This window comes from Lytechinus variegatus, chromosome 9, assembly GCF_018143015.1.
Source record: "Lytechinus variegatus isolate NC3 chromosome 9, Lvar_3.0, whole genome shotgun sequence".
NCBI lineage: Eukaryota > Metazoa > Echinodermata > Echinoidea > Temnopleuroida > Toxopneustidae > Lytechinus > Lytechinus variegatus.
In genome coordinates, this window is record NC_054748.1 from 12,155,441 (window position 1) to 12,227,529 (window position 72,089).

General features: G+C 37.5%; 3 protein-coding genes across 3 annotated transcripts; all 3 read left to right on the forward strand.

Moving 5' to 3' along the window:
* The first annotated feature begins 828 nt into the window (after positions 1-828).
* On the forward strand, positions 829-16,077 carry LOC121421811 (sushi, von Willebrand factor type A, EGF and pentraxin domain-containing protein 1-like). Its single transcript, XM_041616611.1, has 11 exons — positions 829-1,011; positions 1,581-1,775; positions 2,254-2,445; positions 2,720-2,920; positions 3,405-3,596; positions 4,604-4,798; positions 5,830-6,015; positions 6,245-6,430; positions 14,311-14,502; positions 14,775-14,957; positions 15,866-16,077. Exons 1-11 carry the CDS (start codon positions 864-866, stop codon positions 16,075-16,077), a joined length of 2,082 nt encoding a protein of 693 aa, XP_041472545.1. The 5' UTR covers positions 829-863.
* Positions 16,078-16,367: 290 nt separating this feature from the next.
* Positions 16,368-35,336, forward strand: LOC121420988. The gene is made up of 19 exons (XM_041615553.1): positions 16,368-16,511; positions 16,711-16,893; positions 17,383-17,574; positions 18,542-18,733; positions 19,054-19,320; positions 20,255-20,389; positions 20,888-21,142; positions 22,059-22,171; positions 22,465-22,681; positions 23,591-23,710; positions 24,146-24,264; positions 24,822-24,968; positions 26,158-26,340; positions 27,895-28,278; positions 29,138-29,278; positions 30,556-30,680; positions 31,412-31,695; positions 31,904-31,970; positions 32,749-35,336. The coding sequence occupies exons 2-19, from the start codon at positions 16,764-16,766 to the stop codon at positions 33,335-33,337; spliced, it is 3,660 nt and encodes a 1,219-aa protein (XP_041471487.1). The 5' UTR covers positions 16,368-16,511; positions 16,711-16,763; the 3' UTR covers positions 33,338-35,336.
* Positions 35,337-63,732: 28,396 nt separating this feature from the next.
* Positions 63,733-70,315, forward strand: LOC121421138 (liprin-beta-1-like). Its single transcript, XM_041615794.1, has 5 exons — positions 63,733-63,866; positions 64,310-64,498; positions 64,767-64,952; positions 65,742-65,822; positions 66,613-70,315. The coding sequence occupies exons 1-5, from the start codon at positions 63,789-63,791 to the stop codon at positions 66,655-66,657; spliced, it is 579 nt and encodes a 192-aa protein (XP_041471728.1). The 5' UTR covers positions 63,733-63,788; the 3' UTR covers positions 66,658-70,315.
* Positions 70,316-72,089: the final 1,774 nt, after the last annotated feature.

Here is a 72,089-nt window from a genome sequence, read left to right on the forward strand (position 1 = left end):
TCCTATTGGGCTTTGTACAGGCAAATATGGCGCCAAAAAGGACCCCCATGAAGGGAAGGAGGGGGCTGAAAATTTGAACACCATCATTTTTGGTCTAAAGGGACCCTATTGAAGCCAAAACAACCCAAAAAAATCAATTTTGGCACGCTAGTCCTACGGGATGACATACCATACTGCACTATTGTTACCATTTATATCCATGTAGAGTGATTTAGGGACTCCAGTTTAAAAGAAAGCTACCCAAAGAATATTAATATTCTTTGCATAAGTTTATTAGTTAAAACACGGTAATTATACGTTTTTTTATGTATATCAAGTAATTTCAAATTCATCAGCTATTGGAATATACCATGTTCAAATGAAGTAATTCAAATGATAAAAAAGATTCTTCCACACAATTCACTCCATTCATTTTTTTTTCAGTTTTTTCTTGGAAAATAACATGTTCTTGAAAAAAAAAATATTTAGTAATGGAGTAGTACAAATGGTTAACCAAATGTCTCCTGCACACAAGTCTCCATTAACCTCATCAAACACCTTGTTACTGCTCACTTTTATCTATGTAGAGTGAGCTATGGACTCCGGTTTAAAAGAAAGCTACCCGAAGAATATCAACATTCTTTGCACCATTTCATTAATTTAGAACACAGTAATTATTTCAAAACTTTTTAGTTATTTCAAGTTATTTCATCAGCTATTGCAATATACCATGTTCTTAAAAAAAGCTATTCGGAAATGAAGTACCAGTAGTACAAACGGTAAAAAATCTTCCACTCAAGTCTCTCCATTAACACCACAAACTCCCTTTGTTTTTTTCAGTCATATCATGTTCCATACCTGTGCTTCCACTACGCCTATCAACAATGACGCCACAATGCAATGGAGGACAATCCATCAATTACACAGATACCTGTTCATATTCTTGTGATGTGGGATATAATCTTATTGGATCTGAATCAGTCACATGTCAAGCTAACACATCACTTTCCGATTTCCTGCCGACTTGTGAAGGTAATGCAAATTTGTAAAAAAATAATCCTGCGAATTTCAAACATGTATTTGGAGTAAGAAAATACTGAGAACCTCCTATATTATTTGACATAAATGCAAAATTATCAATCCCTTTATGATAGACTGATTACTCGCTTAAAAATTGATTGCTTCCAAAAAGAGATGGACAGCAAAATACAAATAATCATCTGCTTATGTTTACAAAGACTACTTCCAAACATATTGGATTATTATGTATGTATGATTTTTTATTTATTTGAATACGGTAATAAGAGTACATACCTCTCTAACGTTTTGATCAGCAAGACAATATAAAAATGAACAAAGCAGTAACGACGGTCACAATATTGATATTAAATAGTACCTCTCCTAAGAAGAAAATGTGATTTTAAGTTGCATTCGGTGTAAGAATACAAAACTTGCAGTCTGATCAGAAATAAATGCAAATTATCGATAGAGCTGTACTACTTGATTCCAATGAGAGATGCACGGCGCTATGGTATCTTACCGGTATGGAAATGTTTTTTTATCACACTTTTAATATATCGATCTCTCTTTATCATTTCCAGTTGTAGTGTGTCCACTCCCTGAAGTATTCCACCCTGAACTGTCTTCGGTGTTTGGAAACTGTAGCGAAGGAAGTTCTATTGACTTCAATACCACTTGTTCATTTGAATGTTCAAAGGGATATGATTTGATTGGCAGTGAGATTGTCGGTTGTCTGAGTAATGGAACCTTGTCTGAGTCACTACCTTCCTGTAACGGTAATTTTGACTAACATTCTATACCACATTTCGTTTATATATTTCAGACTTGTTTTGTATTTCAAGTTTTTTCAAGGTTGTTTGTTCTTGGAAGATACTATTTCAGGAAAGAAATTAACGGAAATGAAGCAGTACAAATAATGGTATATAAATGTCTTCCAAATAAGTCACTCCATTAAAGCTCTCGTACCCCCTACTTAATTACCAGTTTTATCCATGTTAAGTAATCGAGGGGTTCCTGTCTATAAGCTACCCAAGTAAATAATATCAGCATTCTTTACATCATTTCATTAGTTTCAAACACAGGAATCTTTTAAAACTTCCTGTATAATACAAGAAATTTCAAATTTATCAGCTCTTGGAATATCACATATTCTTTAAAACAAATCTTGAAATGAAGTTGTGTAAATGGTGAAATAAATATTCCTCCACACAAATCCCTCCATTAACCTCACAATTCCATTTCTTTTATTACCAGTTGTATCCTGTTCCATACCTGTGCTTCCACCACGCCTATCCACAATGATGTCACAATGTAGTGGGGGACAATCCATTAATTACACAGATATCTGTTTATATTCATGTGATGTGGGATATAATCTTATTGGATCAGATTCGGTCATATGTCTAGCTAATACATCACTTTCTGATTTCCTGCCAACTTGTGAAGGTAATGTGATATTTGTTATTTTTGTTGTGCTTTTTCTAACAATCTTCTTTTGAATAATTACCTTTGATGTGTTTATATTATTTCCTTAGACCTACATTGTTTGTCCAGGAAAAAGGAAAAAAGAGATAAAAAGTAAGAATAAATCAATTATTAATTTTATCCAGAAGAAGAAAAATAGGTAATAGACAAAAATAGGGATAAATCAACTGTTAAAATAATTACGTTGCTTCATCTTGGCTGATTTATCATATGATTTTGATTTTCATTATTGCAGTGGTCACGTGCCAATTGCCTACAATGTTTCCATCCTTCCTGCAAACCACATCCACTGTTAATAATTGTACGGAAGGAGAGCAGATCCTCTACAATACTTCTTGTACGTACGATTGTGAGGTCGGATATAACTTAACAGGGAACAGCACAGTCTCGTGTCAGGAGAACGGCGATCTCTCCAGTGAATTACCTAAATGTGGAGGTGAGTAGTAATACTGAGTAATATACCAGCATTATTGTTGTTGTTATTACTCTTGCAGTAAATGATTAATAAATAAAATGCAACACTATTGTTTATCTAGTGCGATTTAGTTGAAATACTCTTTGTGATTAATAGCATACCACTTTATTGTTGATTAAGATTCTGACAGGATAAGCGTTAATTCATAAAAAGTACATGCACTCACAGGAATCCAGAAATACCTATCACCAAATGAGTCTTGCATTGGGGTTCAATCTATAGAAAATTTGGATGCTTTTGACATCTGGAGGAAAAGGGCCCTTTTCCCAAACACTTCTCCATTTGAGCAAAAAAGTGTTAAATGATATCATGTTAATGAAACATTTGAAATGCGATTTCGCTTTTAAAATGAAAAGAGTACACAATTATTCTAGTGGCTGACTTGGTCATGTTGATGCTACTCATGCTAGATAAATAAAATATGTACTTTGTGACAATATCTTAGTTTTGCAGTGCTATGTTCCAAGTTTCTCAGATGGGCTGATCTCCCTTGAAAGCACATGTTACGAGAGAATGTACATCAACTTTACTGATAGCTGCTACTTCGAATGTGAGGTTGGTTTTGATCTGATTGGTAATGATACGGTGACCTGCGGGGAAGACGCTCTCCTGTCATCGGACTTACCAGCATGCCAAGGTTAGAGACAAAATCGAAGTCAGAGCACTGTATGTCTATAGTTATGCCAGTGTCGGTGTATAAACCTTTGATTGGGTGGGGATGGGGTCTTGGGCCAAAACCAAAAAGAATCCATGAAGTGAAGAACTAAGAAAAGAAACAAAATATCATTAGAAATGATATCTGGATAGTTTAACACACAAAAAAAATAATTTTGAAAAAGATTTTTCGCTCACTCGCCTCGCTTCCACACGATTTTTCCCTTTTTGTTTTGTTACTCTCTCTCTCTCTCTCTCTCTATATATATATATATATATGTACCACTAGTCATTGGAGAAAAGTCTTCAAAGATGGACTGTGATTCAGTGGGTTTCTTGCATGAGCAATATGTGTTGCAACGTAAATCAGAGTGTTCAGTTTTCATGTTGTAGAATTCCTTATGGGGCAACTTTACAAATATAAACTTGCCGATATAACCCGGTTTCAACTAAGAACACGTTAAATTAGACTTATTTCCATTTGATTTTTTTCTCTCCATTGAAATTTATCAGCTATATTGTGTAAATGACCCGTCTTTTTCTTTTCTTCTTTCCCTAATCATGTATATACATGAAAAAAAAAAAGCTATACATTTTTCAAAGTGGAAATTGTGTATTATTCATAACAAAGAAACAGCTGTAATTCTATTCGCTTTCAAATAATTCAGCTTACGGCTCAATTGCAATTTGATACATACAAACTTGTTGGTGCATTAACAAATTCATCTCGACTTTTTCAAAATTGTTATCTTTGGGGTTCCGCGTTTACCATTCAATATGCAAGATACTTTGTCATGTCAAGTACAGATTCGTGCTATGCACGTTGTTTATTATAATGGGATATTGAAATCAACCTGGTTGATGATTTTTCGGTCACTTATTTTAAAAGAAGACACTGCGCTATCATCTCCTCTTACAAATACACACTCCTTGGAATTGATTCTGAGTTTCGATACTTGCAGTGTTTCATATTCTTCTTCTTCTGTTCAGTTGTAATGTGTCCACTTCCAGAAGTATTCCACCCTGAACTGTCTTCGAAGTTTAGAAACTGTAGCGGAGGAAGTTCTATTGAGTTCGATACCACGTGCACCTTTGAATGTTCAGAAGGATATGATTTGATTGGCAGTGAGAGTGTCAGATGTCAGAGTAATGGAACCTTATCTAAATCACCGCCGACATGTAACGGTAATGCAACTATCAACACAATTAATAAAGGATTGTCATTTTATTCGTGAACAATACATTATACGTGTCTCTGTGATCAGAACTTTTCGTTACATCTTATGAAATTGCTAATTGGACTCATAACATTAAAGAAAGAAAATTAACCATAAATGAATAAAAATTATTGGTAAATGCTCGTATAGTTTCCATGTAGGTTCCTCCTTTTTCATAACAAAATTGTCTTTCATTAACTGACAGTTGTATCATGTGCTATACCTATGCTTCCACCGCGCCTGTCGGCCTTGACTCCACAATGCGATGGAAGACTATTTATAAATTACACACAAAGTTGTTCATATTCATGTGATACGGGGTATAATATGGTTGGACCTACATCAGTTTCATGTCTGGCCAACACGTCACTCTCTGATTCCCTGGCTACTTGCGCAAGTAAGTATTTTCTACGATTGATCTAAAAAAGGGTTTTTTCTTTTAAACGGTAAAGGCTTTCAGAGAAATCAACCATCCGATTATTGCAAAGGAAATCAAAATATTAATGATAATCGGGAGCGTTCATCTTTGGATGATTTTTTTAAGTTGGACAATGGCTTGATAATGACCAGCTACAATAGGGTAAATTTGGCAGGGGGACTATTCAATTCCCTAACAATAGAGAGATGTTAGCTCATGATTTCGTATATAACCTTTTTTCAGCTCCTACTCTGGCATGACTTGGGCCGTTTTATAATGTTGTTCTTATGAATAAGTTAAGAGTGACATTAAGAACGACTGATGAACCTCTTGTTTTAATGATATTCACCATTAAATGTTCATTGGTTATTATTTAGCACATAACATGCTTATCAAAGGTTCCCTAGTAGTTCTTAAAGCCGTTCTTAACTTACGAACAGCTTTACGAAACACCCACCTGAACTTTTGATATCCATATGTATTTCTTTATGAATAATTATATTATTCAGGCTGAACAGAAAATAAGCAGAGATGATAGTTTTCATATATTGATCACTACATGTTTTTACTCTCTTGTTCAGTTGTGACCTGTAATGTACCAGAGCAGCTCACTCCCAATCTTTCAACGCAATGTAATTTGGGAGAAAATGTTGAATACAATGCAACCTGTGAATTCTTCTGCGACATTGGCTACGACCTTTTGGGAGAGTCTTCTCTAGCGTGCTTAGCCAACGGAACATTCTCCAGTGATACTCCGACGTGTCAAAGTAAGGATGATAATTCTTGCATCACAGTCTTAACCGTAGAGCCTAACTTGCTCGCATGTATTATGAAATGTACAAATTGCCTGTTTTGAATATGGCAATATATGATAAAATATGAAATTTCCAATATCTACATGTACATGTTTGGGTAAAATGCTAAAGCATAATCAGCAAGCTACCTATTCGACCTGAGATGAATGGAAGAAAACTTTTATAATTCCTCTTTTTTCAGTTGTAACCTGTCCTCTAGATGTCCCTCCTGCTGAACTGTCTCTCGGAAACTGTAGTGAGGAGAATTTCATTGACTTTGGTACCACTTGCACATTGGAGTGTTCCAAGGGGTATACATTGAATGGAATGGAAACAGTCACGTGTCAGAGCAACGGTACTTTGTCAGCGCCGTTCCCATCATGCAACAGTAAGTAATATAAAATAAGCATTTCCGTGCTTAATTCAAGCTTCAGAACACGTTTGAATAAAAAAAAGAAAACAAAGTAGTCCGGTGGGAAAGGACTCCTTAAAACACGTTATGCTTTTAAGATGTTTATGTGATTGGTGTGCACGAGAGTGATTACATTTCAAGCATTGTTTCCCGGGGAGCACTGAAATGCTTATATTTTTCTCTAATGGAGCATAGCAATTTCTTGCAATACCTTTTTTGCTCAATCTATGGTAAAAATGAATCAAAGTCGCGTATTTAATTGCACATTCGCAATCAATTCCCTGTCTGTTTTCTTTAAATAAAAACTAATTAATTTGCTACATTTATTACCAAGTTAAATTTGGTCTAGCACTATAAGGTTTGCTATCAAGTTTGGCAACTGTGTTACGATACTGCAACAAATAACAATTAAATTTGATTTTTAATTTTCTCTTTTTTTATTACAGGAAATAATTATACATAAATAAAACAAATAATGATCTTACATAAATCTCTTGAAGTGTCTGATGTACAATCCAGGGTTATAGTTCACTGTTATAGTCCAATGTAAAATCCCGAAGTGATGATACTATATCCAAGTAATAATCCAAATGATAAAATCCCAGTTGACTGGCGAAAATTCACAATGATGGCGATGATGAAACTGATGTTGAAGTCCGATGAATAATAAGAGTCACTGCAACGAGTTGAAATGTCCGTGAAGACGATGTTGATGATGATTAACAGTCAATTTCAGCAATCCATGGGTTGAAGCGTGTTCATTGAACAGGTTGATGATGTTGATGATCTCGATGAGAACTGATAATTTCTCAAAATAACTGCAAACAGTTCATTGATGCATAAACTGCTCTGATCTGATCTGGTGAAGTGATCTCATATGATGTGATGTGATCTCCTGCTCTCATATGATGTGATGATCAAGTGATCTAATATGATGTGATGATCATCTTGAAAAATCTGCAGCTTTATACTAATTACAAGTGTTCTAGATCATTCTCAAATTTCGACTAATCTACAAGCTTCTAGAATTGTCTTCCAAAAGAACTTTCTCCTTTCAGGAGCAGTCAAAATCCAGAACACTCTTGAATGACCTCATTGAAATCAACAGTGTAAACAAAATACCTAAGCCTATTCATTTCCACTACCAATACAATTCTATTGTTTGGCTTTTCCTTATTCAACAATAAAACTCCTTGGCCTTTAAATAGGCAAGGCCTGCATAATAAAAAGACATCCTGGAATGTTCTTTACAATTCTTGGCTATCCTTAAAGGGAAATAACTAATAGATAAATGTAATTGCCTTTTAAAATTCTTTTACAATTATTCATATATGTAACACCTCCCCCACCGGGGAAAAGAAAGCTTTACCGTAGTAAAGGTTTCTTTATGATTACTTTTTCTTTTAACTGTTCAAAGTCATCTTGATAAATCATTTACAGTTATCGTGTACAAAGATATAGTACTTAACGAACATGTTAAAATAAATGAACATCAAAGATGTTTTCTTCAAATGACACACTTGGTCAAAATCATGAATAATTTCACTTTTTATACTCTTGATAGAGCATCAGCAATTACATTATTCTTTCCCTTTATGTGTACAATTTTCAAAGGGAATGGTTGGAGCATTAGGCTCCATCTGTACAGTCTTTGATTCTTTGTTTTGAATTTCTCCAAAAACACAAGAGGATTGTGATCTGTATAGACTGTAATCTCTCCATTGGTTAGATACACCTCAAACTGCTGAAGGGCTAGTACGAGACTCAGGGCCTCTTTTTCAATAGTTGAGTACTTCTTCTGAAATCTATTGAGTTTCTTAGAGAAGTAGCACACTGGTTTTTCGATGCCTTCTTCATCTTCTTGGAGCAATACTGCTCCTACTCCAACATCACAAGCATCAATAGCTACTTTGAATGGCTTTGTGAAGTTTGGAGCTGCCAAAATAGGCTCATTCACCAAAATGGCCTTTAATTTCTCAAATGATCTTTGACATTCGTCAGACCAAACATACTTCACTTTTGCCTTCAGCAGGTTTGTCAGAGGACTAACCACAGTACTGTAATTTGGAACAAATTTCCTGTAGAAGCCACTCATACCTAAGAATCTGAGCAATTCTTTCTTAGTTGTGGGAATTGGGAAGTCTAAGATAGCTTGTATCTTGGCTTCTCTTGGTAGCACTTGCCCTTGACCAACCACATGACCAAGATATGTGACCTTTGCCTTGGCAAATTCACTTTTCATCAGATTCACTACTAGATTGGCTTTGTCCAGCCTGTCAAACAGTGCTCGCAAATGATTCAGATGATCATTCCAAGTATCACTGTATACTAGGATGTCGTCTATGTATACGACACAATTGTCAAGTCCGGCAATCACTTGATTTGTCAACCTTTGGAAGGTTGCTGGTGCATTTTTCATTCCAAAAGGCATGACTTTGCATTGAAACAAGCCTTCAGGTGTAACAAAGGCTGATATCTCTTTGGCTCGGTCAGTCAGTGGCACTTGCCAATATCCTTTAAGCAAGTCTATCTTTGTGATATAGGCAGAATTTCCAACCCTATCAATACAATCTTCTAACCTAGGAATTGGATACGAGTCAGTCTTAGTTACTGCATTTACCTTTCGGTAATCAATGCAAAATCTCTGAGAGCCGTCTGGCTTTGGAACCATTACAATGGGAGAACTCCAACTACTCTGACTCGGTTCGATTATGTCATTATCTAACATAAACTGTATTTCATTATTCACCATTTCCAACTTGCTTGGATTGAGCCTATAAGGATTCTGTTTGATAGGTCTTACATCACCTACGTCTACATCATGTACAGTTAAAGGTGTACGACCTGGTTTGTCTTTACATACATTCTCATATTCTCTTAACAGGCCAGATATATCATTTCTTTGATCTTCAGGCAGGTGTTTTAATGCCTCATTCATGTTTCCTAACATCTCTGAGTTAGACAACTTTACACCACATGGTTCGTTCTTAGATACATCTGTATAAGACAATTCATTATCTGTCTTTTCATAGCATTCTTCATGTACATTTACATGTTTTTCTTCTTCTTTGACCTGTGTTGTACCTATTGGCTGACTAGCCTCTCGCTCAAAGTATTCTTTTAACATGTTTACATGACAAACTCTTTGAGACTTTCTTCGATCAGGGGTACTGATCACATAGTTGACATCATTCAATTTCTTTTTGACTATGTAGGGACCACTAAACCTAGCTTTCAAGGGCTCACCTTGCAAAGGCAACAACACTAATACTTTGTCTCCAGGCTTGAAACTTCGCTCTTTTGCATTTTTATCAGCATGAGCTTTCATTTTTCCCTGCGACTCTTTCAAGTGTTCCTTAGCCACATCACAAGCTTTTGAGAGCCTTTCTCTAAACTTTGACACATAGTCTAGAAGGTTTACATCATCATCCTGAACCATAAACCTCTCTTTGATAAGCTTTAGAGGACCCCTAACCTCATGACCATAGACCAATTCAAATGGACTGAAACCTGTGGACTCATTCGGGGAATCCCTGGTTGCAAACAGTAGGAATGAGATCCCTTTATCCCAGTCGTCGGGATAGTCTTCACAATAAGCCCTAATCATGGTCTTCAAAGTCTGATGATAGCGTTCTAACGCTCCTTGGGACTGTGGGTGATAAGCAGAAGACTTAATCTGCTTTATTCCCAACTCCTTCATAACTTGCTGAAATATTCCTGACATGAAATTTGACCCTTGATCAGATTGAATTTCCTTCGGCAGACCGTACCTAGTGAAAAACTGCACTAACGCCTGCACCACTGTCTTCGCAGTGATACTCCTCAAAGGTATCGCCTCTGGAAACCGTGTAGACAAGTCCATAATCGTCAGGAGAAATCTGTGACCCGACCTCGTTCTGGGTAAGGGTCCGACACAATCAACAAGAACCCTAGTAAAAGGTTCATCAAATGCAGGAATTGGTATCAATGGAGCAGGCTTGATAGAAGGCTGTGCCTTACCAATAATCTGACATGTGTGACATGTCTTACAGAAATGCACAACATCTTTGTGCATCTTAGGCCAATAGAAATGCCTCATAATTCTATCTTCTGTCTTCCGAATACCGACATGACCTGCCATAGGTAACTCATGAGCCATTTTCAGAATATCTGTGCGGTAACAAGGAGGAACTACAACCTGGTGAATTATACACCAATCTTCATCAGCTGGTCTCCGGGGAGGTCTCCATTTCCTCATCAAAATGTCATCTTTGACATAAAAGCACTCAGGAACCTTATCAGCCTCAGCCTCAGAACATGCTTTCTGTGACAAGCTTTTTAATTCTGGGTCTGCCTGTTGTGCCTGTACTAGGGAGGATTTACTAAACAAACTATCATTGTTAGCAACAGAGCCTTCAACACTATCCCCATTCAAATCCTTGAAAAAGGTTTCAGCTAACCAGACATCAGTACTCTCCTCTACATCAGCAGATTCCGCATCATCCTTTTCAGCTCTACGAGTCTGAGACCTAGTAACAACACAATCCGGGAAAATCCCTGGAAAATCTTCCTGCAACAATTCAGTTTCAGCTACCTCAACGGGCTTTTCCGAAACCACTGGAGATGCAACAACTTTATCTCCAGCCAAGTCGTTACCTAACAAGAAATCAACACCTTTCATGGGTAATTCTGGAACGACACCAACAGTCACAGGACCACTAACTAGGTCACACTTTAAGTCGACCTTATGCAAAGGAACCGACATGAAATTTGGGCCAATACCTTGAACTAAGACGTTGGCACTCTCTGAACTCTCCGGAGGAAGAGCCGAATCACCTGGCACCATCAGGGACTGTGCAGCCCCTGTATCCCTAAGGATCACCACTGACCTACCAGCAGCACCAGTCGAACAAGGGGATACTTCACCATCATGCAAAAAACTTCTAAAAGTTTCATCAACCTGCTTGACTTTATCAGCAAATACCAGAGAAACACTCTCAACATCTTGATTGGGCTCTGATGGAACAAACTCCATCGAGGGAACACTTGTTTGCTTGACAAAACCCATGTCTTTCTTAGTTTTGGTTGGCATTCCAACCAATTTCCAACATGATTCTTTCAAATGTCCCGATTTATGACAATGAGTACAAATTTTGGAACTACGACTCTCAGACCTTTTGGTTGATTCTGTGCCCCCACTAGCCTGATTCTTGTTAGCGTCTTTATCCTTACTTGCATATTTTCCCTCACTAGGTTTATTGTGGGATTCAAATGACCCTTTACCTTTCTTTTTCCAATAATTCTTGAAAGGAGGCCTATCTCCACTACCTTTATGTGTGACCTCAAATTCATCAGCTACTATGGCTGCTTTACTGACTTCAGTAACTCTATGGTCATCTAAGTGAGATTTAATGCCAAAAGGAAGACTCTTTTTGAATTCTTCTAGGAGGACAACTTCCCTAAGGTGAACAAAATCTTTGTCAACTTTCAGTGATCTGTACCACTTATCGAACATCATTTCTTGTTCCCTAGCAAATTCAACATAAGTCTGGCCTGATTGTCTTTGCATGTTCCTAAATTTATGTCTGTACGCTTCTGGTACCAACTCATATGCATTGAGAATTGTTTCTTTTACTGTAGCATAGTCATATGATTGCGTTTCAGAGAGTGAAGAATAGACTTTTGCAGCCTTTCCAACGAAAACACTTTGGAGGAGAAGAGTCCAGTATTCCTCGGGCCAATTCAGTCTCTTGGCCACTTTTTCAAATGACACAAAATATGTATCAACTCCCTCTTCATCAAATTTTGGCACAAGGCGAATGTTTTTCGCCACATCAAAGCCTTGGGGAGATTTATCTTTAACAGAGTTAGTATTAGTATTTGCATGAGTTAACTCCATTTCTTTCAATTTCAACTGGTACTCCAATCTCATTCTCTCCTTTTCAATGTTTATTTTCTCCATTTCAAGGTTTTCTTTGATTCTTTCCTTCTCAAGGTTTTCTTTAATTCTTTCCTTTTCCAATTCAATGTTTGCCAGTTGGATCTGAGCATCCTCTGACATATTGATAGAAGTTTCAGGCTCCTCTGTAAGCTTCATGTGACTAGCTAACAAGTCAATTATCTCTGCCTTCTTTAAACCTGGGGCTAGAGATACACCCAAATGATCACAAACTGTTATCAAATCATCCTTCTTCAGTGACTTCAAATGATCATATGACAATTCTGTCATTGCAAGAAATTCTTCAACATCAAATGTAGCCATAGTGAATATACACAAATACAAGCAAGTAATAACACAGTACAGTATATTCTAGAACTTTCCAAAATGTTTCCAAAATGTTTCCAATTCAAATTGGCTTTTGTTTCAAACTGACTTTCGTCTCAAATTGGCTTTCGTTTCCTGAAAAACTGTTTTTAGTTTCAAATTGGCTTATACAAATTTGGTTTTTGGTTCAAATTGCCTTGGCTTGTACAAATTTGGTTTCCGTTTCCCGGACAACTGGTTTTAGTTTCAAACTGGCTTGTACAAATTTGGTTTTCGTTTCCCGGACAAGCCCCCCAAAATTATTTGTTACGATACTGCAACAAATAACAATTAAATTTGATTTTTAATTTTCTCTTTTTTTATTACAGGAAATAATTATACATAAATAAAACAAATAATGATCTTACATAAATCTCTTGAAGTGTCTGATGTACAATCCAGGGTTATAGTTCACTGTTATAGTCCAATGTAAAATCCCGAAGTGATGATACTATATCCAAGTAATAATCCAAATGATAAAATCCCAGTTGACTGGCGAAAATTCACAATGATGGCGATGATGAAACTGATGTTGAAGTCCGATGAATAATAAGAGTCACTGCAACGAGTTGAAATGTCCGTGAAGACGATGTTGATGATGATTAACAGTCAATTTCAGCAATCCATGGGTTGAAGCGTGTTCATTGAACAGGTTGATGATGTTGATGATCTCGATGAGAACTGATAATTTCTCAAAATAACTGCAAACAGTTCATTGATGCATAAACTGCTCTGATCTGATCTGGTGAAGTGATCTCATATGATGTGATGTGATCTCCTGCTCTCATATGATGTGATGATCAAGTGATCTAATATGATGTGATGATCATCTTGAAAAATCTGCAGCTTTATACTAATTACAAGTGTTCTAGATCATTCTCAAATTTCGACTAATCTACAAGCTTCTAGAATTGTCTTCCAAAAGAACTTTCTCCTTTCAGGAGCAGTCAAAATCCAGAACACTCTTGAATGACCTCATTGAAATCAACAGTGTAAACAAAATACCTAAGCCTATTCATTTCCACTACCAATACAATTCTATTGTTTGGCTTTTCCTTATTCAACAATAAAACTCCTTGGCCTTTAAATAGGCAAGGCCTGCATAATAAAAAGACATCCTGGAATGTTCTTTACAATTCTTGGCTATCCTTAAAGGGAAATAACTAATAGATAAATGTAATTGCCTTTTAAAATTCTTTTACAATTATTCATATATGTAACAACTGATTGCGAATATTTTCTTTCAACATCCATTTAATTCACTTTTTCTTCACTAACAAAGACTCCGTAATAGGCCTACTAGACTATTTACTAATCATATACTGCAGACCCATCTGTGTCTCATACATAAATCTGGCATACTGTGACACGATGTGAACAAGAAATATATGATTTGGCCTGGTTTTGTTTCAATTTACCTAACAAAATTTGTTTTAAATCCCTGACAAGCAGTGTTAACTTTTATAACTTCTTATTATTCTACATTGACTATTCTACAAATAATATTAACAAATTGTATTAATTTCAATAGATAAGATAAAATTATGATCACTTTGTTTATGCTTGTTTATAGTTGTATCTTGTTCGATACCTGCACTACCGTTACGCCTGTCATCTATGACGTCACAATGCAATGGGGGACAATCCATTAATTACACACAAACCTGTTCATTTTCATGTGATACGGGATATAATCTGGTTGGATCTTCATCATTAACATGTCTGGCTAACTCGTCTCTTTCTGACAGCTTACCAACTTGTGAAAGTAAGTTTTAACCTTAGCATTCTTCAAAATATTTTCGAGAATTCCATACTGTGAAATAGATGTTGTTGAATATATCTTAATAATAAAAATACATATGATTTATATAGCGTCTTTTTCATAATACCATATCCAATACACATTAATAAAAAATGATTTATACTATTAAGAAATAAGTTACACTGCCAACATTGCAAAGAATAACGCTAATTTGATAATACACGGTTACTTTTTAACTAATTTCATGAATTTTGCCATCGAATTTTGTTTTACAGTTGAAACGTGTGGCGTACCACAGCTGCTATCACCTCTTTCAACCTCATGTCCAATGGGTCAACAAGTTGCATACAATACATCCTGTGAATTTTCATGTGAAAATGGCTATACTCTACAAGGAATGCCATCTTTGACTTGTCTGGCCAGCGGAAACTTTTCTGATGAGATACCGACTTGCCAAAGTGAGTGTAATTAATGTTATGCTGTTTCAGTTTTTTTCTATTAGGTAACATGTGCATGTAATTTGGCATTTAATGTAGGATATTTATTTCACATATTGATGAATCGTTGTGAGGAATTGAGGATATCATGATATAAATACTTAGGATCTACATAATCTATGGCCCGTATTCTGAACTCTGGTCTTAAGGTTTTGGTTTAACTATGGATTGCCAATTATTGTGACAGGTATCTTGAATATTTTTCAACTCAATATATACTCAAATAACTCATAATTGACTTGGAATAAATATTGAAATACATTTATTTGTCATGTTCATCATTTAAACATGATGAAAGAACCAGGTAAAGTCAGGAAACATGAAATGTGATTCAAGTTTGAAAGATTTGTCTTCCCAATTTTACAAATTCGACAATATGGACCAACTTGACTGAACCATATAGTATTAAACAATGCTAATACCATATGTTCAGGGAGGAGTTATTGTTCATCCACTTGACAATGAGGAGGAAATTAGAATATTTCATATTTCATAAAATAAAATGCAAAAGAAATAGAGAGTGGATGATGTCATCAGTCTTCCCATTTGCATACCGGGGGGGGGGGGGGATCAGTGGGTAGGGGATATGAATTAAGGTTATTCTATTATTGTTTTTATTATTTTTCTTTTTATGTAACCAAATTGTGTTTATATGATTTGCAATCACTTGATAATCATTTGTACATTTTTAATTGACTTTAATTTGTTACAATAAAAACAGAATTAAAAAAAGGATTTGGCTTTCTACAACCTTAAAGTTAGAGTTTAAGTTAGAGTCTAACAGAGTTAGACCGGTCTTCAAAATATGGGCCTACGGTTTTCTTTAATTGTATCTTTACACTTGCTGTTCTCCCATTTTTTATTTTCAGTTGCGACCTGTCCACTTCCTGGGGTATTCCCCCAAGAACTATCTTCTGTAGACTGTGACGCTGGAAGTTCCATTGACTTTAATTCAATGTGTACATTCGAGTGTTCTGAAGGATACGATTTAGTTGGTAGTAGTACTATTACTTGCCAGAATAATGGACAAGTATCACCATCTATTCCTACCTGTTCGGGTAAGCTTAATCCCTATGTTTGATGATGAAATTATTTCATGAGTTTTTAAGAATAAGTTCAAACAGAGTTTTTGACATTCCCTGCTGGAATGAACCCGGTATAAATGAAAAAGCTTTCAGTTAGAAAGGATGTTGGTTAATCTTTGGATGATAGTTCTTTGAAGAACTGGTGGTATCAACACCACGAGCATGTGAACTCAGCTTTCAATCAACATCATTCTCAGTAAATTACATTAAATCATTCTGCTTTTATTTCTGTTTGTAGTTGTATCTTGTTCGATACCTGCACTACCGTTACGCCTGTCAACTATGACGTCACAATGCAATGGGGGACAATCCATTAATTACACACAAACCTGTTCATTTTCATGTGATACGGGATATAATCTGGTTGGATCTTCATCAGTATCATGTCTCGCTAACTCGTCTCTTTCTCAAAGCTTACCAACGTGTGAAAGTGAGTTTGGACCTTAGCATTACCTTTAATTTAGCATTATGAAATACTGACTTTTTGATGATGTACATACAGTGTTAGGAATTACATTACATTGCATATGATTGCCTTTATTGAATAGTGCTCATTCGGTTTTTAAACATGTATTAATTTTCAGGTATATTACTTGTACTGCATATTGTTATCGAATTGCATTTCACAGTTGAGACGTGTGGCGTACCACAGTTACTACCACCTCTTTCAACATCATGTCCCATGGGACAACAAGTTGCATACAATTCATCATGTGAATTTTCATGCGAAAATGGATATACTCTACAAGGGATGTCACCGTTGAGTTGCTTGGCCAGCGGAAACTTTTCCGATGATATTCCAACCTGTAACAGTAAGAAACACCCAAATACAGATTATAATGTGCTGTGCGAACTTCATGTTTTATATATTATATTCTTTATCGTGGTTAAATTGTTTTGTAGAAGAAAAAAAATCTAAATTTGTGTCCATTTAAAAAAAAATCGTACGTATTTTTCATGGAACAAGTAGTATTTTCAGTCGTGAATCATTGGAGGATGAGAATATCAAGAAATTATATTTTATATTGGCAAATCCTTGCATCGGATCTTACAGTAAGCACTTTTACTTTCATTTCCAGCTTCAAAAATGCCAAATTATGGGAGATTCCTGGTCGCTTTTAATTTTGCACTTTCTAAAGTTGTTAGCGATTAAAATGCTCACAATGCATTATGTTTTTGTAGAAAATATTATATTTTTGTTTTTTTCTAGGCATTATTTAGTTTTACAATGTGTTGGTAGGGGGTCATAAAGTGTGATGCGTGATCTATAGGACTTTTTTCTTTTGGTGTTTGTATTTAAGTCGTATCCTGTTCCCTTCCGGAGGTATTCTCAGAAGAATTGTCATCATCTGTCAACTGTGATGCCGGAAACACCATAGTCTTTAATACAACTTGCAGTTTTGAATGTTCCATAGGATATTCTCTAATCGGTGTGGAGAATATCACTTGCCAAACTGATGGTCTTCTCTCAGCGGCAGTGCCTTACTGTAATGGTAAGACTTGCATTGTATTTTGGAGCACTCGATTGAAACCCTTGGAAGCCAGAGATTGTGAAATTAATAGCATGAAATATTTGACCCTGCATAAAAACCACTTATAGCAACATGATCATCTCTATAGCACGCATTCGAAAGCTTTTCCCATCACATTTCCTTATATTGTCGGCAAACTTGTAAATTGTGAATCAATGGTAAACTAAATCAACCACTAATATAAAAATGGGAGAGGGGGACTTGAATAGAGTAAGATGAAAAAAGAGAAAGTTAGTGAAAAGGGTTAGCCATGACTTTTTTTCTAAAAAAAATGACAAAAGTATCACTTAATTAGATTTTTATTTTGAAAAAGTCAAAAAGATTCCTTGCTTTAGACATTTAAGACGCGTGAGATTTTGTTTCACGCGTAATTGTGTATCCCATCTAACTTTTTAAGTTTCTGTTCATGATGCCACTGGAATCGATAGCGATAGCAGTGACCCACATTTTACTGTGTCCATACAAAATTATATTATCTTAAGGATAAACCTGTACATACCTTTAACATGGGCATGAAATTTGACACTCCATCTTGTGGGATGTGTACCTTTTATGATTTATCTGTATTGTGGTCGTATGCGCATGAAAAATGACAATAGATATGAAAGAACAATGGGAAGTGGATAGTGCACTGGACTTAATTTGTATTTTCCATTCAAAATCAAACACAGGTAGTTTCAATACGATGTTGCGCAGAGGGAAGTCTAGAGAATATTTAAAATTGTGTTAAATAAGAAAGTATACATGTATATGGCTATATTGAATTATAGAGCATTAAGCGTTTGGAAAGGTAATCATTCCTACCACATATGTATCTATCCTAATAAGTTCTTCATAAATTAGTCTCCCTACCTTGCCCTTCTCATTGAAAATGGGGTTTGTGTAAAAAAATACAAGTTCTGTTTTTATTTATTATCAACCTCGGCAGTTGTGACGTGCAGCATCCCAATGTTCCCAGCAAATCTGACTACAGCAAGCACACAGTGTGGTGAAGAAATGATGATCGACTATAACACACTGTGCATGTATGAATGTCAGCCGGGCTATGACCTCATCGGGAACACCTCCATCGGTTGCCAGGCTAACGGTGACCTTTCCGCTGATCTGCCCACTTGCCAAGGTATATAGACATTGGTTTAATTAAAAAAAGAACATGAATCTGCCAAATTACAATGGTCATCGAGGATCTAGAATTGAATTGCATTTTAATGAAACGGCATCCTTGTCATACTGATTTTGTTGTGTTGGATTGTTTATATATTTTAATTCTGATTTATAGTTGCCTTCATGGTGTTTTGACAAATGCTAAGTCTTATCTATCAAAACTATACAAAAAATTGATATCCCCATAAGTCTAGAAGATATTAGTTTTTGACCCTTGTCTTAGATTGTCAGTTGTTTTGTATCATATATCTCTGTTCTAATTGTATCTCATTCTAGTCATTGATATATGCCAACGATTCTCCCCCTGCCCTACGGTATCGACGTGCAATGGCGGCATCAACACCTTCTCTTGTTCGTGCAATGCTGGATACACCACGGATATCACCATAACGAGTGACACAACCACATATACATGCGGGAACATCTTCGAATGTAGCGTGTCACCTCCCGTGTGTGACAGCAACGCTCGATGTGACGATTTAAGTGGCAGCTTCCTGTGTACGTGTATGGAGGGGTTCTCCGGCAATGGCACATTCTGTGAAGGTACGGTATATCATTCATATTCAATGAATGTTTTTCGAAATTGAAAGCAATGAATAATCCGAAAAATTTATTGTTTCCATGGAAACAAAGGTTGTAATTATTGAGGAGTCTCGGTCGACTTAATGTCATAGTTAAAACGGTGAAACTATTTGACATGGGATATGTAGTATGTAAGCCTTAAATCAATAGCCATTGTGATCTTGACCTTGTTGTTTTTTTTAACTTGATGGTATTCAAGTGTTTCTCAGATTCTTATCATGTAACCATGGTTCTGACAACAGGAAACGATTGAAGGTATTTCATGACCTTTTAAGATTGACCATACATTAGCTTTTGTTTCATATACCTGTGTGTAAAATTCTTTCCCCAAACGAATTAATGAAGGAATTCTATGTTTGATTATGAACAACTTTCTTAACTCTATTCATATAACATGTAAATTTCACTCTCATAAGCAAACCATGGTAATGGCCAAATAAAGACACCTCTATCAGTGTTAATACATATTCTTCGGAATCTTTGAAATAAAATTGGTTTAAATGTAAAAGGAGTCACCCTTTCTATACGTTCACTTTTTGTGCAGGGAAAGAAATTATGAGAACTTAAGACATAGAAATACATTTTGGGCCTGTGAATACCGCCAATATGGTAAATTATACCCCATGCGCATGAAAAAAAAATAACCCAACTAAGTATCCTTGTTCTGATGGAGACACTAATATACTACAACACTCTTCGTGAAATTAAAATGATGACCAAAACTAATGTGTTTCCTTCAGTGAAATTTTTGAAACTCAAAATAGATATTTTAACGCAGTGCATCCTTGCCCAAATGGAGTGACTGGTATCAACACTACATGTACAAAAATATTTCAAAGGCCCTTTGCAGTATTGATCTAACTGAAATTCACTTTACCTGCAATTTCAACTACAGCTTTAGAACCTTGTACCCTGTCACCTTGCCAAAATGGAGGAACATGTACCAATACTGATGACGGATCATCGTATGTATGCACCTGTCCACAATCGTTTACTGACGTTAATTGTAACACTGTGATTGTAGAACAAGGTGAGGAGAAGAATTCTGCCTGATTATCTTCTTTTGGAAGGGGGGGGGTGGAGCAGTACTGGATGAATATGCAATTGTGTAGTTGGAAGAGGAATAATGTGTTGTTCTAAACCCTAAGATAAGATCACAGTTTTACTTTTAATGATAAATGAACCGAATTCATTTGTGCTAAGTCTATCCATATCGTTTACAAAGCCGTACACTTCACCCATATCTTTTCCTATAAAACGTTTGTGACTGGAAGATCTGGTGCATATATTTAATTTCCACTGCCTGGTAATGATAATGATAATAATTTACGTAGTACTTCATACTTTGTTTCTTACACCGGTCACTAGCTTTGATTGGGATGATGAAGAAGATGTTGTCGATTATTATTCACGCCATTTATGTTATAGTATAAACACTAGTTGAGCCTGCAGTATAAACCATCATGTATTGAATACTGAACTAGGATTGGATATGATTTTTGTTTGCAATATAATATCTCATTTTTAGAGCCCCTTGCGGTTGTCACCAACCCCGTGTCTCAGATGGTTGATTTTGAGGATCGGGTCACCTTCTCGTGTTCTTTCCAGAACGCTCAGAGCTTCAGGTGGTTCAAGGATAGTGCCCCTATCCCCAACAGTGATAACCAATCTCCATTAGTGATTAACCCAGCTCTTGCCGAAGATCAGGGATATTATTACTGCTCTGCTCTTGGTGAAGATGGCACCACTGCTACAACGAATCAAGCCTTGCTCACGGTTAACGGTGAGTCATTGTTCTTACGTGTGGGAGACTGAATGATTTCGCTGTAACCGACGTTTTCAAGAGACCCTTGCCTGCATATGCGGGCCCAGTCTCAAATAAGAGTTTCTGGATGAAAGATTGCACTTTAAAAAGTGTGCTACAAGGTTCCGCCTTGCATAATTTAATCGTGCTTCATAATTATGTCTATTGAACTTCTCACCTACTTTGGCCTTCACGTCTTAAACTAAGGCAAATGTATTAAGGTGATTGAGCCTTGTTTCTGGGGCACCCGTCAGTTAAGTGAAAGTTGGTGCTGTCTTAATTGTATCTTGAGTATTTAAACCCAATTTTCTATTACTGAGAAGCCATAGTGTGAGGGTATTTTCGCACATACACTCAGATGTACAAGTCATGAAGAATCCATAGTTCGTGCCCAAAATGGAGAAGCTGCTGAAAAAGTAGATTCTCTTATATCTGCAACAGGATATAACTACATTTAAGCCCGTGAAGAAACACGCAGACGTGTTCCAAGTAAGCATCCACTTATCCATGCGCTCCGAAGTCTTACAAGATAACCGTTGGAACTGCTTTGAAGTTGCCAAAATGTTGAAATCTGTAGCAGTGTGGTGAGGTTTGTTTAAGGGCCGCGGTTCTTTTACCATTTCTGCGTCACTGAAAGTTCTGTACATTGCTTACCAACAGGATGCAACATTCCAATACTTACCGGCTTGTGACTTGTTATCCAAGGTTTACTATCCAATTACTTAGAAATAGTTTTAGTCTTCCCTACTATGCAACTACGCAAGAGTTCTTTGTAAATTGTATGGCATTATTAAACTTTTCATTCACACCTGAAAAGGGATAAACAAAAAGTAAATATATTTCAGTTATACATGTTGGAAGCAATTGATAGTTTATGTGTTATCTTTTCTTCTAGGTGTTGATAACTATGTAGTAATGGCTACATTTTTAACAAGGACTTTCAACAATAGTCTATTGGATAGAACATCTTCATACTTTAGTCAGCTTTCCAATGAATTGATCAATTTCGTGAGTATGATTATGTAATATTTTACTAACTCATATGATGCGTTTCTGCACCACCTGACAGCATTTACTGTTTTGTTATTCTGAAATACCTCATTCTGTCATATAGCGCTGATCTATATCCTTATTTCTCCTGGGGTTATCATCTCTTGTCAATATCTATTCACAGAATCGCCTGTTCAAGCAACTATAACTTGAAGGGTAAAGGGTCAACTCCTGCCATTCTTTTGCTTTCCCCTTCAAATATATAGTTTGACAAGCACTCTAACAATTGACCTTTTACTTGGTGGTTACAGATCACCACTCCTCTGCAGAATAACTTCGATTCCAGCATTGCAGTGAGTGTAAATACCTTTTCTTCTGGAAGCGTCGTGTCGGAGTTTGGTGTCTACGTATACAATGGTTCGGTACCAGACAGTGAACAGCTATCCATCATCCGTTCGACGATGACAAATCTTGCTGAAGAAAATCCTACCTTTCTAGATCCATCATCCATTCAGACATTCAGTGCAGGTAAAGATTATCAATATATTCATGTGAAATATGACAGTTTCCATTTATATGCGTCTTTTAAACCCAAAGTTAGATCTTGTTCCCTTCACTTGGCAGGACTTGTGAAGACACCCAAGAAGAAGAATAAGGGCTTAAATCAATCCAATGCCATCCACGTTCATGGTCCTAGATGCCCTAATTATTGGCCTCAGTGTCCCTGTCACCTGTCTTGGATAATGTTTTTCTTCTGATTTTTTGTATTTGTTCTATGCTATAAAACATGTCATTTAAAAAAAGGCCTTGCCCTAAGATGTAAAATATGAATGCCCGACGATATGCATGGGCATATTGTTTGAAGATGTGACCCTATTCAGTGCTGTAATTAAGGATTATTGGCACTGTGTGGACATGGGTTAATTTAAAGGACAAGTCCACGCCAACAAAAAGTTGATTTGAATAAAAAAAAATCCAACAAGCATAATACTGAAAATTTCATCAGAATCATATTTAAAATAAGAAAGTTATGACAATTTAAAGCTTCGCTTATTAAAAAAAAACAGTGATATGTACAACTCAGTGACATGCAAATGAGACAGTCGATGATGTTCCTCACCATTTTTTTTTTTGTTTTTTTCATTATCTGAATTATACGATATTTCATTTTTTACAAATTTGACAATATGGACCAACTTGACTGAACCATATAGTATTAAACAATGCTAATTCCATATGTTCAGGGAAGAATTATTTTGTTTCACTTGACATTGAGGAGAAAAATTAGAATATTTCCTTGCATGCACTGAGCGCCAGTGATGGTAGCTCGAGCTGAAGCCGGGGTAATAAAATCAATGAATTGCATCCTCTGGCAAAAGGCGCTTTAAAAAATCCAGCTATTATCATTATTTTCATTTAAAAATAATTTCTTTACAGTGACCTGCCCAGCGGGATCTTACATCACAAGCTATGGTTACGAAGCCATGTTTGACAGCGGAGACATCGGCAGCAGGGCTAACTCCACTGATACCAGTTGTCCTGATTACACCATTAATAGTATGTTTTCTTACTTTTATGAGTGTTACTTTACAAATTACTACAAAGACATTGTTGTTTTGTGAAATGATGTCTTAACAAAATATCTGGACATATTTCAGCTGTTTGTGGATTATTAATAAAGGCGATTATACATAAATTGCATTCCGTCGTATTGATATTTGAAAGAAAATCCCTTTAACATATTTGAATGGGTTACATGTCACATTCAGACGTTGGAATTATATTCTTCGGCGATCTGGCTTATTTTCAGAGGTATAAGTATTTATTTTAGAAATGTACATTTTTTTCAAACATTTTTTTATGATTTCATATGAAATAATTCGTAATAAGTTTTTGTTTAAATTGAATTTCATCTTGCTTTTCTTTGCAAATATAATACAAAATTGTACATTACCATTTGGTATTCTCCGTACTGTGTGTCTCTCTATACAGGGGACTATCTTATAGAAGCCATGTGTGTTGGTGATACAGTTCGTCCCTGTGTTTGGGTACCCCAGATGAACTGTGGAAGGAATCTTACTGCCGATGAACTACTCAAGATTCTACTACAGGTTTGTTGTGCCATCTCTTCATGACAATGAAACCAGGATTTAAGATTAATGATTTGATAAAGATATTCTTTCAGTAGAGTATGAAATATATTGTATGGTGTTGGGAATGAGTAAAGTAACTGCAAACACAACTGTTTTTCTAGTTTATTACCCATGGTAAAACAGTCTTGCCTTGTGTAGTAGCAACAGCTGTGTTATCGATAATGCAATTGTTAATCATTACAATGTCGAGTTAGTGATATATCCAATATAGACTTCCATTGGGTTTTATAATATGATCCCCCTAGCCAGATTCCGCTAATAAGAGGCAAGTCTACTCATTTAATAAAAAAGTACACAATTTGCGATAATTCGTTAGTTCTGACATCGTACATAAATCCATCGAATTCAGAGCAAATTGCAATATTATGAATTAATTTGAATATACAATCGGCAATGATAACCTTAACTTAACTGAAAAGTTTTGCCTTTTGTGACTACTTAGTGTTGCGCCCAATATTTATCAGAGTCCAAAAGTAATTTTAATTTACATGTACAATTTACCTTTGATTTGACAGGAAGAAGTAACCGAAGACAACGCAGAAATGGTGGTCGAGGAAGTGGCAGAAATTACGACCATGACAGAGACCATCTCAACAGAAGGCTTGGAGATCGTGGCTGACTTCCTAGAAGATATCGTAGAATTAGATACTAGTGATGTAGAGGTAGGTAGCCGAATAAGCTCACTAATGACTCTGGATACTATTGATTAATTGACGTTTAAGTAGATATATTTTTCATCATCGGAGAAACTGAGTTATCTCTCCTTGCATGGTCTCGATATGCTATTAATATTGAGTTTACTTTGAGACAAAATTTTGCATTCACCAACAAATGTTCATGACCTTGTACCCATTACATAAAAAACATCAAAGTCACTGTTATTATTATAATAGCTAGTATCTTTATGATAACAATAATAATAATGATAATAATCATAATAAAAATAAATAACAGTGATGATATTGATACAAACGATAATAATATTATTATAATTTTTATTACTGCTATTAGTATTATTTTTATTCTATTCGGCATCATCAAACATAAATCATAAAGAACATACAAACATTTCAATATTGAGTACATTTAAATGGATGCCTGGAAGAGGGAAGGGGGGCTAAAAACCAATAACCCGAAGATCTTTCCAATCTGCGTGACTTTCCAAAAACAACACAGTTGTAGATTGTAAAATACAATTACTATCATGACTATATAGTTCAATAGAATCATACATAGTAGAACAATAAATCAAAAAAAACGGAAAATAAAAGTCACCCTGGATACAAGTATTAGGTACTATATACACAACAAAAAAGGAGCTGTAAATGTGAGTACATATGTGAGTACATGTACCCAGACTGACACATTACCATTAAAGGTATTGTTTAACTTTGTGAGCAGCCGATTTAAAAAATTCTCAAACCAAGATGAAACATATGTACAAGTGCATGTATTAGAACTAATAAACCCTGAAAACAACCATTATTGAGAACGAAAAGCTAAAACTACAAGGCAAACCCCGATTTTGTAAATAGGCGTCTTATAGATGCCAAAATAGTACACATAAGTGTATGGAATGAAATTAAGATGGTGTTTCCGGTCACTTTTTATTTCAAATTTTTAAGCACTAAATAATTGTTTTCTGGTCTTCATTTTTGTTACATATCACAGACACAGGTGACAAGTGTGACCTTCTAGCTCAGATTTTTTAAAAGTCAAACCAGTGTTAACCAATCACTTTAATTGGATTTGTGCAATCAACCAGTAAGATTAATCCTAGAACCACTTGCTAACCTCTTAATTCAGAGGCTTCTCACGTTTCTCATTAATTTATCCGATTATTAAATACAGGTGACTGAATCATTTGTGGCCATTGCCAACAACTACGCAGATGTAGCGGAGGAAACACGTGATATGGCTGAAGATGAGACCGGTGCTTCAAGCCGTGTCGTAGTATCCTTAGAAACACAACTCGCTGTAGTAGAAGTGCAGAACGACTCTCTCCGGATTATTGAGGCAAATATTGCCGCTGAGGTGAGAAAACTTGATAATCATTTCGTCTTTGTTATTCTTACAGTGCTGCTTGCTCAATAATGTATTGCTGAAATTACAGTTAACTATTGTCATTCCTATTATCATTATCATCTACCTAAGAGCTTTCAGAGGGGATAGCTTTAGAAGGAACGAAGGGTTTATTCCGTAAAACAACATTCAGATGACGCCAGGGAGAACCAATACGTTCAGGGAGATTTTGAGCAATGTTTGAGGAAAGAGACCCCCCCCTCTTGACGGAAATATGTTTTTTTAATGACTATCGCTATTTTTGTAGTTATCATTGTTATATTTTTGTCTCACCTGCGAAGCAGAGTGAGACTATAGGCGCCGCTTTTCCGACGGCGGCAGCGTCAACATCAAATCTTAACCTGAGGTTAAGTTTTTGAAATGACGTCATAACTTAGAAAGTATATGGACCTAGTTAATAAAACTTGGCCATAAGGTTAATCAAGTATTACTAAACATCCTACTAGAGTTTCATGTCACATGACTAAGGTCAAAGGTCATATAGGGTCAATGAACTTAGACCATGTTGGAGGAATCAACATCAAATCTTAACCTGAGGTTAAGTTTTTGAAATGACGTCATAACTTAGAAAGTATATGGACCTAGTTAATAAAACTTGGCCATAAGGTTAATCAAGTATTACTAAACATCCTATTAGAGTTTCACGTCACATGACCAAGGTCAAAGGTCATTTAGGGTCAATGAACTTTGGCCGAATTGGGGATATCTGTTGAATTCCCATCATAACTTTGAAAGTTTATGGATCTGATTCATGAAACTTGGACATAATAGTAATCAAGCATCACTGAATATTTTGTGCAAGTTTCAGGTCTAATGATTAAGGTCAAAGGTCATTTAGGGTCAATGAACTTTGGCCGAATCGGGGGTGTCTGTTGAATTACCATCATAACTTTGAAAGTTTATTGGTCTAGTTCATTAAACTTGGACATTAGAGTAATCAAATATCACTGAACATCCTGTGCACGTTTCAGGTCTCATGACCAAGGTCAAAGGTCAATGAACTTTCTCCGAATTGGATGTATCTGTTGAATTACCATCATAACTTTGAAAGTTTATGGATCTGATTCATGAAACTTGTACATAACAGTAATCAAGTATCACTGAACATCCTGTGCGAGTTTCAGGTCACATGATCAAGGTCAAAGGTCATGTAAGGTCAGTGAACTTTGGCCATGTTGGTTTTTTTTTGTTGAATAACCATCATATCTCTGTAAGTTTATTGGTCTAGTTCATAAAAAGTGGACATAAGAGTAACCATGTATCACTGAACATCTTGTGCGAGTTAGAGTAGTATTCAAAGTCAGCACTGCTGCTATATTGAACCGCGTGATGCAGGTGAGACGGCCAGAGGCATTCCACTTGTTATTATTATCACCACTTTTCTTGTTATTGTCATTGTTATTATTATTTTTACTATTTTTGTTATTATGATTATTATCAGAATTTTATTATATTGTTGTTATCATCATTTTTATCCTCATTACTTTTTTTCTTTGATTTTCTAAGGTACTCGATGTGACTGCGGACGAAATCAGTCAAGGCTTAACCGTTTACATGTCGGCTACACCTGACGGAGATAGCATTTCCGGTGATGACTTTCAGGTAGAGGAAGGCGATCAATCAACGCAGCCAGAAGTGCTTCAAGCCCAAGCCACCCTGCTATTGCCAGCGATCTTGGCGGACAAGTTAACAGGGTCTACAGGCCGTTTGGTCATCACCATTCACCTGGACACAGCTCTCTTCAGGGACAGAGAGCTGACAGAGTTGAACGAGAACCAAACGGAGTTTGGACGAGAGTTGAACTCGAGGATCATAGGTGCGGCGGTGGATAATGAAGAAATTGAAGACCTAGAGCAGCCAGTTGTCCTATCATTCACTCCGATCAATCCAGTGAGTTTGCTCTTTGGCCCGTATTCTTAAGTCCGGTCAACCTAAGAACGTCGCCTTGCTCTGTTCTAAAATTATGGGAAGCCAAATGTTTTAATATTGCATTTACATTATTACTGCCCTTCCCTCATGTTTTAATGATAAAGAGAACTATTTTAGTAGTTATTCCGGTCAGTAATGAATGACTTGAGTCTTAAATCAGCTGACAAATTGAGCTTGTCCTGTTAGGGATACCTGTCACATTGGGCTTTCCATTGTTACACCACAACTTATGCAATAAAATAAAATTAAACCCGAGTTATAGTCATCAATGATATCGTATCTGAACATTTAAATGACTCCGATTTAAACCAAACGTAAACATTAAACTTTGTTAGGCCAAGGAACACAATATAAAGTAATAGATAAATCATAAAGATATAAAAACGGTATTTGAAATGAATAAATATATTGAGAGACGGAGGGGGGATACACGTGCGTGTTTGTGTGTGTGTTTATGTTTGAGAGAGAAAGGGGGAGTATATGGGGTGAAGCTGGGAGGGAAGTTAAAGGACTTCTATTCATCTAAAAAAATAACTATAAAGTTAGCTTTGGATTATGATGTTCGTGTTGTTGATGGATATGGCTTTGTTTGTCCATGACTTACTCCTGCTAAATATCATGAATCGCGCATGCCGCAGACTTGTGGAATTGGATGACATACTTAGATGATACAAACAAATAATAATAATAGTTTATTGATCTTTGTTGCTGAAAAAGTAAAGAAATGTACGATGGAAGTTTGATATAGTAATGGTAATATCAATATTGATAGAGAAATAGTAATATTTCATGCGTCTTTTTATATTGCTTTCCATTCTAGAATGGGACGAATGCTACCTGTGTGTCCTACAACTTTACCGAAAAGCGATGGTCCACGAGAGGGTGTAGAAAGACAAGCAATGAGAGCACAGACAGGATAACCTGCGAGTGCGATCACCTAACCAACTTCGGAATCCTGATGGTGTGTATTATGTTATCTACTGGAACGGAGTGGGGGGGGTGGGGGTTACTAATGAAACCCTAGGAGAATAGCTGACTCCGTATCGAAAGTTTTAATTTTTTTATGTGACTATTTTTTATCAACTCTCCGTTACATTGTGACCCATCGTCCTCTTCTAGCAACCAACACCACTATTGGCACGTTGTTAGTTTACACAACTCTATATCATGTATATTCTCACCATTTCTTGTTGCGCCTCGGAAGAGTATACATGTATTTCTAGATAGATCGTGCTATATCAATGCATATCAATATTATTATTATTATCATTATCATTATCATTATTATTAGAAGTAGTAGTAGTAGTATGCCTAATCTGAAACCCCCAAAATAGACATGCATATGTAAATAAAAAAGGGGGAACTCCTAAACTGATCATTATGCTTAATGCAAAATTGTAATCATGGAGCAAAAATATATACGAATTGAAAAAAGCAGTTACAAGACTAAATGGCGGCTGAGGTATCTCTTGTTATGGTTTATTGTTAATTAGCTATAATAAACAAAGGCCTGTGTGATGCCTTTTTGATGGCAGTAAGTTTTTGTGCAGGATAGGTCTACGATCTACGAGACCAAGTAAAAACCTACGTCTTGTTAAACGCATTTTTTATTCATTCAAAACACCCTTTTCTCGTTGACATATTCAAATGATATAAACGCCTTTTTTTCAAAAGTCGTTTATTTTTGTCTACTTGTACAACGTAATAAGATGTAAGTGATCCATTCGGCAAACATGTCGAATGAGTATGGTGTCAAGATACAACTTATCTGTGGAGTGATTCATCAACATTTTTCGTCTAACAAGTTGTTTTATGTGACAACTTTCCTTGAATTTGACTGGCTGAGAAGCACAGCTCTCATTGTTGCTTGTCGGGAAAAAACGGTACTTAATTGTCGGACAAGACAATACACAACATAATGGGTACATATGCTCCATGATGGCAACTACATGTATGTGTCCGACCAACATTGGACATAGGTATTTTTATTCATCCAGTGTAATGAAAATTTTGCCCATTCTAGAGTAATTGTTGCTTACCTTTTTAAACTTACTGGACAATATGCTTCCCGCATTGGGTAAAATGATGCCTTAATTTTACCCAATATTTTGTACAGTGTACGTCCGACAAATTATTTCATGAAACGCTCCCCAGTTTGTGCTGATTATTGATGGCCTGGATTCTTTTACACACATCCATATAATTGGAAATGTAATTCATATATTCTTTATCTTCTAGGATATATATGGAGGAGAGGGATTGTCAGCTCAAGCAGATTTTATCCTGGAGATCATAAGCTATGTAGGCTGCAGCATGTCAATATGGGGTCTGGTTATAACAATTCTAACATATGCATCAAATAAGTGAGTATTTTAGTATCTGAAATGACGAGGATGGGTAGTATGATTTAGTGGATGTGCAAAATCTAATAATCTGAGCGAGATAATGATTATTGTATTGTGTTAATGATATAGATATAAAAGCATAACATGCTGGATATTATTTCAAATTTTAAATTCTGTTATTAATGAAATGAAGATGGAGTCGTATCTGATCTATCCTGTTGCAATGATGTAATATTTTTCATATAATGATCAAGGATGAATTTCAGGCCAATATCTGAATCTCCAAAAATTGTCATATTGGCTTGCCTGACATGTACAGGTATACTGTTACAATCATATTATAGTAGAAAAAGAAAGTTCACTGACCAAGGTAATTAGCGTTTGGGTTAGGAGCATCATTATATTATAATGATGATCCTGACACAAACGCTAATTACAATGGTCTTGATTTATGTCAGTGAGTCTTCAAAGGGTACCTCGGGATGAAAATATTTATATCTAAATGAGAGAGTGAATTTCACAGAGCAAAATGCTAAAAATCTCAGCAAAATTTGATAACAAATAACGAGTTATTGAATTTTACTTTTTAACAATATTTCTTGAAAACAGTTATAATATATTCACATTGTCATGAATCATTCGATTGGCTGATGTCACATTCCAATTTCTTTTTTTGTTATGTTATTACTTAAAGACATAATTCAAGAGTCAACAGTTTGATTAACACTGCTTTGTGCTTTGTTCTATAGGAAACTTCGTGATCGTAAGCCCAACCAGATCCTGCTGTCCCTGTCCGCATCCCTGCTGTGTCTTTACATCGTCTTCCTCGTCATGATATCGCTCGATACGGAACGAGGGGTGGAAGAGATACCCCCTCTACCCTGCTGTATTCTTGCCGGTTTCCTTCATTATTTCACCCTGACATCCCTTTTCTGGATGGCCGTGGAGGGCTACAACATGTACATCCTCTTTGTACGTGTTCTCAATACGTATCTCCCTCGCTTCTTAAGGAAGGCATCGTTGTTTGCTTGGGGTAAGATTCTAGATATTTTTTCTAATCAATGATTGACTGCAAAATGAGTAAGGAGAAAGCTATGTCCATTGTTAATACAATAGTACCATTTCATATTATGCCATGCAGTCAGTAACCAGTCAGTCCATTATTAATTATCTGTAGTTATATACCACTTATTTTAAAAATCAAATACTATTTCGCTTTTGTTTGTTTTGATTGGATACAGGGACCCCTATGTTGATAGTTGGAATTACAGGAGGGGCATCGAGGCAGTATTACGCACAGACGGACTTGTAAGTAATAATTATAGATTTTCGAACTTTGTATTAAAAATAGAACAGGTGAAGAAACATACTAAAAAGGAGACATTTTTCATCTCTTTTGGAATGTTACTCTCAGTTTTTTTGTTCTGTTTCTTTCTGTCGTAACTTTGCTTTAAGTCCTGACAACTAAAACCTGTAATGAGAAGATGAATATTTTTAGGATATTCGTTTCCAAATCATTTTTTTTAGTTCCTCAATTATTTATGTTGTATACTCTTTATCTCTAAGGGATCTAATCAACCATCAGTGGCATTAGGAGCCAAACATTTGAATAGGCAAGAGATGGCGTATGAGGCAAAATCTTTAAAAAGCTGCGGGCGATGGGATCAAGCAAATTATTATGATTTTGTTTTCTTATTCACGAATCTAGTTTTAGATTTGAACAACATTCCAGAAAATATTCCATCATATTCCCTTTCCTTTTCTTTCTTTATCTTCCTTCTTGGTCATGAAACTTTTCTCTGATTTTGCAGGGGGGCATGACCGTCCAAGCCCCTCCTATCTGTACGCTAGTGTAAACCATTGCAAAGTTAACGAATGGTGTAGGTTTACCGTGCCAATGTACCATCGTGTCAGCCTATAAAAACATGTGTGCGTATTTATTCAAAACAGAACAAAACGAAAATAGTGTAAATAGATATATATCTCGCATGTTCATCTATCATCACATCACTACTATTGGTGAAAAATCTATAGCCAAATATTTAGGACATTTTCTTTTGTAAATATGATATTTTCATTTGTTTAGTTGCTTTCTCCAATTCTGGCCTCTAATCGGCGGACTTCTGATTCCAATTGGACTGATCATGATCTTCAACTTCGTTATCTTCGTCCGCGTCATCCTGAGACTAAACAAAACCATTAAAGGGAAGCAACTGGACAAGACAGAGAAGCGCCAACGCCTGCGAAGATTCCAGAATGCAGTGTGCATCCTTATCCTCATGGGGCTAACGTGGGCTGTGGGTTACCTGAGCATCATCCAGCCTGCTGCTGAGGTTGTTCAGGGAGTCTTCACCATCCTCAACTCTTTGCAGGGCTACTTCATTTTCATGCTCTACTGCGTCCGCCAGCCTCAGGTTCGCCGCGCATGGCGCTCGCAGTTCAGCTGTTGCTTGCCCAAGTCCTTCGGCGCGTCTAGCGCCTTCACGTCAACTTCCGGACAGACAAACTCCACGTTCAAGAACAGCTCTGCGAGGCTCATGGCTCAGAGAGGCCAGCAGAATAGGTTGTTGGCAAACTCTGAATCCAGTGGTTTCCGACCTGAGACAATGATGCGTACACCACCCGAGAGACTTCCTAGAGCAGCTGCCTATGATAATGAAGGCGGCGACTGGTGATTGACAAGTGTTTCTAATTTTGCTTAAAATTTGTTTATACATGTAGAATAGTGATTTCTATCTTACTCAGAGAATTTGTGTACCTATCCTTTATTCCGGCAAATTGTCATTGGGAAACATACAGTAAGCAAGATGAACATAATTCTTCTGTTTTGTTCCATGTACTAAAGCCTTTGGAGAAAACTAAACGAACAAAATTTCACTGTTGAAGGATTCCAGAACGGCCGCAAATCAGCTTTACAAAAGGAGAGAAAGGGCTGAAAAAAGACCCCAAAACATTTGTACAAAGCGAGAAAAAGAGGTTAAAAAGAGGCCACAAAATGGCAAATTTTTAGTAGTCTTGCTCATTTTTTTTTTTACTTCAGAGCATCCTTCACCTCGTTGACAGGAGGTCGTAAGTTCAGTAACCGACTGAGTCATTCCAAAGACTTATGAAAATTGGACCACCTGTAATCTAGCTAGTTCCTCTGCATGTAGATTCGAGAAGTGTCGTGATGTCAATCGGATGTAAGAGCAGTTTCATTAGATGCCATGGAAGAAATAAATCGTCATTGAAATTATTTATATCTTAAAGTGGTTATTTCATTTGCAACAATAAATATCAGTAGCAGTATTGCTTTTAAAATATGTACAGCTTGTGAAATTCATCTAAACTAGCTCTTTGTAAATATTTTGATACGATGTTGCAGTCGTGTTCCCTTCGGGCTGTAAAGAAAATTATATTGTGCATATTTCATAGTAAAGAAATACCAGCTGAACGTGCTCTTATATCGTATTTCGCAGCTGTAATGTGTATTCGAACTTTATCGCTAATGATTTATTTCCTTACAAGCATTCATGCCTTTGAAATTTTCCAGCCTCATGTATTTTCATGTTTTGCATTGAATCGATTTTAGATTATGATTTTACTAGGAGATCTTCGTCTGAGTTAACTGATAGTGGAGATGCCTTTTCTGTTAGCTTCGTAAAATCAAATAGTCATAATAACGTATGTGTCATCTTCTTTAATGTATTCTATTCATCAATTCCTTTTGTATATCCTTATGTCTTCCTTTTGTTTTTCTTGTGTCTGTTCAACGATGTTCATTGTTGACCAAAATCGAAACATTAATCAAATATGAAAGTTTCCATTGAGTAGAATAAATATAACAAAAATCAGTATTCATCTTGCAAATTTCATGACTATCAGATGAAAATTGAATAATGAAATTTTCATTTCGCTTATTTTCATAAAAGAGTGATCTGCAATTGATAACCATCATGACAGATTTCGTAGTTTTGTGAAATATACTCTGAAATTTACACAGTCATGCTCACCAAATGCAGTTAATGCACATTTTAATGCACCGCTTGGACATAGAGAATTATAAAAACATTTTATCTAAGGAATTTTATTTGTCACCAATGAAACTATTATGTACCTCTCCACTGAAAAAAATGTAAAGCAGTTCATATATTGGTAGATCAGTAGATTGTACCTAAGTGGTAAACGGGACTTGCTATGGTTATCTTACAAATTGGATATATCGAATAAACGGGAGAAGAATTCCATTGAAATCATCTTAGCAATGGAATGATAATTTGATAATATATTGGGACTTTTAGAGTACAAACGAGCGGGGTTATATCATATAATCGATAATTACGCTCAACCGCCCCCCTTTATCATGTTTTTCAGAAAAAGATAAAAACAAAATAACGTTGTATAGAGTACCAAAAATTATTCTATTGGACAGCGGATCGATGGTGATTTTAACCAAATGATATTATTGCTTACAAAAAATGGCAAGAAACCGACTAGCTATGATTTGTCTGAGCTATGTTCATACATACACACTGTAGATCTTAAAGGAAAGCCGGTAAGAATTTCAAGAGAGGTGTTGTTTATTTATATTTAATTGATAAGTGTATTCGAATAAAATCACACGTTTCGAATGCCAGATAGCTTTAACTAGCACCTATATGCGATTTCTAGATTGCGTATTTTAGGATCAAGCACTTATTTTAACAGAAATAATAATGTATTATTTAAGTATGATTGAGGCACTTACTGAATAAATGCCCCTGAGCTCCAAGGTGTATAATATCCCTCGGTAGTACGTGGTGTCCAGCGAAAGTCTAGAGGTCCTGTTTGTTGCGGCTGAACACGTACTTGACTTGACCTTCTTTCTCCAGACACAGAACTCTCACTGGTTAACCTTGACACTCGTCGATCGTCGGGGGTTGATTTTGGGGGGGGAAGCGGCGCACGTGCGCCGTGCGTAATGCCCATAGATTGAGGTGAACGGGGAGCTATGTGTTTGTATTGGGTGGTGTTTTATTACCTCGCCGGGTATTTCCAGGCGTCACTATATATTCGAATACTGTTTATACTTCACACCCCCCGGCCCTATAGATTGGCAAATATTTTGAAATCATTTATGTTGAAATTGCCAATCTTTGTGTTTTGAATTTGTCAGTGTTTAGAATTAAGGAAAACAAACAATATAAAACAAACCACAACCAAAACAATGAAACGTAATCCTGAATTTTCAACAAAAACAACTTTAACTACTTCTCTATTTACAATATTTACAATTAATGAGTTCCTACTCAGGATTTACTGAGATGGATACTCATTCATGTTACCCTAAAGCTACTTCAACAGTACAAACGCTGTGCGTTTGTGTAAGTAGCCCCGATTATTTCTGCGAGGGGCACTCCGCGTGCCCTGGCGACGTAATATCCCACGTCCCCAAGATAGTACGGGGTGTTATAGGTACACCCAGGATGCAACTTGAGGTGAGGGGAGTCCGTCTCTAGTAACAGACGGTTCAGGGGAATTTCCCTCAGTGCTGCGAGTTGGTCCTCGTTGAACGAACGGACCTTACCCGTGATACCAAAATAGCAGTGAGGAAAAGCTTCGTTCCAGGCATGGACCATACTGACGTCACTGGTAAAGCAGTGCAAGTGCACCCGTTGGTGAGGGAGGCACTTCCTCTTTAGACGTCGCAATGCCAGCCGGTTCACGACCTTACTGTACTTGTCGTCATCAGCCCCTCGCAAGTGCATCACTAAGATGCGCCCTAGGGTCCCTAGAGATAGGATCCGGTCCATGAGCTCCTCTTGGTGTCGCCAAAGATGTTTTTTCACCGTGAAATCGAAACCAACTTCACTGATGGCCGACACCCGGGGATTGGACAGGAGCTTTAGGAAGCACTCCCATTGGCCTTGCGTGTACTCTGCCGCCTGTTTCGGATGGATTCCGATGGCCAATTTCCAATTGGAATCAATTATTCGGCCCAGGACCTGTTCTTCAAATTCTGGATGGGAGAAGTTCAAAGGGTCACAGTAATTAAGAACCCCGCCAGTTATTGGAACATAGTGGTCCGGTTCACGGCCTGGGAGCATCGATTTGCTCACATCTTGGACACCTGAAGATAGTTCATTTAGCCTGTCGGGATGGAAATGGGAGTCAAACCCTGATACCTCGGGTGGAACCTTTTCTGTCACATTCGACCCTTGAACATGTATGGCTGGAATGGGAGCCGGTTTCTGGAGTCCGGGCTCTAGTTCTAGTTGGTTAATAGCCCCTCTCTGTTCAAGAGAGAGTTTGTCCCACAGGAACACCAAGGGCCGCCAATGCGCAAGGATAGCCGGGGAGTTGATCGGCTGAAGGGTGGGAACTACCTGTTCCCAACCCTCTTTCTCCTGCAGCAAGCCCATTTCTACCTTGTCGGTTTCGCTGAGAGGGCTCTCGACAGAGTGCCAGTTTTTGTTTGTATAGTCTATAAGTCCTTCGATATTGTCAACGCCTGTAAGGAAGTTTGCCACCATGTGCAAAGCCTTGGCCCGCTTTGAGAGTGTTTTCGACCACCCTGGGCCGGTATGCTCTTCCTGAGGGCGGAAGAAATTGGGAAGGTGGTAATAAACATGCCACCTTAGTTTGGGGGACGCATGCCCACAACCTACAATTGGGCAAACTGACCTGTGCTTCTTTGAGCGTTGGTCGCCCCCGAAGGTGGACGGTCGTTTTGTCCCCTTTTTAGCCTCTTCATGTTGAATGGGGTTCCGGAAGGGCGAATGGCTGGAGCCAGGAAGCAAGGCACCTTTGCCTGCATCCCTCCCTACCACAGGCTCAATTAGAGGAGCCGGTTTGTATTTTGCGAGTCCCCTACCTCTACCTACTGTGTTTTTCCCTACCACCGGCTCAGTCAGGAAAGCCAGTTCATATTTTGCTATGCCTCTACCTCTACCTACTGTGTGAGGTGTTTCAGATTCTATCTCCATCTTGACAGGATTAGTGTTAGTGTAAGGTTCGGTTTCTATAGTGTTAGTGTAAGGTTCGGTTTCTTCCCCGCTCACCTCACCCTCAAATTCCCTGGACAATGGACTAGGGGGAAAGAGATCGATGATGGGATCCATCCTGTGTGGATAGAAGATCAATAACACTGTTGCGTTAATCATTTAGGGAATGGAAACACTTCTAAATTATTCATTATTTCCCCCATTATGATTAGTCGTCAGATCCCATTGTCCGGTTTTAATTTGTTTATTTTTATAAATTTGTTTACTTGTTAGTACATTTCTTTAACCTGTCATGATTTACAACGAACGTTGAGTTCCGGTATGAGATTCGATAGAGGTAGGGAGAGAGTTTTTTAATTATGGTCGCCGGGCCCTTCCAGGGAGGACACAGTTTCTTTGTCTTCCCTTTTTGAGTGGCCGTGTCAAGTAAGTAAACTCTGTCCCCCTCTTGGAATTCACGACAATAAACTCTGACATCGTAATCTCTCTTCATGCGCTCTTGGGTCGCCCGGAGCTTAGTCCTAGCAGTTTCATGGGCTCGGGTAAGAGTCTGTGTCAGCTGGGAAACATACTCCTCCTTTGAGCCTGATTCTGCTGCGGACGGAAGAGGGAAGATCAGATCTGCTGGCTGGTTAGTCTCCCGGCCAAGCATGAGCATGTTTGGGGTGAAGCCTGTGCTTCTGTTCACGGTGGATCGGATAGCCCCTGCTATTTGAAAGATAAACTTATCCCATTGGCTTTGAGATTTCCCAATATAACACCTTATAGCCTGCATGAGAGTTCGGTTAAACCGCTCAACTTGTCCGTTAGCAGATGGCCGGTAAGGTGTGGTTCTGGTTTTATGAATCTGTAAAGCCTCACACACGCTGACAAAAAGTCGGCTCTCAAAGTTTCTACCTTGATCGGTAAAGATCTGTAGAGGGCAACCAAAACGACAAAAGAACTCTCGTACGGCTGCATGGGCAGTAGTTTCTGCTGTTTGGGATGGCAAGGGGATACACTCGACCCACTTCGTGAATTGGTCGACCATTACAAGGATGTGCTCATTACCTTGCGAGGTTTTCGGCAGGGGCCCAATAAAGTCAAGGTGTACACGTTCCATTGGGGCTCCGGCATGATAGTTCTTCATGGGATGTCTCCCATACCTCACAGGTTTTTTGTTCTTGTTACATGTAGCACAAGCTGTAATGTAGTTTTGTACGTCACGGGACATTCCGTACCAAAAGTACCGGGACCTTATTTTACTGTAGGTCCGGTTTATCCCAGCATGGCCGGCGGATGGGAGGTCATGGTTAAGCTTGATCACTTCATTCCGTAAAGAATGTGGTACCACTAACAGGTCATTGGCTTCATCCTTCCTCCAGATAAGGCCATCTTTCATATGAAACAAATCCCGGTTCACCCAGAGAAATTTTCCACCTTGATCCCATAACATGAGGGTACCTTCATCTGGTTCCTCATTGGATACCAGCCACTTTCGTAAGTGATTTAGCTGATCGTCGGTCTCTTGCTCCCTTTGCAAGCGTTCTTGGGATGTGAGATTCTCCTCACTATTGTTAACAGGAGGCCCATCATCATCGTCAACCCTAGGGTCCTCCACTGTTACCCCACTGACGAATATGATAGGCTCCCCTACAGTGGAAAGGATATCCACGTGGGTAACATTGTAGTCTAAGTCTTCAGGGAGACTCAAAGTGATTTCGGAGATTTGCTTCGACTTTGTAGCTAGTGAGATAACATCATCCACAGTGGCTACGAAGTGCGACCAGTTCTGATGGGCTTTTTGACAGTAGGAGCATCCACCACAAGGCAAGGATTCTGGGAGACCCCCAAGACGATAATTTTCACAGAGGAACTCGTCAGGGACTCTGGAAAGAGCATCCGCATTCTGATGCTTCCTGCCGGGTCTGTGCTCCACTTTCATGTCATATTGTCCCAGTTCCTCAAGCCACCGTGCCAGCTGGCCCTGGGGCTCCTTAAAGTTGAGTAGCCATGTAAGGCTTCCATGGTCTGTTCTAACCGTAAATGGTTTTCCAAGGAGATAATGGCGGTACTGACGTGTGAATCTAACAACAGCGAGCAGTTCACGACGGGTGACACAATATCTCCGTTGTTCTGGAGATAAAGATAGGCTTCCATACGCAATGACACGCTCTTGTCCACTCTGGACCTGAAGGAGCTCAGCTCCGATTGCTGTGCCAGACGCATCAGTATCCAAAATGAAATGGTCAGTCGAGTTTGGTAGGGCAAGAACTGGGGCAGACGTCATCAGTTGCCGGATATTGTCAAAGGCATCCTGGTGTTCTGGTTTCCATTGGAAAGACTGCTTGCCAGTAAGACCATAAAGAGGTCTTACGGTGTCTGCAAAGTCCTTCAGGAAGGTTCTGTGGTAATTGACGAGCCCTAGGAATTGCTCTACCTCTTTAGAGCTAGTGGGTGTTGGCCAATTGACCACAGCTTTAATGTGATCGTCTTTGAGGTGGAGTCCCTGTCTATCCACTTCTCTGCCCAAGAACTCGACACGTTGTTGGAAAAGAGAACATTTCTTTGGCTTGAGCTTGAGTTTGTGATCTCGGAAGCGCTCCAATACTTGTCTGAGATTCTTAACATGATCAATGAAAGAGGCTCCAAGCACCACAACGTCGTCTAGGAATGCCAGGGCAATGTCCCAGTTTAAACCCCTGAGGACTAGATTCATCACTCTCGAGAAAGTTGCCGGGGCGTTACAGAGGCCAAAGCCCATGCGTACAAACTCATACAGGCCATGTCTTGTGATAAAGGCCGTTTTTTCCCGATCTTCTTTCTTGAGTCTTATCTGCCAGTAGGCAGAATTGGCATCCAGTTTCGAGAACCATATATTCCCGGAAAGGGTGTCCAAGCATTCCTCCATGCATGGCAAGGGGTATACATCTTTTTTGGTTACATCATTTAACCGTCGGTAGTCAATGCACCACCTTACTCCCCCGTCCCGCTTTCTAACTAGGACAGGAGGAGATGCCCATGCCGATACAGATGGTTGTATTACCCCAGCTGTAAGCATTTTGTTGAGGTGACTTCGTTCCTCTTGCACAAAGTTCATGGGGGTGCGCCTCATTCTTTGTTTGATTGGCGCGGCGTCCCCCGTGTTAATGTCATGTTCTATCTCAGTGAAATTCCCTAGGTCAAATTCATCTCTGGCAAAGACCCCTTCAAATTCTAACAGTAATTCCCTTAGAATTTCTTGTTGATCTTGGGTAAGGTGTTCGATGGACTGCTCCCAGAGGCCCTGTAAGTGAGCAGGGATTGGAGTCGGCGAAGGCAAACCGACACCCCGCACTTGCTTACTGACCTTGGTTTGTGATGACAACGCGGAGTCATGCGCATGCATCCTGCCCTCGTTTGGCGGATCCAAGCCTGGTTTAATGGCGGTAGCTTCTAAGGCTTCCCCAACTACCATGCCTTGTTTCCAACTTAGGTTTCGGTCAGTAGGGTTCAGTGCATAAAGATCAATGGCTCCTGCTGTTTCATGATACGAGCGGGGAATCAGTCCAGGAAGGTCGAAATGTGGTTCAATGATGAACTGCTCCAAAGCTTTGTCTAGTGTGCAGATTACCTTCTTCACAGACCTGGGAGGAAGGGTCACACACTGCTTTACCAGTACTTGGGCAATGGAAACGCGTTCATTTCTTCCCCAAATCATTGGGATGTCCTTGCCTTGAAATGACAATGTTGCTCTAGGGATGTTGATGGTGGCACTGTATTTGTGTAGGAGATCAACCCCAAGTAGCATATCATCTTCGATAGGAGCGATATAGACTACTTCAGTGAGTGAATATTCTCCGATTTTAATGACTATCGGACCGACAACCAAACCGCCCATTTGCATGTCACGGCCTGCCGTGTTTAAAATAACATGTTTAATTACTGGCGGCCTGGGACTAAGAGTTTGGTAAACCCGATCCGACAGGATAGTGACTTCTGCAGCCGTATCCACAACTGCATTTATCTGCTTGCCACCTATTTGGACTTCGATACTAAACATTGAAGATGTCTTGAGCTGACAAACGATGACATCTTCTGGATAGTCATCCATGGTGGCAGGTTCCGTAGTTCGCATCTCATGGGGACTGTGATCAGATTCTGGTTTGGCTGGTGGGGGCCATGGAGGTAGCACCCATGGGCAGGTTATGCTAGATGTAGGCTGCCCCTTCCTTTCTACCATGGTAGGCTGCAACTGAGGAGGTTCTCGGGAGTCTGCACCAGTATTACTCCACGGCTCTCCAGATACCCTTGCTGAGGAAGCAAGAGTAGATGAAGTAGAGGTGGGGCACACTACCGAGTAACATTCAACTGTTGCCTCAGTCTGTTTGGATAAGGCAGGGAATGGGGGCACTTCATCTTTCTGGACTAGTGTATGAACCTGCGAAGAATTCTGACTAGTGCCCTGGGCTATGTGGATCGGGGTCGGGCTAGTTCCTCCGATCCTAACTCGTTTCCCGGTTCGTCACCAACAAATGAAACAGTCTTCACTTGTTCAACTTCTGGACAGTCCCGTTTAAAATGGCCGGATTTGCCACATTTGAAGCAAGGATTGTCTGGGCCAGGTGACCTCAGTTTTCCTCTGGCCGGGGACGCCCTTCCTGGGGACGATCTGGGTTTAGGAGGATCACTCCTCATTTGAAGGGTTGTGATGAGCCCTTGCACCATAGAGTGAAGTGTTCCCACCTTCGCTTCGACCGAGTCAAGCTGTCCTTTGACAGAGTTCTGAAACGAATCAAATTTCTGTTCTAGTTGGGAGACTCGAGTTTCGAGGCTAAGATCGGAACAGTGAGAAGTAAGTGAAGATGGGACAGGTATTTCCATCTTCCACACTTTCTTCTCAAGGGAGTCTACACAGGTAGATAACTGTCTGATGTCCTTCCGAGGTTTGCCTTGCATGGCCTGTCTGGCATGCTGGAACATTCGGGAAACTCGTAAGGCATCATCAAGATTTAGGGGTTGATGATTTAGTGTGTGCTGCCCCGCTTCGCGATCAGTCGATCCCTGACAGAAGCGCAGCACAAGCTGCTTCTGCACGTAACTATCGGGCAGATTGGGGAATGCCTGAGATGCTAAAGCCTGTAGTCGCTCGGCCCACTCTACACATGATTCTTCGGAAGTTTGCCTTGCATAATTAAAATGCACCTGGGCGACTTCCGGAAGTTCCTGTGGAGCAAATCGTTTCTCCAACTTCAGAACTACATCATAGTAGCTTATGGCCGGTTCACATCTAATCAGTGAGGCGTAGTACTCGCTGGCTTTCCCATCTAATGCCCAACACAGTTGGTTTTGCCTATGTTGTTCATCCCAATTACTATCATTGGCAAATGATGTAAACTTGGCAAAAAATGCGTGCCAGCTCCCTGAACCATTAAAAACAATTGTTCTAGGTAAATATGTCCTGGGAGCGGGCTTGGGAGGCATTCTTGAATTTCCTGAGGAAATGGTGGGGGGAACTATCTCGGGCCGGTTTGAACTATGGCCCTGAAGTTTGGGTGAAGGCCTTGGCTCTGGCTGGTTGAACTTTGGAACTGTAACGGAAGAGACATTCTTCTGTCGGGTAGGTCCAGAACCCAGCTTAAATTGATTGGACCTAGGAGCCGGCTTAGGAGGCTGATTCAGTTCGGGATGAGGCAGTGGTGAGAGCCGGCGAACAGGTGGCGGCGACACCTTTACTGATGCTGAATATCCCCTCTGGTTTCCACCCTGATTGGGATAAAAATCATCATCCCTTAGAGCATGAGTTGGGGTCCGATCATAAGTCTGACGAGTATGATAACAATCACGATCGTCAGGGAGATATTGATCACGAATATGAGTACATCGATCATAATAGAGATCATCCCTTGGCCTTCGGGGAAACGACCCATTAAATTGATCCTCTTTCAGCTGCCTTGGGGGCACTTCCATCTGAAACAGAGAAAGTAACTCTCTCAAAAGATGTGAAGCCTCCTGGATGGAGTGCTCCCTTGGAAGGCGAGACTGTTTTACAGTCTGGAAGGCAGATGGACCAATTGGCTCGCCATATGAATGCAGTGGCTCGTCCATGGGACCACTTGGCTCGCCATACATATGCTGTAGCTCGTCCATGGAGCCAGCGCGATGGCGCTCGTTGGGATCGCCACTGATGTGCGGTTGTACCCCGCAATCGGGGATTGTTTCAAGATGATCTCTCGGCACGCCCTGGGTTTGCCTTCCCCCCTCTCCAATTAAGGGCTGTTCAACCTTATTCTTCTGGGGTGTGGAGGCTCCTTGCTGAGCACCCTGTAATTGTTTAGCTACTGTGGCCCGTGGTGTCGCAATGGGCCTAGTAGCTTGAGGTCTACCGATGTCAAGTGGTAGGGATTGTCCCTGCTGACCATATGACACAGTAGAGTCAGAGAGTCTTATCGGGAGGGATGCAGCCCTAGGATGTCCTGGTGCCGGAAAACGATCATAAGGATACGGGGCAATAGGCGGTGGAGGAGTTCTCCTCCGTGCCTGAGGCACCGGTGAAATATGCGCGAGTGCATCTGCACCAGCAGGTGTAAAATCAAAAGCATCTATCACTTCGTTTAAGTTACGAATATGCGGGACCGAAGCTAATAATTCGGGAGTGATGTTTTCGGTAGCTTCGCGTAACGCAAGAATGCGATCGGCAGTGGCAGAGCCAATGCCTGGTACTCGTAACAAGTCATCCCTATCACAAGAATTAATACGGATCTTATCCATTGCGAAGGAAATTAAAATTAAAATCCGCAAATAAAATTAATTCAAAGACAATTGATGAATATTCGCTAGAAAATAGTGGAGAAATACATCAATTACATTCAGCAATAATCGTTTAAAATTTATCCACTTAATTCAGCAAACCAATCGCAAACTCAAATGATTTGCAATTTAACAGTTAATCAATTATTTGCAAATTGAAGTTGTAAGCATTCATTCAACTATTGCAAATACAAATAGAAAATTACATCCAATTATATTATCAATTATTTGCAAGTTATGAAGTTAACATCAAATAATTGGTGACAATAGAGCGGATTTTCCAATTAACAATTATCTGCAATTATTTCCTAAAGTAGAGAATGACAAAATAACAATAATTAATTGCAAATTTCCTATCTATCATTCATCAACTTATTTATTGTAATCTTTCTAGTGCAGTGTGATAAATTGATCTTTACCACTGCCAATGTTTCCGATTTAGAAGTATCAGGAAACAATATTGATTCCAAAAATAAGAGCAAATATCATTAAATGGTAAATGGAAACAATAATCGGGTCACAAAATTTAATTGCAAAAAGAGAACAATTAAATCTACATTAAATGCTAAATGAGACCGCCTGTGATAGCAGAGAACCTAAATAAGCATAAGGAATTTAAACTACAGGTTTTCCTTTTATATTTACTTATAGAGAACAGTAAGGGAAAGTTATATTTAAATTACTCGACCAATATTAAATTTTATTTAAAAGGATGCCAATATGAGAAAGGGAAAATTTATATAACAGATTTATACAATGCCTCCAATTGTAAATTGGCAACAATTATCATTCGAGCCGCGTTTTTTACCGCTGGCGCGAAATTCGAGTCATGTGAGTCACGCCCGAATTCAATAGGCTATTCACAAAAGACAAAGGCAGCCACACGTAATGGCGGCAGCTACGTTAGGGCGGAATGTTTTGCGTTTAGATAAATAGCTAGTTTAAGCAATTTACGCCCTATCCTAGCCTAGCCAGTGACAGAAATAACTATTTAATACGTACACAAACTAATTATTATTGGCCTACTACTAACGTACCGTATTTATATTAGATCCTACCTAACTCCTAAGTTCCTAACACAAGTTTTAATAAGTATCCGGTATCCCGTGCAGAAAACGTGTTCCTTATACGGGTTCAAAATGGTGAGCAGTGTTTAACATTTGATCACCAAAATGCTGGAGCTGCTCGGACAGCGCCATTAATGTATTATTTAAGTATGATTGAGGCACTTACTGAATAAATGCCCCTGAGCTCCAAGGTGTATAATATCCCTCGGTAGTACGTGGTGTCCAGCGAAAGTCTAGAGGTCCTGTTTGTTGCGGCTGAACACGTACTTGACTTGACCTTCTTTCTCCAGACACAGAACTCTCACTGGTTAACCTTGACACTCGTCGATCGTCGGGGGTTGATTTTGGGGGGGGAAGCGGCGCACGTGCGCCGTGCGTAATGCCCATAGATTGAGGTGAACGGGGAGCTATGTGTTTGTATTGGGTGGTGTTTTATTACCTCGCCGGGTATTTCCAGGCGTCACTATATATTCGAATACTGTTTATACTTCAATACTTTGCCCCTTTAGGGCTTACCCTTTTTAGCATCAAGTATTTATTTTAAAAGAAATACTTTGCCACTTTAGGGCTTACTCTTTTTTCCGGACTAGGTACCATTTCTTTTGCTCTTGATAGCTGGTGCTGGGGCTTTTTTGTTTTCATTTCAATATTTTTGTGCAATATTAATACCGAGCATAATTTTATGGTGAAGAAAAGGATAAGGAAATGTATGTAAATCATCCTTTCATTTTATTGAAACGCTGCTAACCGTAATTATATTCTATTATTCAGAAGATTGGAATTTGTGATGAGTCTTTTAAATTTATAATACTATATAAGTCTTTCATGTTCTTCTATTGTAGTACATTGTGGCAATTTTATTTATATTATGGAGTTGAACAGTTTTTCAAGGGTATACTTTAAAGCCTTTATACTTGACACTTTTTTTCATCATCATAAAATGGATACAAATATCGTTGATAGGCACTTCCGTATAGCAAATTTACATTTCTGGTGACGTGTAAACATCCTACACAGTTGTAATGTTGTTTAAAATTGTATACAATGTTATTTACTCTTTGAAAGTTACGGTAGTTGTTTAACTGCCTAAACAACCTTGCTTAATGTACAGAAGATTAGATATTAAAATCTAAACTTTGTTGCTTAAGAATTATTAAACAACTACTCTAAGGCTAATATACACGAAGTTAATAGCCTGATATAAGCCGTTTAAGCAGAATTACTGTCTAATCATACCTTGAATTATTGGAAGTTTACCATTGTTGTGGTAAAGATTTTCTCATAATATAATTTCTCAACACAAATGACTAGTTTTGTTCCCTGATCATGTGGTTTGGGTGCAAGTAGACCTATAAGAAATGTGTTGTTCATCTATTCGCCGTAATATTCAATGTTTTATATTATATTTTTACATTAATAAAATTAACAATGAAATGGGAGCAATGAGTTTCATTTTCTACTGCTTAATTTATCCATTAAATGTGCATGGAAATATGGGTTTTTGTAGGGGTACTGCGTATGTTAGACATCATAGGCAGCATTTGAACCCCATCCAAAGTAGGTTAGTATGCTAAAATGAAGATGATTTGAACCAAATTCCCTGTTTTTTGACATTCTTGCTAACTATTTCGCTTTGGGCGTATTTATTTCTTTATTTTCATTATAATTCTGAATTCCGAGTTGTATTCTCAATATTCCGAATTAAAAAAAAAGTTTAAAAAAAAATATTTCAAAAGGGTAGAGCAACGACCGGAATTCAGGTTGGTGAGCTACAATGTAGATATTTGACCCAAATCCCAATTTTGGGTGAGAACCTTTCTTAACAAAATGTTGAAACGAAGATTTATATCTGAAAGTGAAAATTTACTTGAAGATAAATTGGCTTAAATGAAATCAAAAAGAGAAGGGAAAAATTTTGGTGAAGGTTGGATGAAACCATTCAAAGAATAAGCAAGGTATGAAGTTATGAACTTTTAAATGTGTGACGTCATATGCGAGCAGATTTCCCTAAATTTCATTTTATAAAATCACAAGATCAATACAAGTATTTTTGTTATTGAAGGGGGATCAAAATATCTGATGATATATTCCCAGATAAAAATACTTTCAAATTCCTTGGGGGATACCATTTCAGGGAATTTATTTTCACACGATTATAGCGAAGTTGCTCGTCTCTGACAGCATAAAATAAAAAACGCGGGGGGCCACTTACATTGACGAGTGGATACCATGCGCGACCAAAAAAACACGTAAAAAGGATGTCTTTTTCACGATAGGGCACGTTACGTACGTAACGTGATAAGGGTGTCAAAAACACAAAAATAATGAAAAAAGGGTATCTATTTCACTAGGAAAATTATGTGTTTAGGGTCGAATTTGCGGGGATGATAAAACAAAATTAAAATGTTTTATAAAGGATGTCCTTTTTGCCCCAACAATTCGTGTTTAGAGTCCGATTTGCGCGAGGTGTAGAAGGTGGGGTCGTACTAAACCAAATAAGGTAAGCCGACGGCAGAAGGACCCGTAACAATAAAACATTCCTGTACTTGTTTAGGGGTTCATTTCAGGGAATATTTGCCAAGAGTATCGTTTTGTTTACAATATTTGTTAAGGGTAGGGTTTCACACGCCAATACTTGTTAAGGGGTGCATTTTCAGATTATGGAAATTACGTGTTTAGGGTGCTTTTCGAGACCCCATGGTCGCGCATGGTATCCACTCGTGAATGGAAGTGCCCCCCCCCCCCCGGGTCATAGTCAGAGCTTTTTATAATGGAATATGGGAAGCTGTTATAAGATGCATCGTATCTATATAGCAGGATTCCTGAGAAGTTGCCTTTCATAGGGTTATTCCAGGATAGATTATTGCCCTATTCACACTGAAGGTAACACCGCTACAGTCTCGGGATAGTCCCGGGAGGACTGTAGTGGTGTTTGAGGCCAGTTTGAAGATGGTATAATCATGGAGCTAACAGCTCTATGGTATAATAGCCAGTGATTTTCACTTACAACTGTTATAAGCTACTGAAATCCTTGCATCTGATTGGCTGAGAACAGAGTGAAAATCATTGATTGATTTTTTTCATGACACACTGCCCACTAACCAGTGGACATAGAATATACAAGGCCCTGTCTGATTTGGGCTGGGACTACTGTACTCACACTTCTTGATAGGTTGCAGCGGAAAACATTCCGCCTCCTGAGAATTGAAGACCCTTTCAAAGTTGGGCTTTATCCACTGGTGCACCGGATAAATGTTGCATTCCTCTGTACCTTCTACTGTCACTTCTTCCTAAAACCATCCCTTGAGTTGTCTGGAATTCTTCCCTCCTTGGCCCCAAATGTCCGTTTGACATGCTCTACTTCAGTTGCCCACCCCTACAGAGTCACAGTCCCAAATCAAAAACCTCTCTTCATATATACCAAGGATGGCTCGGCTGTGGAATTCACTTCCCGCCAACCCATTACCTTCAGCTCACAACATGGACATATTGAAAAATAGTGTTAATATTTAATTAGCTAGATGTAAAACCTTACAAGTACTTTTAATTTAGTCATGGTTCATTACATGGTCCACTTTTTATCATTTTACGATGGCAACATTAGGCCCAAAGGACAATCTAACAACAAAAAAAATGTACTCATACATGTATTGTTCATTGGCAGGATGTGATAGTCTCTGAATACCAAGACTCAAAATCAATCAAATGATCATAGAACAATTTTTCACATATGATTGCATTAGAAAAAAAGGTTCAATCAATCATGAATATTAATAATATGATCACTGATCAGCCACTAAGCTGTATATAACACAATCCAGGTTTATATTATCTCCCAAACAATTGAAGCTTTTTAAAATGTGATTATAGGGGTTACTGAAAAATTGACATTGTGTTACGATACTGCAACAAATAACAAGTGTTTAATTTCTTCTTTGTGTTTAATTTCCTCTTTTTTTTATTACAGGAAATAATTATACATAAATAAAACAAATAATGATCTTACATAAATCTCTTGAAGTGTCCGATGTAAAATCCCGAAGTGATGATGCTATATCCAAGTAATAATCCAAATGATAAAAATCCCAGTTGACTGGCGAAAATTCACAATGATGGCGATGATGAAACTGAGGTTGAAGTCCGATGAATAATAAAAGTCACTGCAACAAGTTGAAATGTCCGTGAAGACGATGTTGATGATGATTAACAGTCAATTTCAGCAATCCATGGGTTGAAGCGTGTTCATTGAACAGGTTGATGATGTTGATGATCTCGATGAGAACTGATAATTTCTCAAAATAACTGCAAACAGTTCATTGATGCATAAACTGCTCTGATCTGATCTGGTGAAGTGATCTCATATGATGTGATGTGATCTCCTGCTCTCATATGATGTGATGGTTTATTGCCATTTCGTCCACTGCCATTTTGTCCACTACCCACATGGTCTAATATCATTTCGTCTACCATCAGTTGGTCCACTATCCACATGGTCCAATTACCATTTCGTCCAATCACCATTTCGTCTAATAGCCATTTCGTCTAATAGCCATTTCGTCTATTATCATTTGGTCTAATAGCCATTTGGTCTAATGGTATTTTTTTGCCAATTGGTCCAATAGCCACTTTGTCCACTATCATTACGTCTATTCCCATTTGGTCTAATAGCCAAATGGTCTAAAGGCAAATGGTCTAATAACCACTTGGTCTACTTTCATTTCGTCCATGTTCCATTTGGTCTAACTGCATTTGGTCTACTATCACTTGGTCTAAACTCATTTCGGCTAACAATCATTTGGTCTAATTGCCATTTGGTCTAATAGCCAATATGTCCAATTGCCATTTTGGCTATTCACCATTTCGTCTAATATTCATTTCGTCTAATACGCATACTGGTCTACTATGCTGCACTAGCGCCCTCTACGACCCGAGTCGACTCTATTCGCGATTGTGGGCCTAATTAATTACCAATTCTCTTCAACTTCTTGATTTATTTTATCACTGTTGACTAGTGTTGTTCGTCATTGATTACTTTGCATTATGGAAGTGTTTTCCACCCAAAGGGGGAAGCAATGTGTGTCTTATCGAGGTTATACATACACGATACGGGCGAGGAAAAACGGAATGGTATACTGGCGATGGCGAAAGGGGGCGCCAAAAAGGGGAAGGAAAGAGAGGAAAAGAAAAGGGAGAGAAAAAAAAGAGGGAAAGAAGAAGAGAAAGAGAAAAAATGGGGAAGAAAGAGAGAAGGAAAAAAAGGAAGAAGGAAGAGGGAGAAAGAGAGAAGGAAAAAAGGAAAGGGAAACATCTCATGCTTCGCGTTCGCATTAATAATTTATTGAGATATGTATCCTGTACATAATAACAAAAGAAAAATGATTAAAATCTTCCATTTTTGTGATCTGAAAATAGGGAAACAGCTTCAGCTCTTGCTGCGCGCTCACATTTTTATTTATGATACATCCATCTCTTCTTGAATTCCTTCAAACAATCCTTAATCTGTTACTTCTTTATGTCAATTAACCAACATTTTCGGCAATAATTGCAGTAATTGTTCATTTTAAGATAATTATGTATCCTGTATTACAGGGAGTGTTCAAAGTGTCCTGAAATATCAATTTTTTTAACTCGCCGTGCACATGTTTGTATATTCATTTCTAAACTGGATATATAGTGACGTGGATTGTCAATGTCTAATTCCTTCCTTCAGCTTTTTCTCGTCTCATTCCCAGTTTTCTTTTCCCTCCTTCCCTTTTTCTCTTTTTTTCTCCCCCACCCTTTTATTTTTTTTGGGGCCGTCAATAAGGAGGGGCGGACGCTTTGCCCTCCTCGAAATGCCTATGTATCCACTTTATGAATGCTTACAAACAGTCCTTAAAACGTCATTTTTCATGTCAGAATATCACAAATTTCGACCCGCGCTCGCATTGTTTATTTATATGTGTATTATGTACAAATTTACAAAAAGTGATTAAAGTGCCCCGTTTTGAGGTCTGAATATAGGAAAATTTCAGCTCGCACTGTGATGTTGCATTTACAAAAGTAAAATATGTATCTTCAAGAATTCCTAAACGCAGTCCTTAAAACGCCCCTGTTTCATGTCAGTATATGGAAAATTCTCTGCTCGCGCTGCGCGCTTGCAATCCTCGCATTAGTTATTAATCTAGAGAAATGTTCAGGATTTCAAACAGTGTCAAGACTTACGATTTTATGTGTAAATAATAGTGGGCCTACATGAAATAAAATGTTCATAAAAAAAAGATCAGCTCGCGCAAGCAAAAAAAAAAAAAAAAAAACACGGAAAAAACCCTCTTCGATCCGCAGACAGGGGAATATATAAATGAATGAACATTTTTCGAGCACCAGCCCCCCCCCCCCTGCCCCCATTAGCAAAAGCTAGATCCGCAAAAGGGATGTGTTATAATTATACCCGGCAGGCCTATATACTCGCGACCAAAAATCTACTCTAGTGATTTCAATACCCCCCCCCCCTTCCTGTAAACTCCTGGATCCGCGCCTACGTAGTAGTAATTATTTTAATTATGTATATTATTTCTATTATGATTATCCTTATTATTATCATTTTTGTTATTATTAGTAATATGATCATCATAATTATTATTAGTAGTAGTATTATTGTGAATTTTATTATTATTATTTATTAGTATCATTATGATGATTATCATTCGTATTATTATATCCATCAATTGCTACAGCATGAGTATATCACAAACATTATACTCATCGTTATTGTCAATACTACTAGGCCTACATTTATTTTAGGCGCAGGCGGGCTTCTAGCGACGGGAAACGAACAAAAAGGGAGAGGATAGTACAGGGAAAGAAGAAAGGACAGATCGGGAAGAGCTCTTTTTTTTGGGGGGGGGGGTGGGGGGTATATTGATCAATAATATTTCTTTAAAAGGCTACATTGTCTTTCATCTGTTTATCGTATTTTGATATCGGAATACAATATTATTTCTTTTTTTAAATAAAAATTGAGCGACAAATTAAATTAAAAGGACCCTTTTCCATTTTCCCCATCTTAGTTCCCCCTTTTATATGTGTGTGTGTGCGTGTGTGTGTGCGTTTTAGGGGGGTGGGGGTGCCTGAATTGCTGTACCCACTGAATCGACCCTTGCGATAGTAGTTTTCATCATAGTTTTTAGGGTTTTTTAAAAACTAATATCATCAATAATTTCAAGGTATTAAAGTCATTTCGCTCCCCTCCTCGGATAACGCAAATTATTTGTATTAGACGAAATGGCTATTGGACCGAATGGCTATTAGACTAAATGGCTATTGGACGATTTGGGAATTGGACGAAATGGTTAGTAGACGATTTGGTTGGTAGACGAACTGATTATTGGACCTAATGGTTGATGGACGAAATGACTATTAGACGAAATGGCAATTGGACGAGTTGATAAGTAGACGATGTGGATATTGGACCAAATGAAATTAGCCGACATGGCTATTGGACCAAATGAACGGTGGACTAACTGGTTAATGGAAGATTTGGCATTAGACCAAATGGATTTAGACAAAATGGTTGGTAGACGAAATGGTTGTAGACGAATTGGCTATAGACTAACTGGCTATTAGACTAAATGGCTATTAGACGAAATGGTGATTGGACGAAATGGGTGGTAGACGAAATGTTGATGGACGAAATGGCATTAGACGAAATGAGTGTAGACCATGTGGTGAGTGGATGGGATGGCAGTAGACGAATTGGCAATTTGTGATGATCATCTTGAAAAATCTGCAGCTTTATACTAATTACAAGTGTTCTAGATCATTCTCAAATTTCAACTAATCTACAAGCTTCTAGAATTCACTCTTCTGGAAGCTTCTTTATTTCTAAAACATTCTTGAATGACCTCATTGAAATCAACATGGGTAAACAAAATACCTAAGCCTACTCATTTCCACTACCAATACAATTCTATTGTTTGGCTTTTCCCTATTCAACAATAAAACTCCTTGGCCTTTAAATAGGCAAGGCCTGCATAATAAAAAGACATTCTGGAAAGTTCTTTACAAACATGCTGTGGAATGTACTTGATCATTCTAGGCTATTCTTAAAGAGGAAATAACTAATAGATTAATGTAACTGCTTTCACAATTCTTCTACAATTATTCTTATATATAACACCTCCCCCACCGGGGAAAAGAAAGCTTTACCGTAGTAAAGGTTTCTTTAAGATTACTTTTTTTTCTTTTAACTGCTCAAAGTCATCTTGATAAATCATTTACAGTTATCGTGTACAAAGATATAGTACTTAACGAACATGTTAAAATAAATGAACATCAAAGATGTTTTCTTCAAATGACACACTTGGTCAAAATCATGAATAATTTCACTTTTTATACTCTTGATAGAGCATCAGCAATTACATTATTCTTTCCCTTTATGTGTACAATTTTCAAAGGGAATGGTTGGAGCATTAGGCTCCATCTGTACAGTCTTTGATTCTTTGTTTTGAATTTCTCCAAAAACACAAGAGGATTGTGGTCTGTATAGACTGTAATCTCTCCATTGGTTAGATACACCTCAAACTGCTGAAGGGCTAGTACGAGACTCAGGGCCTCTTTTTCAATAGTTGAGTATTTCTTTTGAAACCGATTGAGTTTCTTAGAGAAGTAGCACACTGGTTTTTCGATGCCTTCTTCATCTTCTTGGAGCAATACTGCTCCTACTCCAACATCACATGCATCAATAGCTACTTTGAATGGCTTTGTGAAGTTTGGAGCTGCCAAAACAGGCTCATTCACCAAAATGGCCTTTAATTTCTCAAATGATCTTTGACATTCGTCAGACCAAACATACTTCACTTTTGCCTTCAGCAGGTTTGTCAGAGGACTAACCACTGTACTGAAATTTGGAACAAATTTCCTGTAGAAGCCACTGATACCTAAGAATCTGAGCAATTCTTTCTTAGTTGTGGGAATTGGGAAGTCTAAGATAGCTTGTATCTTGGCTTCTCTTGGTAGCACTTGCCCTTGACCAACCACATGACCAAGATATGTGACTTTTGCCTTGGCAAATTCACTCTTCATCAGATTCACTACTAGATTGGCTTTGTCCAGCCTGTCAAACAGTGCTCGCAAATGATTCAGATGATCATTCCAAGTATCACTGTATACTAGGATGTCGTCTATGTATACGACACAATTGTCAAGTCCGGCAATCACTTGATTTGTCAACCTTTGGAAGGTTGCTGGTGCATTTTTCATTCCAAAAGGCATGACTTTGCATTGAAATAAGCCTTCAGGTGTGACAAAGGCTGATATCTCTTTGGCTCGGTCAGTCAGTGGCACTTGCCAATATCCTTTAAGCAAGTCTATCTTTGTGATATAGGCAGAATTTCCAACCCTATCAATACAATCTTCTAACCTAGGAATTGGATACGAGTCAGTCTTAGTTACTGCATTTACCTTTCGGTAATCAATGCAAAATCTCTGAGAGCCGTCTGGCTTTGGAACCATTACAATGGGAGAACTCCAACTACTCTGACTCGGTTCAATTATGTCATTATCTAACATAAACTGTATTTCCTTATTCACCATTTCCAACTTGCTTGGATTGAGCCTATAAGGATTCTGTTTGATAGGTCTTACATCACCTACGTCTACATCATGTACAGTTAAAGGTGTACGACCTGGTTTGTCTTTACATACATTCTCATATTCTCTTAACAGGCCAGATATATCATTTCTTTGATCTTCAGGCAGGTGTTTTAATGCCTCATCCATGTTTCCTAACATCTCTGAGTTAGATAACTTTATACCACATGGTTCGTTCTTAGATACATCTGTATAAGACAATTCATTATCTGTCTTTCCATAGCATTCTTCTTCATGTACATCTACATGTTTTTCTTCTTCTTTGACCTGTGTTGTACCTATTGGCTGACTAGCCTCTCGCTCAAAGTATTCTTTTAACATGTTTACATGACAAACTCTTTGAGACTTTCTTCGATCAGGGGTACTGATCACATAGTTGACATCATTCAATTTCTTTTTGACTATGTAGGGACCACTAAACCTAGCTTTCAAGGGCTCACCTTGCAAAGGCAACAACACTAACACTTTGTCTCCAGGCTTGAAACTTCGCTCTTTTGCATTTTTGTCAGCTTGAGCTTTCATTTTTCCCTGCGACTCTTTCAAGTGTTCCTTAGCCACATCACAAGCTTTTGAGAGCCTTTCTCTAAACTTTGACACATAGTCTAGAAGGTTTACATCATCATCCTGAACCATAAACCTCTCTTTGATAAGCTTTAGAGGACCCCTAACCTCATGACCATAGACCAATTCAAATGGACTGAAACCTGTGGACTCATTCGGGGAATCCCTGGTTGCAAACAGTAGGAATGAGATCCCTTTATCCCAGTCATCGGGATAGTCTTCACAATAAGCCCTAATCATGGTCTTCAAAGTCTGATGATAGCGTTCTAACGCTCCTTGGGACTGTGGGTGATAAGCAGAAGACTTAATCTGCTTTATTCCCAACTCCTTCATAACTTGCTGAAATATTCCTGACATGAAATTTGACCCTTGATCAGATTGAATTTCCTTCGGCAGACCGTACCTAGTGAAAAACTGCACTAACGCCTGCACCACTGTCTTTGCAGTGATACTCCTCAAAGGTATCGCCTCTGGAAACCGTGTAGACAAGTCCATAATCGTCAGGAGAAATCTGTGACCCGACCTCGTTCTGGGTAAGGGTCCGACACAATCAACAAGAACCCTAGTAAAAGGTTCATCAAATGCAGGAATGGGTATCAATGGAGCAGGCTTGATAGAAGGCTGTGCCTTACCAATAATCTGACATGTGTGACATGTCTTACAGAAATGCACAACATCTTTGTGCATCTTAGGCCAATAGAAATGCCTCATAATTCTATCTTCTGTCTTCCGAATACCGACATGACCTGCCATAGGTAACCCATGAGCCATTTTCAGAATATCTGTGCGGTAACAAGGAGGAACTACAACCTGGTGAATTATACACCAATCTTCATCAGCTGGTCTCCGGGGAGGTCTCCATTTCCTCATCAAAATGTCATCTTTGACATAAAAACACTCAGGAACCTTATCAGCCTCAGCCTCAGAACATGCTTTTTGTGACAAGCTTTTTAATTCTGGGTCTGCCTGTTGTGCCTGTACAAGGGAGGATTTACTAAACAAACTATCATTGTTAGCAACAGAGCCTTCAACACTATCCCCATTCAAATCCTTGAAAAAGGTTTCAGCTAACCAGACATCAGTACTCTCCTCTACATCAGCAGATTCCGCATCATCCTTTTCAGCTCTACGAGTCTGAGACCTAGTAACAACACAATCCGGGAAAATCCCTGGAAAATCTTCCTGCAACAATTCAGTTTCAGCTACCTCAACGGGCTTTTCCGAAACCACTGGAGATGCAACAACTTTATCTCCAGCCAAGTCGTTACCTAACAAGAAATCAACACCTTTCATGGGTAATTCTGGAACGACACCAACAGTCACAGGACCACTAACTAGGTCACACTTTAAGTCGACCTTATGCAAAGGAACCGACATGAAATTTGGGCCAATACCTTGAACTAAGACGTTGGCATTCTCTGAACTCTCCGGAGGAAGAGCCGAATCACCTGGCACCATCAGGGACTGTGCAGCCCCTGTATCCCTAAGGATCACCACTGACCTACCAGCAGCACCAGTCGAACAAGGGGATACTTCACCATCATGCAAAAAACTTCTAAAAGTTTCATCAACTTGTTTGACTTTATCAGCAAATACCAGAGAAACACTCTCAACATCTTGATTGGGCTCTGATGGAACAAACTCCATCGAGGGAACACTTGTTTGCTTGACAAAACCCATGTCTTTCTTAGTTTTGGTTGGCATTCCAACCAATTTCCAACATGATTCTTTCAAATGTCCCGATTTATGACAATGAGTACAAATTTTGGAACTACGACTCTCAGACCGTTTGGTTGATTCTGTGCCCCCACTAGCCTGATTCTTATTAGCGTCTTTGTCCTTGCTTGCATATTTTCCCTCACTAGGTTTATTGTGGGATTCAAATGACCCTTTACCTTTCTTTTTCCAATAATTCTTGAAAGGAGGCCTATCTCCACTACCTTTATGTGTGACCTCAAATTCATCAGCTACTATGGCTGCTTTACTGACTTCAGTAACTCTATGGTCATCTAAGTGAGATTTAATGCCAAAAGGAAGACTCTTTTTGAATTCTTCTAGGAGGACAACTTCCCTAAGGTGAACAAAATCTTTGTCAACTTTCAGTGATCTGTACCACTTATCGAACATCATTTCTTGTTCCCAAGCAAATTCAACATAAGTCTGGCCTGATTGTCTTTGCATGTTCCTAAATTTATGTCTGTACGCTTCTGGTACCAACTCATATGCATTGAGAATTGTTTCTTTTACTGTAGCATAGTCATATGATTGCGTTTCAGAGAGTGAAGAATAGACTTTTGCAGCCTTTCCAACGAAAACACTTTGGAGGAGAAGAGTCCAGTATTCCTCGGGCCAATTCAGTCTCTTGGCCACTTTTTCAAATGACACAAAATATGTATCAACTCCCTCTTCATCAAATTTTGGCACAAGGCGAATGTTTTTCGCCACATCAAAGACTTGGGGAGATTTATCTTTCGCAGAGTTAGTATTTGCATGAGCTAACTCCATTTCTTTCAATTTCAACTGGTACTCCAATCTCATTCTCTCCTTTTCAATGTTTATTTTCTCCATTTCAAGGTTTTCTCTGATTTTCTCTTTCTCCAATTCAATTTTTGCCAGTTGGATCTGAACATCATCTGACATATTGATAGAAGTTTCAGACTCCTCTGTAAGCTTCATGTGACTAGCTAACAAGTCAATTATCTCTGCCTTCTTTAAACCTGGGGCTAGAGATACACCCAAATGATCACAAACTGTTATCAAATCATCTTTCTTCAGTGACTTCAAATGATCATATGACAATTCTGTCATTGCAAGAAATTCTTCAACATCAAATGTAGCCATAGTGAATATACACAAATACAAGCACGTAATAACACAGTACAGTATATTCTAGAACTTTCCAAAATGTTTCCAATTCAAATTGGCTTTTGTTTCCTGAAAAACTGGTTTTAATTTCAAATTGGCTTTAAATTTGGTTTTCGTTTCAAATTGCCTTGGCTTGTACAAATTTGGTTTTCGTTTCCCGGACAACTGGTTTTAGTTTCAAACTGGCTTGTACAAATTTGGTTTTTGTTTCCCGGACAAGCCCCCAAAATTATTTGTTACGATACTGCAACAAATAACAAGTGTTTAATTTCTTCTTTGTGTTTAATTTCCTCTTTTTTTTATTACAGGAAATAATTATACATAAATAAAACAAATAATGATCTTACATAAATCTCTTGAAGTGTCCGATGTAAAATCCCGAAGTGATGATGCTATATCCAAGTAATAATCCAAATGATAAAAATCCCAGTTGACTGGCGAAAATTCACAATGATGGCGATGATGAAACTGAGGTTGAAGTCCGATGAATAATAAGAGTCACTGCAACGAGTTGAAATGTCCGTGAAGACGATGTTGATGATGATTAACAGTCAATTTCAGCAATCCATGGGTTGAAGCGTGTTCATTGAACAGGTTGATGATGTTGATGATCTCGATGAGAACTGATAATTTCTCAAAATAACTGCAAACAGTTCATTGATGCATAAACTGCTCTGATCTGATCTGGTGAAGTGATCTCATATGATGTGATGTGATCTCCTGCTCTCATATGATGTGATGATCATCTTGAAAAATCTGCAGCTTTATACTAATTACAAGTGTTCTAGATCATTCTCAAATTTCAACTAATCTACAAGCTTCTAGAATTCACTCTTCTGGAAGCTTCTTTATTTCTAAAACATTCTTGAATGACCTCATTGAAATCAACATGGGTAAACAAAATACCTAAGCCTACTCATTTCCACTACCAATACAATTCTATTGTTTGGCTTTTCCCTATTCAACAATAAAACTCCTTGGCCTTTAAATAGGCAAGGCCTGCATAATAAAAAGACATTCTGGAAAGTTCTTTACAAACATGCTGTGGAATGTACTTGATCATTCTAGGCTATTCTTAAAGAGGAAATAACTAATAGATTAATGTAACTGCCTTCACAATTCTTCTACAATTATTCTTATATATAACAATTGTTTGAGCTGACTTTTGTCTGAACTATCATTGTGATTGTGCGTATGGTACATTAGAGACATACAATGGTAGGCGTTAACTGAATATGTATAAAATGTGAGAGTAAATATTGCTGGCCTCATTGCAGGTGACTCTGGTAATCTGATCAAAATATTTTAGTAACCCCTTTAGTTAACCTATACCACACTTAAATGCAGGGCTATGGAGTTATAGGTACTAAATCTGTAGATCCTCCAAGAACCTATTACAGACTACTTATACTGCAAATATCAGCCTGATCAGGTATTCTCTCTATGAGAAAATCCATTTTGAAATGTGTTGTAAAGTACAATATACACGCGCGATTTGAATATGCTATTTATGAAGCAATAAATAGCTATATTTGGAATAATTTCAATGTCAAATGGTATGGTTTTAAGTTCAAATATTTCATGTTGCTTAAAGTAGACCAAAAGTTGAACATGTCTTCCAAGTTTTGGCTTAAGCTCACCCTTTGTATTGAAATGACACCCATTTGAAAGTAAATGTGAACACCATTTGAATGCCATATGATTCTGGAAAATTAGCCAATTTACTGTTTTTATTGAATTTTAGGTGTGTTTTCAAGGTCATCACCAACAATAAAAACTATTTCTGAAGATATATTCTTTTAATACTAATTACAGACTATCATCACAGAAGATATCAATGTCTTTAGGCTCTTCATCTTTGAGTTATCACAATTTGAAAAGTCTTGAAAAGCATGTATGTGTCATTAACATCAATTTTAGGGTGTTTACGACCATTTTGGAATGCGCAAATCAGCCCCTAAACATTTCGGTAGCAAAATTTCTGAAGTAACACTTGAAAATATGAGTAAATGTCTATCAAAACACAGAAATTGGTCCCCCTCCTCGATGGGACGGGAGGTGATCCGTGACCTTGAACTTGGCATCTTTTGAAAAAAATCCAACTTTGAGGGCGCCCTACAGGAAAACGACACATACTCTTGGGTCAATTTTTTGTAATTCTGTTGAGTATCTGAAAGTCCATAAATGTGCATAATATTTGGTTCTAAGCTAATTTAGTTTTGGATTTATGAGCCTCCAAACATGCTTCTGAAATCATTGACACGGATGCTTAACGCCATTTTCGGTGACCTCGTGTGCGAAATCCGGTTGACAGGTCCGCGCTACAGTATACTCTGCATGTTTAGACCAAAAAGTTCTTCCAATTTACTTAAAATGAAGACTGTAATCAATCAAACTTTGCTGCAGTAGTCAATCAAAAATAGGCAATTTTATTTAAAATAATTTTGTTGTGTGCGCATTGGTTGCTATGGGAGGCCGTATCTTAGCAACCATTTGACCTTGGGGCAAAATATTTCAGATTTTTCCGTCAGACACTTGGGGCAACATTTGGTGCGAGTTTAAAGAAAATCGAAGAGGGTCGGGTGACAAATTGTCTGAAAATTGGTTGATTTGACGTGGATTGACCCATATATGATTCTAATCCTTTGAAAAAAAGTAGTAAAAAATAATTGTTTCCATGAATTAGAAAGTTAAATATATGATGAATTAATTGTTTTGTAATCTTTGCCATGGATCTAGAAGTACAGTATTACAAAATCCAGCATTACATATAAGTGTTGGCTTAAATTCTAGTTTTGAATTGGGGAAAAAATGGGTTTAATTATATGTTTATCACAATACCACCCACTATGTTTTAACTTTGACTTAACCCTATCAAGGCCGGGGGGGGGGGCCTCGGAGGCTCCCCCCTCAACGAGTCGCGCAATATTTTCACTGTGCAAAATTTTTTGATCGCGCCGCTCACTGACTTTTTACTTTCAAATCTTGCGCAACTTTTGAGACCAATTTTGCGTCACCCGGGTACGTGGTTCCGAAGTTATGCAATGTTATGTAAGTGCATATCAGACCAAAATTGCTCAAAAACGTGAATTCGTGTACAAAGTCAATGTAAATTGTGTTTTCAACCAAAAATCATAAATGTATGATTATTTTTAGTTTTGCTGGCCTAAATGTATGCATTTTATGCTGTTTATGATCTTAGAAGATTCCCCAACGAATTTCATTGAAAAAACAATGAAAAACAAAAGGTCCAAAAAACAAAAAAATACATAAGAAATTGCAAAAACAATATAATATATAAGTTTTTTCATGTACATGTACACTTGCTTAGAACATCATAAAGAGTTTCTGTGCCAAAAATTTGTAGCTTTATTTATGGAGTTAGAGGAAAAAGTATGATTTTGCATATTAATTACGCATAAATTAGCATAATTATGTAATAACAATTCGCATGAAGTAAATTACTATACCATTTTGTAGATTATATCCCAGACAACCTGTGTGCCAATTTTCGGCGCGATCACGCGGTCAAAGGCCGAGATCTCAAGGGGGGGCCTGGGACCCCCCCCCCCCCCCCGGCCATATGAACTCCCAAAATACCCCGGCCTATATAGGGTTAAGGCCTTGTCCTACTGGCCAATGGACACAAAACGTTCATATTTAATTGTGATTTCTAATTCTAGTTTAACCCATCAGTGTGTAAGTTATGCTTTAAAAACTGACATCAATAGAACACCATACTTCAAATAAAACTGGTCCTGGAATGAATCTCACTAGTAGTTGAGCTATCAGTAATGTTATTGGGATTGTATTCATAGGTTTACATAAAATCTTGGAAAGGCAATCCACTTTACGCTTACACGTTCCAGCACCAACACCCTTACCAACTCTGAATTAAAAAAACAAACACTTAAACTGGTATTCTGATAGGCATGGTTTAGTTAACCCTTAGACTACACTTTAATAGAGTAGCAACTCATTCACCAAATATTCTTATCATACATGTACATGGATAAAGATTTGTCAAATTAATTTTGTGGTGCCCTAAAACGATAAAAACTCACTTTGATGAAATGATTACTTGTTGCAATATCTTTGTCATTCACATGAAAGAGGTATTATGAAACCCAGCATTCCAAATAAGTGGTCTAAAATTCAAGTTTAGACTAGGCAAAGACCAAGGTTTAATTATCAGAAAATCACCACTAGTATACATCTATAATTGTATTAATGAGCCCCTCATTGCAACCTTTAGTAGAATATTATTTTTATATATTTTGTTCAGTTATTAGCAGTGAACCATTGTTATTATTTGTGACAATTGTCCAAAATATCACTGTCCTGTTTATTTTAGTTTTAAAATGCATGTTTGATTTATATTCTGATGTAATTTTAGCTTTCTGTTTTATTTTTTGTATGATTTTGCTTTATTTTATGAAGTCAATACATGGTGAAAAAATATGGAGGATTTTTCCGCTGAATAGTTCTGTATAGAACATCAGCTATTATTGCAAAGCTTGTTTTATTTATTTAGAGGGTGTTCCTCTATCTTTACAAAGAGAAGTAGATTTTTGAAAACAACTGAAATTTAGATAGGAACAGTATGGTAGCCTTTCAAGCACAACAAAAGGGAAAATCCTTAAATGTCCCCCACCCCCCTAAAACATACCTTTAAAAATTTAATCAGTAAGCATTTGTTTCATGGTCCATGAAGGTTTTTTGAAGAATCCCTCATCCCATATTTTATTTAGCGCCCTCTATATAGTGATATAGTCCAATGATTTGCTGCTTCATGGGCAGTACTGTTCTACTCTTGTAAAGTTACTGAGATTACAAGATAAGGCAGGATGATAAAACAAGGAAATAAGATGAGATGACAAACACTCATCAAATCATAGATAATAATAGTGTGTCTCAGAGTAGTTATAGGGCTATAGAAAAAACCATTGTTATTATTATTGGATTAATCAGTGTTCATTCTTTGATTAATAGTTGAAATCATTTTCTCTTTTATTTAAATTTTGAATAAAAGGAAACGAAACTTCCCAGGGGCATAGATATGATTTTCAGATACTGTAGTGGGAATTCTTCTTCTGCCACAGAAATCAACTTTATTGTCTTCGAAAGGGTCCATTCTTTATGATTTTTATATTTTTCTTCAGTGACATTTGGGTAAGTTTAATTGAATTTGATGAAACTGACCCCATTTTCTCTTGTTTATCTAGCCTTATGAAACAGGAACCCAGGTTGCACTATGGACAAATCACAGAGTTATGGAATGGTTACGATCAGTTGATCTATCTGAATATGCTCCTAATCTGAGAGGCAGTGGGGTCCATGGTGGATTAATGGTAAGCCACATATTAACAGAGAGAGATTGAGTATCTCTTAGTGGGTCGTAATTGAGTGCAACACATAATAATAATAAATTTATTGAATAGGGGTATGGGAGAGATCGATCAATAACTGTTGGCAGGGTGAGAGAGAAAGAAAGAATAAGAGAGAGAATGAGTGTTGAGGATAGAGATTGTGAGGAAGAAAGTGCAATTGAACGAGAGAAACATAAATTCAATACAACTACATGTTAGATGGAAAGTTATAATTGAATTATTAGGTTGGCTTATAAATCCACAATATATGCTCACCATTATCTTTTTTAAAGTTAATTTCTTCAAACAAGATTTGACTCTTTTTTTCTTTTTAAACAAAAGAGACCAAAAGACAGGTGGAGAGAAAAGAGAAGAGAATATTCTGTATCGTTGCATATTATCTTTTTATCGTCATATTTGAACAGGTCCTAGAACCTCGTTTCACGGCAGAAACCTTAGCCTCCATCTTGTGTATCCCAGGGAACAAGACGTTACTACGGCGACATCTTAGTACGCACTTTATCTCTCTGATTGGTCCTGATATTCAGCAGCAGAAGAGAGAAGCAGAGAAACAACCTATGTTTGTACCTCTTAACTTCCTAGCAAAGGTCAAGGTGAGATACTCGATGATGGTGATGATGATGATGATGATGGTGATGATGATGATGATGATGATGATGATGATGGTGATGATGATGGTGATGATGATGATGATGATGCGGATGTTGCTGCTGATAATGATGATGATGATGATGATGGTGGTGATGGAGATGGTGATGATGATGGTGGTTTGATGATGATAATACTGATGGTGATGTTTTGATGTTGGTGATGATGATGTAACAATGTTGATAAATCCTCTTCCCTTTTAACCATGCACAGCCTAAAAAGCGAACATTTGGTAAGAGCAGGCGAGGGACTGAAATGGAAGACTACGTCTGTCCAATGGACCTTGGTCACCCCTCTAGTTTGAATGGAATGTCCCATATGAATGGCAACCGGCCTCCTCCACCCAGTTACAAGGTAGAAGTTAGGAGTGCTGACAAGGTTCACAGACAGAGGGATGAGGTAAGGTATCAAATTATTCTGCCTTTTTACAGTGGGTGTATTTTATTCTGGTTAAGCCCCAATGATTTCTCCTTTAGTATTGTCCCTACATGAACACCAAACAAGTTCTATAAGATCAGACTAAGGAAAGGAAAAAAAAGAGGTCTGTTTGCTGTAATGGAGGTGAAAAAAAATAGGCAGAACAATGGAAATTAGGGTTGGTCGGCACTTTTTTTGTGGGTGGGGGAGACAAAATTTAAAGTTGGCAGGTTTTCAAGGGTTGGTCGGGTTATGACAAACAAACTTTTTTTCTGGTTTTTGCAGTATGATGCATTAAAAATTGTCATTAGTTTCTATTGCAGATCAACTTGCTATTCTGTAAAGAAACATCTTTTATACTGCTTTTTGATTGATTCATAGGACCATGGACTTGTTGTAAAAAGTGATGCAATTAAACACAACTTTAACTAGTTAATCACAACTTTATCTCCAATCAATCACAACCAAGCATTCTATTTCAGACTAATTCTGAGGGAATGATGAAAATTATAATACTGTTTTTTGATGAATCTTACTTTCCTTCTTGCACAACTGATATTGGTAATTATTATATAGATGTTACTTTAATAAGAAGGACAACAACCTTTTGTTTGTCACTGAAAATCCTATTTATCAGTATTGTTGAATTTGATTGTAAAAATGTGTTTAATTTCAACATTAGGGTATTACACATGGACATGTACTTACATACTAAAAGGACATTTTCCATTAAATTGACAATATTTTTCCTTCTCCATTTTTCCGGCTCAGGATCAAGCAGATGGACAGGAAATGAAAGAAGGAACTGCTCAAAAATTTGGTGCCCTATCTCAAGAAATTGATTCTTTGACGGTAAGAAGCGTTGTCTTTTAGCTGTTGATGTTTATTTCAAGTCCACAAACTCTTGTATGCAATATTCTTTTCACCTGCATAAACCAATCAATACAAAACAAATGAAATAGTCAATATGTGGCATCATCAACTCTCTCATTTGCATAACACTGAGTTGTACAGGTAACTGTTTTGTGAGAAATAAGCAAAAATATCATAACTTCTTATTTGACACCCTATTTTGATGAAACTTTTAAGCATTATGCTGTTTGATTGATTTCAAAGCCAAAGTTTTCTGGGTTGGACTTGACCTTAAAATTTTCAAAATACTCCCATGACCTTGAAATTGGCCTATTCCATGAAATTTGGATATAATTGTTATCAATATTGGAAAATGGATTAATGCAATATCAGGTAAATACGCCACGGTCAAAGGTCATTTGAGAGGTCAATAAGCTGGTACCAACTTAAAAAGTTTGACCAAATATTAAGATTATTAATTTTCAATCAGAAATATAGCATTTTATTTTTAAATGCAAATTATTTATCTGAAGGTTACACATTTTGTTTACTTCATTGTGTTTTTCTAATTACTAACATGTTTGATATCATCGCAACCCTATGTATCATAGTGTATTAATTTATTTATCATATTCCTATAATATTGAGCTTTATATTTCCACATTGAAGAGGACAATAATGGTCAACATATCAACCTTCATGTTACTTTATAGTATTTTCATTTAATAAGTCCCCCCCCCCCTTTCATTTATTTACTCCCAGTAATATTTTTCTATATTTTTTGTTTTAGACTATGCTTTCAGATGCTGATGTGGATAGAAGTACACATGTGTGATGTCATCATGCCAACCTCTCCTCCAGGAGGGCATTGGATACAATCAACAACCTCTCATCCAGCTATTTTGCCTTTTAAAAAGTTTTTAGAAAACTGAATTTAAGTCTCACTTTTACCTACTGAAAGTCACCTTACTAACTACTGACTGCAAGAATGCTACTCTGTGATTTGCTGATTAAAATGTTACTTTTAATGGCAATAACATGTGAATTTAAGCTGGTTAAATGCATAAATGCGTCTTTTTTATTAGATGATTACATTAAATCTGCCTTTAAAGTGATTGATTGAAAGTTTGTATGGCTTATTAATGTCAGTATCACTCCATTCTGATTAATAATTGATTGCATGAATGCTTTCTTTGATTGGTTGATTATGTTGATTCCATTTATGTCATATTTTGATAGCAATATAATAGCTTCCAAAACCACATAGACTGTATTGAGGCAACATTATTTGCAATCTTTGCTTTATCTTCATACTCAGAATTGATGCATTCACATACAACCTTTGATAGCTTTCAAACCATGCCTTTAAATTATCCCCCTTCTTTTGAAGTTTCAGAATTGACATATTTTACTGCATTTTGTTTTGAAAGAGATCAACAATAGATTCACCCTGTTTTGGTAATCATATAGTTACTGGGGTATTCAACAAGATACCAACCAGAATGATCCATCATGTAGAGTGTCTAATCTACATATTTAATGGAATGCCTTTCATTCATTGACATCAATGAACTAACATGAAACAGACACATTCTATGGACTTTGAACCACATGGTTTGACTCCATTTGTAATCAGCTTTTGATTTTATGTTTATTCTTCCTTCGGCACTGTTACAGGCCTGCCAACTTTTTCTTTTTTCCAGGAGTTGCACAGTTCTTAAGATTTTGTATTAACCAAAAAGAAGAACACTAGTCTCCCATTTATTAAAGATAAAACTAAATCAGCCAATATATGTATTTGTGTGGTGGGGTATGGGTGTAAGAGTAACATAGTTTTTCAAATCTTGTAATTTCTCAGTGCATGAATATAAGACTGGTAAACATGTCTTAATTTAAAAAAAAAGTGTGGAAGACACACCAGACATTGAGGAGAAAATTTGGCACCTCTCAATTCGGACTCTTTTTTTTTCATTTTCAAATGTTGGCGGGCCTGCTATTAAATAAAAATTATGCAATTATAAAATTGATCATAAATGTAGTGTATGGTGAATGATGTACAATAAAGTTACAACCCATTGTAAATGTTCATTGTAATTCTTCATCTTTCCATAGACTGCAAAATGCAATGTCAAACACGCCTCATTGAAAGAAGGAATATAAAAGCCTGTGTGAAGTATATTCCCATCAACTGGTTCAAGTGCATTATTTGTTTTATACCTTGAATCATAATCCCTATTGATGCTAAAAGATTAATAATAAAAAGAGACACATGTTCTTACTTTGTATGCAACAAATATTTCTATGTCTGTTCTCGGTTCCAATTTATTTGTATATTATTGTTCATTTATGAGATATCAAGTTCTTCCAATTTATGTGATGATTATGAAAACAATGCATATTTCAAGTGACTTTTTATGATTCAAATTATTTCATGGAGCTGTCTGTTTTGTCCATTAGATTTTTAGCAAACTTATTTTACATGTATATCTACCATCCAGGGCCCTGTTGCATAGAAGTTATTATTATTGTTACGTTACCATTCAATGGTAAATACCATGGTAATGATGATAACAGCCAATCAGATTTCACAAATTTATCATTGGATTGCAAAGTTACCAGAAATAAAGGAATAATGATTGCTCATAAGGTATTTGTAAAAACTGCTCCGAAGTGATCTTGAGAGTTAAATGGCGTACTTCTTGAGTAAAAAAAAAATATTTGACTTACAGTCTAAAGATCATTGTGGGGTAACATTTTTACTATTACCTGAATAAGAGAACAGTCAATATTATAAAACAATCATTTATTTGAGCAGGGCAATAGTAAACTATTGCCTTGTGCAATCAAACCAATTAGTAATTATATACAACAAAGCATTTAGGGCACTAAGGGGTCATCCCCATCTTATGTACTTAGCTGCTCTTACATTAGCCTGTGAGAGATTGTTTACTGAGTAAGCATCAAAATACTGGAATACAGTCATCAGTAACTACAAGTGTTGAATACCCATCTATTTCGGTTCAATGATCTGTAAATGTCTGTCTAAACTACATATATTGCCTTGTAAGACCCATGAATTCCCCTTGTTTGTTTGTATTGTATAATTTTCACATCTTGTATATGAAATGCAGAAAACTTTTGGCTTAGTCGAATCTCTTGTGGTCACAGAAACCCGTTTGACTACATGTAGAGGAATTTGACATAGAAAAGGTATACATTGTGTCCCACAAAAAATGATTCCCATTTTCAGAAAAGGATATGTTTTTGTTATAAATTTTGGCACTTAAGGTGAGAGTGAAATCTCTTATGACCAAAACCTTAGCAAATCATTCACTCATGGCATATTACAAACAATTAGGCATATCAGAAACGGTTTGCGCAGAATCTCATGTGTGAATATGAGATCAGTGAGAGAAGCTTAACAAAGAATACAAAAGAAATCCTAATGTGCCAATAGTCAAATAAGCAATGTTGTATGTTAAACTAATCTTGACCAATTTTTTTGTGCAACTTAATTTTTACATTGAAATTTCAAAGTCATCTTGCTCATTAATGGGTGAGGTATTCATCTCATATTAAGTATCAAAATATGGAAGAATAACTGTATTCTATGGGGTTGTAAATGAAATCATCATAATTCATTTGCGTTTAAAAAAACAAGACATGGGAATCCTGGTTTCCTTTTTCGAGGACACAATGTGTATCACAATTTTTTTTTTTTGCATAATGTGGTCTAAAATGCTTTAATTTGGACCAATATTAGACTTTTACTGTATGGATGGTTGAATCATGCAAGTTATCTCTATGTTATATTTTTTGCAATATTATGCCTCCATTTATGATCACAATTCAGACTTTTATCAACTTAGTTTCAGCCTTTGAAAACAAAGTTTTGGTGTACAAAATAGCTCATTCTAGATGATTTTCATTCACAGTGGCATTCCTACATGCTTGCTTTCAGGGTAATACACATTTTACCCCTGCTAAATATATCTGGGTCATATGACTCAATGGATTGATATCAAAATTATTGCAAATAAAAGGAATGAATATTTTCATTCGAATGAACTCAGCCGTAATTATCACCTCTATAAAAATTCATGCTCATAATAAAACAAAAATGAGAGGAATTCACTTGAAATTATTATGTAGTCCTTTATCCCCATTGCTGCCCAAAATATACCAGTGTAGTAAAATGCCTTTATTTTTTTTAAACTTGGAAAAAATATTTATGAAATTCACTTTTTAATTGAGTTGACATTCCAACCCTGTGGCCATATGTATTCATCGTGTGCATTGCTGTGACCAAGAGCGCTGTGATGGAGACTTCTCATTTAGCCTGACCTTTACAGAGGGTAACTGAAAATGCATGGGTGCTGTGATTTTACAGTGTTTTTTGGGTTCACTGGACATTCTGAATTATTTGTACTTGAATAAGATTTATGATAATATTCATTTGATAAAAACCACATCCATTATTAAAACAAACTCATTGTAAACACGCAACGTTTGCCCCTTCTCCCTTTTCCCCTCACTTTTGTTTTCTCTTCTGTCTGTTTTCTCATCTCTTTATCTCTATCACTTCTCCCATTTAATTTTTCTTTTTTATTTTCCTCTCTAGATATTTGCCTCTCACCTCTCTATTATATCCCTCCCTCTCCCCCTCTCTGTCTCCCACCCTCCTTCTCTGTCTCCAACTCTCCCTCTCTGTCTCCAACTCTCCCTCTCTGTCTCCAACTCTCCCTCTCTGTCTCCCACCTTCCCTCTCTGTCGTCAACTCTCCCTCTCTGTCTCCAACTCTCTGTCTTCCACCCTCCCTCTCTGTCTCCAACCCTCCCTCTCTGTCTCCCACCTTCCCTCTCTGTCGTCAACTCTCCCTCTCTGTCTCCAACTCTCTGTCTTCCACCCTCCCTCTCTGTCTCCAACCCTCCCTCTCTGTCTCCCACCTTCCCTCTCTGTCGTCAACTCTCCCTCTCTGTCTCCAACTCTCTGTCTTCCACCCTCCCTCTCTGTCTCCAACCCTCCCTCTCTGTCTCCCACCTTCCCTCTCTGTTCCCCACCTTCCTTCTCTGTTGTCAATTCTCCCTCTCTTTCTTCATGTTCTCTTGATCGTCCTCTTATCTTGTACATACCATCATCTACTCCTTGCCTGAGAAATCAATAGTTCTCTTCAGTCACAAATTACGTGTATATTCAGCACAAATTTTCTCTGTACATTTTTTTATACACTTTTGAATTGATTTTGTATTATTTATTTGTGTATGTGTTTGTGGTTAATCTTCATTGTATTATTTTTTTCTTGTGCTGTTTATACATGAACATTATCAATTTGTTTTTACTACATGATTTGGTGGTTAAAATCCTTTTGTTTTATTTGTATATGTACATTATCCAGTTTGTTTTTACTACATGATATGGTGGTCAAAATCCTTTTGTAGTGGAAGTTCAATGCAAATTAATTTTATTTAAAACCCAATACTGTACCTACTGCAAACAGTGGACATTTTCTGAACATATAACAGCATGAATTTATTTATTTATCACACAGTATTTAAGTGTTGTATGTTGATTATACATGTTATTAATAATTTGCATATTTATATTTCAAACCTGATACTTTTGTCTTTTTTTTCACTCTGAATAAAGCCACCATACATTTTTCTCTACATGGCAAGTATGTGTTTCATGAATCTGAGCAACATATCCAGCATATTGTACATATCAAGATATACCATCGTGCTCAGTGAGGGAATACATTCAGTAAGTTAACTCTTTCTTCTAGAGAAAATGGAAAGCATTAGGGTTAAAGCTCTGTAGCAAAATTAAGTTTAATTGCTATAGTAGTACTATATGTGGCAATAAAAACATAGGAAACATGTATGTGTGTAAGGCTGACATTTTGAGCACAGGTTTATCACTGGGTTCATTTAGAACTCATACATTATAACTGTTCTGTTTGGTGTTTCATAAAGCTGTTTGTAAGTTATGAATGACTATACACGACTTGTGATCCTTTCTTATGCTATATAATACATGTATATACCTTCAGTGTAGCTGAATTAACACCTAAGAACATATTTCATTTGCGCCTAAGTTGTTGAAAATTATGATGAACAGCTTTATAAAACATTCACCTGTAGAGTGCATACATTAGTGCACGCTTATTTCTCTACAATTAATGTTTTGGATAATGCTGCCTTGTGTTTTATGTTCTTTCTCAGTACCCCCCCCCCCCTTCCCCTCCCAAATCCCCTATTGCTGATGCTT

Excerpts from the sequence above, each read along its gene's own strand:
- LOC121421811 (XM_041616611.1), top strand. The coding sequence starts at position 864 with ATGACGCCACAATGCAATGGAGGACAATCCATCAATTACACAGATACC. Across the intron at positions 1,012-1,580 it reads TTTCCTGCCGACTTGTGAAG|TTGTAGTGTGTCCACTCCCT; the intron begins GTAATGCAAATT and ends TATCATTTCCAG. Across the intron at positions 6,016-6,244 it reads TGATACTCCGACGTGTCAAA|TTGTAACCTGTCCTCTAGAT; the intron begins GTAAGGATGATA and ends CTCTTTTTTCAG.
- LOC121420988 (XM_041615553.1), top strand. The coding sequence starts at position 16,764 with ATGGGACAACAAGTTGCATACAATTCATCATGTGAATTTTCATGCGAA. Across the intron at positions 16,894-17,382 it reads TGATATTCCAACCTGTAACA|TCGTATCCTGTTCCCTTCCG; the intron begins GTAAGAAACACC and ends TTTGTATTTAAG. Across the intron at positions 24,969-26,157 it reads TAGATACTAGTGATGTAGAG|GTGACTGAATCATTTGTGGC; the intron begins GTAGGTAGCCGA and ends TATTAAATACAG.
- LOC121421138 (XM_041615794.1), top strand. The coding sequence starts at position 63,789 with ATGGAATGGTTACGATCAGTTGATCTATCTGAATATGCTCCTAATCTG. Across the intron at positions 64,953-65,741 it reads TTCACAGACAGAGGGATGAG|GATCAAGCAGATGGACAGGA; the intron begins GTAAGGTATCAA and ends TTTCCGGCTCAG. Across the intron at positions 65,823-66,612 it reads AAGAAATTGATTCTTTGACG|ACTATGCTTTCAGATGCTGA; the intron begins GTAAGAAGCGTT and ends TTTTTGTTTTAG.